At 37.3% G+C, this 72,089-nt stretch overlaps 1 pseudogene; it reads left to right on the forward strand.

Annotated features, from left to right (window-relative positions):
* Or8g56-ps1 (olfactory receptor family 8 subfamily G member 56, pseudogene 1) lies at nucleotides 24,706–25,620 on the forward strand (annotated as a pseudogene).

Genomic DNA, 72,089 nt, shown 5'->3' on the forward strand with positions numbered 1-72,089 from the left:
CCTAACTTTAAGCTTACAGAATAAAGACTTCTGTAGTGTGGCACCATTGTGAACAACACTCGCTGTCACAATTCATATTGGCTTGTACTAAGATGTCATTGTTTCTGGGGACATTCCAAAACAAAATTTAAAATGTTTATAGTCACCAAATTATCCAGAAATGCAGCTCTTACTTCAGAACCCAACTCTACGTACTGATCTACACTAAAATGTGGTTGTTAAGGGCAACAGGATGGAGTACTACCCCCAACACCTAAAGTGCTAGGATGGTTTCTACTGGGGATTCGGGATCATATTATTTTCTTTCTTTCCTGCTAAATGACTAATAATAAAGCAATTTCTTCCATGTCTCTGCTCCCATCAGTCCTGTATCAGTCTGAAAGTCACTGTAAAAGTGGACGTTTCACAAAACACATGTAGTCCTACTGCTTATAAAACACCATAAAGGCTGAAATGGGACATTCTAATATCTGAACCCTGCTTGTTACTATCATCAATTACAGCCTGAGGGACCAATAGAGAGACTATACTATGACATTTAGTGCCATCAAAGCTAACATAGCATATCAAACTGATATCTCTCTAGAACAATGGTAGATTATTTAGTAGAAAACTTACCATTCAAGAGGAAATAAGATGATTTTTAATGCAAAAAGAAAACCCTGTCAAATGAAAATATTGTATTCATAAAAATGATCCTTCAAGAATGCCGTAGAAGTGCAATTCTTCAGAGATAGAAAAGAGAGTGAATGCATGATCACTAGACCAACCATACTGGAATTATAAAGAATCATGTTATTATCTATGTAAAATAAATCCAATAATATATGCAAGTATGTACAGATAATAAAAATATAGTTTAATTTTGTCATCCAGGAAGACAATGTCCATTTCAAGAGTCGTCTAGCAAATTTCTTAAACAAAGCAGAGAAACCTTCATTGTCATTGTTCATCATGAATGTCCAAGAAGCCCCCTAAATATTAGGAACTATTTGCTACTGCCCTTAGTTGCCCTCCGGAGGTGATAGTAAATCCCTCCTGAAGACACTACATACTTCAGATGCTGGGTTTTTCCTCTTCATTTTTTATTGTCATAGTTACTACTCTTTCAAGACCAGGTTTAAAATCCTTATCTGCCACCAATGGTTGGGGAGGGTCTTGGTCTTGTGGAGGCTCAATGCTCCACAGCTTAGGAAAATGATAGGGCGGTGAGGTTGGAATGCATAGTTTCTTAGTAGAACACTTACCTTTCAAGAGAACATTTGGAATGTAAATAAATAAAATAATCAATAAAATGTGACCAAATTCTGGATGATAAGATGATTGAGAATAAAGTGGCTGCCCCACAATCACAAGGGTCTGAGCTCAGATCCTTAATACTCACTAGAAAAAAAAGCAAAGAAATAAACAAAACTGATCAGTAGCATTCATCTCAAAACTATGAAGATAAGAAAAAGCATATTTTTGGAATTTATTTGTCAATTATCCTAGAAAATCATTGAACTCCAGTTTCACTTAGAGGTCCTATAATAATAAATAAGGTGAAAACTGATGGAGAAAGACAGTCATCATTTGTACCTGCCTCCCCAAGCTCATGTATTCATGTGCATGCAGACTTTCACACACAAGTGTAGGCACACCCATGAGAATATATCAAACACACACACATTCATACACATAAAATTCACTAACATGTATAGACCCCCTAAACACAGACACTAAACGGAATTATAAATCAAAACTTATAAAAGTAACATGTTATACCCAAAAGTGTTCAATATGACTATGTGGGCTGTAAAAATCGACCCACAGTGAGATTTCTCATAGCAGCTAGAATACCAATTATCAAAACAAAAACAGAGTTCTCTGCACCCAAACCCGTCGGAGGGAGAGCTAAACCTTCAGAGAGGCAGACACGCCTGGGAAACCAGAAGAGACTGCATGCTGCACACATTACTGATTCCAGAGGAAAACACCAAACACCATCTGGAACCCTGGTGCACTAAAGCTCCCGGAAACAGCGGCTCAGATCTTCCTGGTTGCTGCTGCAGCAGAGAGCTCCTGGGCAGCACGCCGCAAGCAAACTTGAGCCTTGGGACCACAGGTAAGACCAACTTTTCTGCTGAAAGCGACCTGCCTGGTGAACTCAAGACACAGGCCCACAGGAACAGCTGAAGACCTGTAGAGAGGAGAAACTACACGCCCGAAAGCAGAACACTCTGTCCCCATAACAGGCTGAAAGAAAACAGGAAAACAGGTCTACAGCACTCCTGACAAACAGGCTTATAGGACAGTCTAGCCACTGTCAGAAATAGCAGAACAAAGCAACACTAGAGATAATCTGATGGTGAAAGGCAAGCGCAGGAACCCAAGCAAAAGAAACCAAGACTACATGGCACCATCGGAGCCCAATTCTCCCATCAAAACAAACATGGAATATCCAAACACACCAGAAAAGCAAGATCTAGTTTCAAAATCATATTTGATCATGATGCTGGAGGACTTCAAGAAAGACGTGAAGAACTCCCTTAGAGAACAAGTAGAAGCCTACAGAGAGGAATCGCAAAAATCACTGAAAGAATTCCAGGAAATCATAAATCAACAAGTAGAAGCCCATAGAGAGGAGTCACAAAAATCCCTGGAAGAATTCCAGGAAAACACAATCAAACAGCTGAAGGAATTAAAAATGGAAATAGAAGCAATCAAGAAAGAACACATGGAAACAACCCTGGATATAGAAAACCAAAAGGAGAGACAAGGAGCTGTAGGTACGAGCTTCACCAACACAATACAAGAGATGGAAGAGAGAATCTCAGGAGCAGAAGATTCCATAGAAATCATTGACTCAACTGTCAAAGATAATGTAAAGCGGAAGAAGCTACTGGTCCAAAACATACAGGAAATCCAGGACACAATGAGAAGATCAAACCTAAGGATAATAGGTATAGAATAGAATGAAGACTCCCAGCTAAAAGGACCAGTAAATATCTTCAACAAAATCATAGAAGAAAACTTCCCTAACCTAAAAAAAGAGATACCCATAGGGATACAAGAAGCCTACAGAACTCCAAATAGACTGGACCAGAAAAGATACACCTCCCGTCACAAAATAGTCAAAACACCAAACGCACAAAATAAAGAAAGAATATTAAAAGCAGTAAGGGAAAAAGGTCAAGTAACATATAAAGGCAGACCTATCAGAATCACACCAGACTTTTCTCCAGAAACTATGAAGGCCAGAAGATCCTGGACTGATATCATACAGACCATAAGAGAACACAAATGCCAGCCCAGATTACTGTATCCTGCAAAACTCTCAATTAACATAGATGGAGAAACCAAGATATTCCATGACAAAACCAAATTTACACAATATCTTTCTACAAATCCAGCACTACAAAGGATAATAAATGGTAAAGCCAAACATAAGGAGGCAAGCTGTACCCTAGAAGAAGCAAGAAACTAATCGTCTTGGCAACAAAACAATGAGAAGAAAAGCACACAAACATAACCTCACATCCAAATATGAATATAACAGGAAGCAATAATCACTCTTCCTTAATATCTCTCAATATCAATGGCCTCAACTCCCCAATAAAGACATAGATTAACAAACTGGATACGCAACGAGGACCCTGCATTCTGCTGCCTACAGTAAACGCACCTCAGAGACAAAGACATACACTACCTCAGAGTGAAAGGCTGGAAAACAACTTTCCAAGCAAATGGTCAGAAGAAGCAAGGTGGAGTAGCCATTCTAATATCAAATAAAATCAATTTTCAACTAAAGTCATCAAAAAAGATAAGGAAGGACACTTCATATTCATCAAAGGAAAAATCCACCAAGATGAACTCTCAATCCTAAATATCTATGCCCCAAATACAAGGGCACCTACATACGTAAAAGAAACCTTACAAAAGCTCAAAACACACATTGCACCTCACACAATAATAGTAGGAGATTTCAACACCCCACTCTCATCAATGGACAGATCATGGAAACAGAAGTTAAACAGAGACGTAGACAGACTAAGAGAAGTCATGAGCCAAATGGACTTAACAGATATTTATAGAACATTCTATCCTAAATCAAAAGGATATACCTTCTTCTCAGCTCCTCATGGTACTTTCTCCAAAATTGACCATATAATTGGTCAAAAAACGGGCCTCAACAGGTACAGAAAGATAGAAATAATCCCATGTGTGCTATCGGACCACCACGGCCTAAAACTGGTCTTCAATAAAAATAAGGGAAGAATGCCCACATATACGTGGAAATTGAACAATGCTCTACTCAATGATAACCTGGTCAAGGAAGAAATAAAGAAAGAATTTAAAAACTTTTTAGAATTTAATGAAAATGAAGGTACAACATACCCAAACTTATGGGACACAATGAAAGCTGTGCTAAGAGGAAAACCCATAGCGCTGAGTAACTGCAGAAAGAAACAGGAAAGAGCATATGTCAGCAGCTTGACAGCACACCTAAAAGCTCTAGAACAAAAAGAAGCAAATACACCCAGGAGGAGTAGAAGGCAGGAAATAATCAAACTCAGAGCTGAAATCAACCAAGTAGAAACAAAAAGGACCATAGAAAGAATCAACAGAACCAAAAGTTGGTTCTTTGAGAAAATCAACAAGATAGATAAACACTTAGCCAGACTAATGAGAGGACACAGAGAGTGTGTCCAAATTAACAAAATCAGAAATGAAAAGGGAGACATAACTACAGATTTAGAGGAAATTGAAAAAATCATCAGATCTTACTATAAAAGCCTATATTCAACAAAACTTGAAAATCTGCAGGTAATGGACAATTTCCTAGACAGATACCAGGTACCGAAGTTAAATCAGGAACAGATAAACCAGTTAAACAACCCCATAACTCCTAAGGAAATAGAAGCAGTCATTAAATGTCTCCCAACCAAAAAGAGCCCAGGTCCAGACGGGTTTACTGCAGAATTCTATTAAACCTTCATAGAAGACCTCATACCAATACTATCCAAAGTATTCCACAAAATTGAAACAGATGGATCACTACCGAATTCCTTCTATGAAGCCACAATAACTCTTATACCTAAACGACACAAAGGCCCAACAAAGAAAGAGAACTTCAGACCAATTTCCCTTATGAATATCGACATAAAAATACTCAATAAAATACTGGCCAGCCGAATCCAAGAGCACATCAAAACAATCATCCACCATGATCAAGTAGGCTTCATCCCAGGCATGCAGGGATGGTTTAATATACGGAAAACCATCAACATGATCCATTATATAAACAAACTGAAAGAACAAAACCACATGATCATTTCATTAGATGCTGAGAAAGCATTTGACAAAATTCAACACCCCTTCATGATAAAAGACCTGGAAAGAATAGGAATTCAAGGCCCATACCTAAACATAGTAAAAGCCATATACAGCAAACCAGTTGCTAACATTAAACTAAATGGAGAGAAACTTGAAGCAATCCCTCTAAAATCAGGGACTAGACAAGGCTGCCCACTCTGTCCCTACTTATTCAATATAGTTCTTGAAGTTCTAGCCAGAGCAATCAGACAACAAAAGAGGTCAAGGGGATACAGATCGGAAAAGAAGAAGTCAAAATATCACTATTTGCAGATGATATGATAGTATATTTAAGTGTTCCCAAAAGTTCCACCAGAGAACTACTAAAGGTGATAAACAACTTCAGCAAAGTGGCTGGGTATAAAATTAACTCAAATAAATCAGTAGCCTTCCTCTACACAAAAGAGAAACTAGCCGAGAAAGAAATTAGGGAAACGACACCCTTCATAATAGACCCAAATACTATAAAGTACCTCGGTGTGACTTTAACCAAGCAAGTAAAAGATGTGTACAATAAAAACTTCAAGACAGTGAAGAAAGAAATTGAAGAAGACCTCAGAAGATGGAAAGATCTCCCATGCTCATGGATTGGCAGGATTAATATAGTAAAAATGGCCATTTTACCAAAAGCGATCTACAGATTCAATTCAATCCCCATCAAAATACCAATCCAGTTCTTTAAGAGTTAGACAGAACAATTTGCAAATTCATCTGGAATAACAAAAAAACCCAGGATAGCTAAAACTATCCTCAACAATAAAAGGACTTCAGGGGGAATCACTATCCCTGAACTCAAGCAGTATTACAGAGCAATAGTGATAAAAACTGCATGGTATTGGTACAGAGACTGACAGATAGACCAATGGAATAGAATTGAAGACCCAGAAATGAACCCACACAGCTATGGTCACTTGATTTTTGACAAAGGAGCCAAAACCATCAAATGGAAAAAAAATAGCATTTTCAGCAAATGGTACTGGTTCAACTGGAGGTCAACATTTAGAAGAATGCAGATTGATCCATGCTTATCACCCTGTACAAAGCTTAAGTCCAAGTGGATCAAGGACCTCCACGTCAAACCAGACACACTCAAACTAATAGAAGAAAAACTAGGGAAGCATCTGGAACAAATGGGCACTGGAAAAAATTTCCTGAACAAAACACCAATGGCTTATGCTCTAAGATCAAGAATCGACAAATGGGATCTCATAAAACTGCAAAGCTTCTGTAAGGCAAAGGACACTGTGGTTAGGACAAAACGGCAACCAACAGATTGGGGAAAGATCTTTACCAATCCTACAACAGATAGAGGCCTTATATCGAAAATATACAAAGAACTCAAGAAGTTAGACCGCAGGGAAACAAATAACCCTAATAAAAAATGGGGTTCAGAGCTAAACAAAGAATTCACAGCTGAGGAATGCCGAATGGCTGAGAAACACCTAAAGAAATGTTCAACATCTTTAGTCATAAGGGACATGCAAATCAAAATAACCCTGAGATTTCACCTCACACCAGTGAGAATGGCTAAGATCAAAAACTCAGGTGACAGCAGATGCTGGCGAGGATGCGGAGAAAGAGGAACACTCCTCCATTGTTAGTGGGGTTGCAGACTGCTACAACCATTCTGGAAATCAGTCTGGAGGTTCCTCAGAAAATTGGACATTAAACTGCCTGATGATCCAGCTATACCTCTCTTGGGCATATACCCAAAAGATGCCCCAACATATAAAAAAGACACATGCTCCACTATGTTCATCGCAGCCTTATTTGTAATAGCCAGAAGCTGGAAAGAACCCAGATGCCCTTCAACAGAGGAATGGATACAGAAAATGTGGTACATCTACACAATGGAATATTACTCAGCTATCAAAAACAACGACTTTATGAAATTCATAGGCAAATGGTTGGAACTGGAAAATATCATCCTGAGTGAGGTAACCCAATCACAGAAAGACATACATGGTATGCACTCATTGATAAGTGGCTATTAGCCCAAATGCTTGAATTAGCCTAGATGCCTAGAACAAATGAAACTCAAGACGGATGATCAAAATGTGAATGCTTCACTCCTTCTTTAAAAGGGGAACAAGAATACCCTTGGCAGGGAAGAGAGAGGCAAAGATTAAAACAGAGACTGAAGGAACACCCATTCAGAGCCTGCCCCACATGTGGCGCATACATATACAGCCACCCATATAGACAAGATGGATGAAACAAAGAAGTGCAGGCCGACAGGAGCCGGATGTAGATCTCTCCTGAGAGACACAACCAGAATACAGCAAATACAGAGGCGAATGCCAGCAGCAAACTACTGAACTGAGAATAGGACCCCCGTTGAAGGAATCAGAGAAAGAACTGGAAAAGCTTGAAGGCCTCGAGACCCCATATGTACAACAATGCCAAGCAACCAGAGCTTCCAGGGACTAAGCCACTACCTAAAGTCTATACATGGACTGACCCTGGACTCTGACCTCATAGGTAGCAATGAATATCCTAGTAAGAGCACCAGTGGAAGGGGAAGCCCTGGGTCCTGCTAAGACTGAACCCCCAGTGAACTAGACTGTTGGGGGGAGGGCGGCAAGGGGGGGAGGATGGGGAGGGGAACACCCATAAGGAAGGGGAGGGGGAGGGGGATGTTTGCCCGGAAACCGGGAAAGGGAATAACACTCGAAATGTATATAAGAAATACTCAAGTTAATAAAAAAAATACTTAGGTTAATTAAAAAAAAGTAATAAAAAAAAGAAAAAAAAGAAGAAGCCGCTGTGCCTGCAGTTAAGGCCCTAAGGAAATAAACCATTTATCAAATTAAAAAAAAACAACAAAAATGAAATAATGGTAATATTGGCTGCCTGAAAAGATCAACTTTTACACATAGAGGGTAGGAATAAAATTAGTATAAGCATTACAGCAAAGAAATGTGGATTCCTCAGACAACTGAAGAAAGAATTTACATGAGATCTCTGCTGGGCATGGAAGCAAGTGAAACATTATTATATAAGGAATTATAGCACATCCATGTTTATACCAGCACTTCTCATAATCACCGTAGTGTCAAGTCAGATTCTTAGTGATAGATGAAAGGACATATAAATTATGGTGTGTGTGAGTGTGTGTGTGTGTGTGTGTGTGTGTGTGTGTGTGTAGAATAGTCTCTATCCATAATTGTTGAATTTATATTAACATGAAACTGAAATTTAGGTTTACTGAAATACATCAGTTTTAGAAAATCATATTCTATGTGTTCCTACTCACTGGTTATAGATAATGATATATCACACTGGGGGGGATGGAAGAAAGATTTAATAGAAGCCAACAAGGTGTGGAGAGGACAAATGACATGGTGGTAATAGGTAAAAATCATAGTTGGGAATGGTAGTTTTGGTTTCAGAAGTCATATTCAAATAAATGCAGCCTGTAAGAACTAATTATACATTTAAAATATGTGCACAAGTCTGATGGGTTTTGGTATTTGAATAGATGAAAATGTTAATTTCCTAATTTAATCATTCCTATCATATTAATATATTTCATTAGATACTTTATCCAAAAATATGGATAGATATTAAATGACAGCTTTAAAAGTAAAATAAGACAAAACACAAAGTAAGAATGAGTCAGAATGAGTCAGGGCAGACTGACATCATTCTTGTTTGGTCAAATATTCACAAAAGGTAACTTACGTCCATCTGGATTTAACAAGGTATTTGTCACACAGGCAACAGAAACAGAGCTTGGTCAATTGTACAGGGAATTAAATCCATAAAGACCTAAGCAAGATCAATCATCCTAATTAGTGAATTAATTAAAGCTTAGAGGACAGTTGACTGCTGCTTTGGAAACCTGTAACCATCGTTCTTTTTCTTTTAAGCATGATAGCTATTAACATTTAAGCACCAGTTATATGCTGAGTATTAATAATGTCAAGCTCATGAAACGGATTTTATCTATAAGATTAATCAGTGAGATTAATATTATTTTCTTTTAGAACTGCAAAACTGATAATCATTCTCAAGATCACCAAGCTATGGAATGTATGTTTAAAATCTTAAATTAAATGAAACTGGAGAAAGAATAAGTATGGTGAATTACAGTGGCAAGCTATAAAAATATAAATTTATTAGTTTGATAGGTCAAATATAAAATTTATAATTTTTGTTTCCAAAGATCCCTTTCCCAGAAGGAATACAGTTTTTTTGACATCCATATAACCAGAAAAGGGGGCTTAAAAATTAGAGAAAGTTAGATAAAAATCTGTGGATTTGGGTAGTGAAAAAGATTACAAATCACCTTGGAATTTGTCTTAGAAATCTAGCATCTTTGTAAGAGTATATGAAAAATAAACTTAACATGTACAGTATAGATAGGTACTTGAGAGGTCAAATGTTATAAAACAGAAAAACTACTTAGAATAGTTCATAGTGTTCCATAAATAAGTTCATTATTATCTCAGGTGAAAGTTTATTTCATTAACAGTTCATCTTTGCAACAGGATATTTCTAAAGCATAGACGCTATTATATTGGCTTTTAATCATTTTTTCCTCGATTACTGTGTTCCTTGTTGCTTAACAAGGTACTAAAGTTGTAGAAGCAGAATAGTGTTAATGAAATACAAGCCACAAAGTAAATATTACAAATACTTGTGTCTTCTATAAACATCCAATAGAAGCAAGAGAAATTAATCCAAATTAGTATTTTTAAAATAGGTCAGAAGTATAGAGGAAGATGTACGTCCAACACTCAACAGTGTGGAATTGAAGGAGTCAAAGCAGCACACAGAATTGTGACTCTAAAAAACTTATATGCTAATACAACACAAAGGAAATTTTAATATATTATTTAATTAGACTGATCTTTATGTTTCATTCTCTTATTTGTGTTTTCATAATTTAATTTTATATAAGAAATAAGTTTAGTATAATCTTTTCATGTTTTTTCATTTGATTTTTAAGCCACAAAATCAATAGAAAGAAGACATATGTTTCAAGTCCACTTCATTCAAAATACTTCCTATCCTTTACAAACTCTTGCTCTGCAGAAGGAATCCTAAATTTATGTTCTGTCCTAGCACATATAAAGGATGACATTACTTTGTTAGTACATTTGTTCAGCTAGAAGAGGAAGATATTAAGAAATTGAAAGACACTGTTCCCAGACCTTTAGCTGCCCAACCCTTGTATTGCTGCCCCAAAGCTGAGCAGAACATGTTGTCAGAATATCTGTGAACACTTAGGACTGCTTTCAAGACAGATGTTCAGGTTGATAAACTCTACTCTAAGCTCCAAGATAAAATAGATATGTTCATTTGCGCAGGTTTGTGATTTCCCCCATTTAATAGTTGTCCTTCTAGTAACTGAGATACAGACATGGATAGAACAGTGACTTTTCTTCTGAAAACAACAACAACAAAAAACAAAAACAAACTGTTGAAAAGGATAAATAACCTGGTCAGGTCCACAAAATTGGAAGTAAAACCGATGCTATATAAAATTCAAATTATAGTCCTCGAAAAGAAAACAATTAAGAGTATCTATTCCACAGTGACCATCATGTTTCTGATGGCTTTATATTTATCAATTTGTAGTGTGGGTGGTTTTGGCATGTACAGTGTGTGCTCCAAAATGAAGTCATTTCTACACTGACCTTTGCTTACTTTTTCTCACAGACTTTAGTATCAACCAATATCTTTGACTGTAGGTGAAACCTAATCATAAAAAAAATTGATAACGGAGTACATAGATCATCACCATCAATTGGCAGCTGAAAAAAATGTTGCTAGTATATCACCAATGTGAGATAATATAGCCAGGAAGCATGTTTAATTTACCTAAGAAAATTAACTGTTAATGTCCATAACTGCTAATTAGGTAGAACCTTCAGTTTTCATGAAAGCAAATCTCTGAGTTGAGTGTCTTTACTTAGAAATAAATTAATGACTTTAAATTATTATGTGCCTAAAAATAATAAACACATTAGTTTTTTTTCAATAATTTGGGCATTTTCCTAATTCTTGTAAAGAAACATGGCAAATAATAAATTATTAAGACTTTAAGAAAGGATTTCACATGCGGTTACATCTGAATTGTCAAAGAGTTATGTGCCTACATCTAAAACTTAATTATGAATCCTACATACTGAAGAGGCATATGGCTTCCAACACATTCCCCAAAGGTAGCACAACCCACCATTCTGACTCTCGCATTTGCCACCTGAGGAAATGCCTTGTGTACCTCCAACAGGCATCTGGGAAGCAATAGCAAGAACCTCCTAACTTAAGGATGCTTAATTCCTGTGCCCAGACTGCACCTAAGTCTAACAGACCCAGAAACATCACTGATAATCCTTTCACACATTAACTTATTAGAAATAGCACCACAAACAGACACAAATCAACATAAACATTTCTCTTCCAAAAATTATTAGTATAATAATATCACATAAAATAACTTATATGACACACTAAACAGTGAATTCAAAATAATATTCAAATTTTTTTCAAGGAACTCACAAAGGATATGAATAAATACTGGAATGACAAACGCAAAAACAGTTCAATAAAATAAAAATATCAAGAGATAAAACAGACTATAATAAAGAAAATATCTAAAGAAAACACAGACAAGAATGAATCTGAAATTAGAGAAAATATTAAAAATAAGCTCAGTCGATATACCACTCGGTCAAAGGAAACAATACATCTAAAAAGAAAAAAAGGAAAATCAAGCAAAATCATGACTTGGACGTGGAATAGCTATAAGACACAATATAAAGTACAATTAATGAGTTGGAAGTACAGAAGGAAAAAAAAACAAAGGCACAAAAATATTTTCAACAAAATCATGAAGAAGAGTTTCCAAAATCTAAGGAAAGAAATACCTATCAAGGTACAAGACACACATAGAACACCAAGTAGGGAGGACTAGAAAAGAAACACTCCCCATCATATAAGAGTCCAAATAACTTAATATACAAAACAGAATAAGGATTTTGAAAGCTGTATGGCAAAAAGGCCAAGTCTTAAAGGTGGGTCCATCAGAGTAAAAGCTGATTTTCGATAAAAATTTTAAAAGTCACAAGAGTTTAGACTGATAGGCTGCAAGTTGTAAAGACTGCATATGTCAGCCTATACTAATATACCCAGAAAGACTATTCATCATAATCAAAAAAAGAAAATAGACTTTCCTCAATAAAACATAGGTTGAAGAAAGTTATGATCACAAATCTAACTGTTCAAAGAATACTAGTAGGAATTCATAATGATGAAAGAGAGGAATATATAAATAATATGACAGTAAAAAATGAGTGTCAGTACTTAAACATAGGAGAAATAAGAAAACAAGTGTTAAAATTAACAAAATGATGGAAATCCATACATATAATTCAATAATTATGTCATTTTGTCTCAATTCTACAATCAATCAGGAGGCTGATTAAAAATAGGATCATTATGCTACTTCCAAGAAATATATCTCCCCACAAAAGATAGAAACGCTTTCAGAGTGAAAGGATGTACAAGTAAATGAAACCAGGAAACAAGCATGGATTGACATTCTAATTATATCTGAGAACTTAAAATCAAATATATTAGGAAATACAAATAACCTCTCTTCAAACTGATTAAGGAAGTGATCCGTGAAGAAGACATTACAATTTTAAATATAGATGCACAATGTTTAGGAGCACCTGATTTCATATAATAAATACTACTTGGCATAAAGCAACAAATGAACCCCAACACACTAATAACAGGTTAGTTCAACATACCCATTCAGCACTATACTATTGGGGGGAAACTTAATGAAGTTACTTGATTAATTTGCATACCTATGAGCCCTGTGAGCTATAATAATAATTGGACTGGCAAGATGCATTCACTGGAGATGTAGTGGCATGAACATTATTGCAATCATCCACAACATTCTTATTGGATTTGGGGATCAATCCATTAGAGGAAACTCGTGTTTTGTAATGAATCAAAAGCCTCTGAATGTGTTGATAACAAACCTAAGAAATAAACCAGTACGATTACTCTGCTATGTGACCATAATAGTATATTGCTTCCTAAGCATTTTCATTATACATATAGATTTGTGAAACTCTTCAATCTCATCAAAGAAACTGCTTTTGCAGTAGATAAGTTCTAATAACGGAACTCACAACTGGTAAACAAGCACAAAGAATAGTAGGTTAATAATGTTCTGTTATAAAAGCATACACATATTATATCTTTTCATTCAAGCTTGAGGGAACATTGGAGTATGATAAGTAACATTAGGGAGACAGAGGTAGTGCACAATTACAGATTCAAGTGCTATTGCATACATGAACTTTTGTGGCTTGTCAAAGTAACTCTTGTTCACCTTATGTAACTATCATCACAGAGGTTTGCCTCTAAATAAGCTCTTCCTTTCTAGTTCTTTCTAAACTTTGGCAGGCTGGTTAAACTCAGCTTTCTGGCTCAAAAACTCCTCTCCAAGCTCATTTATTTGAACTGACTTCTCTCTGCTTCTCACTAAATTGCTATGTTTGGCCTCAAACTAAGTCTCTCATTTTCTTGTAATCATCTGACTCCTTCTCATTCTCTCGCTCCAGTTGCCTCTGCTGACCGGCACTGAACTATGGCACTGAACTACATGAACTCATGAAGGAAGTCAACACTAGCGCACTGCACTCACTGCACTGTCATCCAACTGACTCTTGGATAGAATTTGACTGAGCAGAACTGACTGACTCTACCCCCTGAGGACTGCTCTGAAATACACTTCCTTACTGGGGCTGTTCTCTTGAGAGTTGGGCTAATCCTATCTCTGACTCATTCTGTGAAATTTTTCTTTGATTCATCACTCTGTCTGCTCTTCAATAAGATACCACTAACCAACATTGCTTCTTGCTTCTACAATCTAACTTTACCTGCATTTTTAAGTATTTGTATTCCAGTCAAAGCAGCCATGTTGTACAAGCCTACAATAGCGGGGGAGCTATTGGCAATTGATGCATGCCTGGCTATGGACTGTAAATTTTTGGCAGATATATAGGCATGCACATAGATGAAACACTGAGTTTATCCAGTATTTTTGAAAACTCATATATATTTTGAAGGAAATGGCACTGGAGGAGAGATGGTGATAAATTAGAGAATAGGGAATAAGGTTTGAAAATTTTTACAATTTTTGAACAACATTAAAATTAAACTAAACATAAATTTAAAACTAAATTTTAAACTAAATTTCTCTTATTGTTGAAAAGGAAAAGATGTTCTTATTCTTACTCTCTTTTTCCCCCATCAGGTATGTATATGATGTAGCTGTGTGTGTTGTGTTGTGCTGTGTTGTATATGTAGTACATGCAAGTAATAGACTTAGACCAGCAAGCTCCCTGAATCCTTTTATCTCTATCACTGAATAAAACAGATACAGGTATGTTCAGCCATTCTGAGATTTTCTGTGGTTCTAGATACCAAGTTCATGTCCTCATATATACATAGTAAAACTCCTGTCCAGTGAGACATTTCTCTAGCCTATTACTAAAGTTCGAGAATAGTAACATATCACTCTTAAGCTGAGGAGATGACAGACTTGATTCAATGCTTTATGAGTTCCCATGAAGATCTAAGGCTGGAGCCCTATCACACATATTAAATGAAAGTTTTCATAAAGTTGAACAACGCAGCCTAGTCTATAGCTTAACCACTTGGTGCGGCAGAGAGCCAAATGAAAACAGAAACATAATGACATGCAAAATTATGTGTAAGAAAAAAATTTCATTACTCTAGAACCATCTGTCTATCTAGAAAACAATGAATATGTAAATATCACTTAACATTATTTATTTTTTTCTAATTACAGGGTGACCTTCAAAAGAGAAAAGTAACTGCATCATTTATACCTAGAACTCAGTAGCATAGATAGTTACCAAAGTAACCACAAATTTTGATTTCGTGTACAAAATTGTATGGGAACTCATTGGCTGAACATTGAAAAATTTTCAAGAGATAACCCATGCCTGAACTGTGCTTTTTTTGGTTTGTGGTAACTTGAAGGAACATTGTCGCCCTATGTTGATTTAAAATCGTGTGTGTGTGTGTGTGTGTGTGTGTGTGTGTGTGTGTGTGTGTGTGTGTGTGTGAGAGAGAGAGAGAGAGAGAGAGAGTTTGTGTGTGTGTGAGAGAGTTTGTGTGCGTGTGTGTGTGTGTGTGTGTGAGGTTTTTTTTTTGTGTGTGTGTGTGTTAGGATACTTCTACAGTTTTAAGGGTTTTTAGCATTTTAAAAGGTCTCTGGTGTTAGAAATCTCAGCGTTGAAGGAATCAGAGAAAGAACTGGAAGAGCTTGAAGGGGCTTGAGACCCCATATGTACAACAATGCCAAGCAACCAGAGCTTCCAGGGACTAAGCCACTACCTAAAGACTATACATGGACTGACCCTGGACTCTGACCTCATAGGTAGCAATGAATATCCTAGTAAGAGCACCAGTGGAAGGGGAAGCCCTAGGTCCTGCTAAGACTGAACCCCCAGTGAACTAGTTTGTTGGGGGGAGGGCGGCAATGGGGGAGGATGGGGAGGGGAACACCGATAAGAAAGGGGAGGGGGAAAAGGGAATAACACTCGAAATGTATATAAGAAACACTCAAGTTAATAAAAAAAAGAAATCTCAGCATGCATTGATTGACAGAATAAAATTTAATTCTCACATATAAACTTATACTCCTTAGCCCCCCGATGTCTTTTATTGCTTTTATTAGATATTGTCTTTATTTACATTTCAGATGTTATCCCCTTTCCAGTTTCCCCTCCAGCAACATCCTATCCTTTCCTCCTTCCCCCCTTCCCTTGTTTCTATATGAGTGCTCCTAAACCCATCCACTCACTCCTTCCCTCCCTCCTTGCCCTGAAATTCCCCTACATGGGGCATCAAGCCTTCACGGAACTAAGGGCCTCTCCTCCTCTTGATGCCCAATGGGGCCATCCTCTGCTACATATGCATCTAGAGCCATCATTCCCTCCTGTGGGTACTCTTGTTGGTGGTTTAGTCCCTGGGAGATGTGGAGTGTCTGGTTGGTTGATGTTGTTCTTCTAATAGGGTAGCAAACCCTTCAGCACCTTCAGTCCTTTCTCTAACTCCTCCATTGGTGACCCCATTCTAAGTCCAATGAATAGCTGTGAGCATTTGCCTCTTGAACTTTTCAGGCTCTGGCAGAACCTATCAAGAGACAGCTATATCAGGCTCCTTTCAGCATTTATTCTCAGTATCTACAATAGTGACTGAGTTTAGTGACTGTATATGGGATGAATTTCCAGTCTCTGGATGCCCTTTTCTTCAGTCTCAGCTCCAATTTTGTCTATGTATTTCCTCCTGTGAATATTTTGTTCCCCTTCTAAGAAGGACTGAAGCATCCACATTTTGGTCTTCCTTCTTCTTGAGCTTCATGTAGTCTGTAAATTGTATCTTGGGTATTCCAAGCCTTTGAGCTAATATCCACTTATCAGTGAGTGCATGCCATGTGTGTGGTTTTTTTTTTGTGATTGGATTACCTCACTCAGCATGATATTTTCTATTTCCATCCACTTGTTTATGAATTTCATGAAGTCATTGTTTTTAATGGCTGAGTAGTACTCCTTGGTGTAAATGTACCACATTTTCTGTATCTATTCCTCTGTTGAAGGACATTTGGGTTCTTTTCAGCTTCTGGCTATTATAAAAAAGGCTGCTATGAACATATTGGAGCATATGTCTTTGTTATATATTGGAGCATCTTTTGGGTATATGACTAGGAGTGGTAGATCTGAGTCTTCATGTAGTTCTATGTCCAATTTTCTGAGGAACCACCAAACTGTTTTCCAGAGTGTTTGTACCAGTTTACAATTCCACCAGCAATGGAGGAGTGTTCCTCTTTCTCCACATTCTCACCAGCATCTGCTGTCACCTGATTTTTATCTTAGCCATTCTGACTGGTGTGAGGTGGAATCTCAGGGTTGTTTTGATTTGCATTTCCCTGATGACTAAGGATGTTGAACATTTCTTTAGTTGCTTCTCAGACATTTGATATTCATCAGTTGAGAATTCTTTGTTTAGCTCTGTACTCGATTTTTTAATAGGATTATTTGATTCTTTGGAATCTAACTTCTTGAGTTTTTGTTATATATTGGATATTAGCTGCCTATCAGATATAGGATTGGTAAAGATATTTTCCCAATCTGTTAGTTGCCATTTTGTCCTATTTACAGTGTTTTGAGTTATAGAAGCTTTGCAATTTTATGAGGTATCATTTGTCCATTCTTGATCTTAGAGCAGAAGCCATTGGTGTTCTGTTCAGGAAATTTTCCCCTCAACCCATGTGTTCGAGGCTCTTCCCCACTTTCTCTTCTATTAGTTTCAGTGTATCTGGTTCTATGTGGAGGTCCTTGATCCACTCGGATTTGAGCTTTGTGCAGGGCTATAAAAGTGGATCAATTTGCATTCTTCTACATGCTGACCTCTAGTTGAACCAGCACCATTAGAGAAAACCTTAACAGAAAATTAATGAACCTTATAGACATTATAAATGAAATGTACATAATAAACATCTATAAAATATTTTACCCCCCTAAATAATATACCTTTCTTTCAGCATCTCATGGATCCTTCTCCACATCTAAAGATTTAGTCAATCACAAGGCAAGATTCAACAGAGAGAAGAAAATTGAAATAATTCCTTGTGTCTTATCAGATAACTATGGATTAAAGTTGGACTTCAACAACAGAAAAAACACCAGAAAACGTACATACTCATGGAAATTGGGCAACTCTCCACTATATCTTGTCTGGGTCAAGAAATAAATAAATAAAGTAATTAAATACTTTCTAGCATTCAATTAAAACGAAGGCACAGTGTACCCTAAAGTAAACTATAAAAGCAGTTCTATGAGGAAATTTCTTATCACCAAGTGCCTCCATAAAGAAATTAGAAAGTTCTCATACCAGCAATTTAAAAGTACAACTGAATGCTCTAGGAAAAAGAACCAAGTATCCTAAAGAGGAGTAGAAGTCAGGAAATAAGCAAGGTCAAGCTGATAGCAATCTGTTAGAAACAAACTAAAAATAGTACGAGGAATCAATGAAAGCAAGACCTTTTTCTTTGAGAAAACCAACTAGATAGATGAACCCTTAGGCAAACTAACAAAAAGTTAGAGACAGTATCAAAATAATATCAGAAATGAAAAGGGAGACATAACAACAGACACTGAGAAAATTTAAATAATCATTAGGTCTTACTTCAAAATCTTAACTAAATGGACAATTTTCTAGACAGTAAAATTAAGATCAGACAAATTTTTAAACAGGCCTATAACTACTAAAGAAATAGGTACAATGATTAAAAGGCTCCCAAACAAAGAAAACCAAGGGTCAAATGGTTTTAGTGCAGAATTTTACCAGTCAAAGAAGAGCTAATACTACTACTCCTTAAACAATTTCACAAAATATAAACTGAAGAAACACTGCCAAACTCTAGATATCTATACCACTAAAAAACTCATCAATGTACTTTATATCAATTGTTCTTATGAACATTGATATAAAATAATAAAATACTCACAAACTAAATCTAGGAACACATAAAATACATTATCCATCAAGATTAAGAGGCTTCATCCCAGTGATGCAGGGTTGATACAATAAATGAAAAAAAAATCATCAATGTAATCCACTATATAAACAAACTGAAAGCCTATAATAAGATTCAATATCCCTTCATCTTAAAAGTATTAGAGATATTAAAGATACAGAGCACATACCTAAATATAATCATAGTAATAAACATCAAGCAAATAGCCAACATCAAACTAAATAGAGAGAAACAGAGCAAAGACACAAAAATCATGAATAAGACAACACGCTCCTTTTCTATTCAATATAGTATTTGAAGTTCTAGGCAAAGCAGTAAGACAACTAAAGGAGATCAAGGGGATGCTAATTGAAAGGACTGAGTCAAAGTATTTTCATTTCCAAATGATATGATAGTATACATAAGTGACCCCAAAAATCCTAAGAGAACTCCTATAGCTGATAAACAGCTTCAGCAAAATAACCAGAGACAAAATTAACTCAAAGAAATCTGTAACTCTCATTTATACAAGTCAAAAATTGTCTAAGAAATAAACTAGGGATATAACACCCTTTACAATCACCATAAATAACTCTAAAAAATCTAAAAATGCAAGTAAAAGATCTATATGACACGAAATCCAAGGCCTAGATAGGAAGGGTTAGCATAGTGTAAATGTCTATCTAACCAAAAGCACCGTACAGATTCAATGCGATCCCCATCAAACTTCCTACACAATTCTTCAAAGACATGGAAAAATGAATTCTCAACTTCATATGGAAGAACAAGAACCCCAGGATAGAAAAGAATTCCTGAACAATAAAAGAACTTTGGAATGAATCACCATCCCTGACTTCAAACTGCAGAACAGAACAATAGTGGTAAAAACTGCATGATATACCCCAGTGGCATGTGCTCCACTAAGTTCATAGCAGTCTTATTTGTGATAATAAGAAGTTGGAAACAACCCAGATATCCCACAATGGAAGAATGGATACAGAAAATGTGGTTCATTTGCACAATGGAATACTATTCCACTATTAAAAACGAGAACATCATGAGATTTGCAGGCAGATGGATGGAACTAGAAAATATCATCCTGACACAGACCCAAAAGGAAATGCCTCGTGTGTACTCATTAATAAGTGAATATTAGCCAGAGAAGTACAGAATGCCCAGGATAAAATCCACAGAACTCAAGAAGATTAACATGCTAAAGGACTCAAGTGAGGATGCCTCAATCCCACTTGGGAGGAAGAAGAAATCATTCACAGGGAGCAGAGGGAGGGGAGCAACCTGGGTGGGAATGGGGACAGTAAGGGAAAAGGGGGAACATGATCAAGTATTGGGTGGGTGAGGGAACAGAACTGAAGCCCTGAGTGCCAGTAGAAAGAATGGAAACAGGTAACCTCGGGAGGTCAGAGGTGGTGGGACTCTCTAGAATGTACCAGAGACATGGGAAGTGAAAGACTCTCAGGACTCAATGGGAGGGACCTTAGATAAAATGCCCTACAGTGAGGAGAGGGAACTTGTAGAGTCCACCTCGTTAAAAAGACGAGGCATCAAGAGGAGGGATGGGGTTTCCATCCCGCAGTCAAAACCTCTGACTCAGAATTGTTCCTTTCTAAAAGAACTGCAGGGACAAAGATGGGGAAGAGACTGAGAGAAAGGAGTTCTAGTGACTTGCTCAATTTGGGATCCATCCAAAGGGGAAGCTCCAAGAACTGACACTATTACTGATGCTTACAGATAGGAGCCTAGCATGGTTGCCCTTGAGAGATCCGACAAGCAGCTGACTGAGACAGATGCAAATACTTACCCCCAACTAATGGACTGAAATTGGGGACCTCTGTGGTTGAATGAGGGAATGGATGGAAGAAATTGAAGAGGAAGACTATCCCATAGGAAAACCAGCAGTCTCAACTAAACTGGACCCCTGAGAGTTCTTAGACACTGAGCCACTAAATAGGCATCATACGTTAGCTGGTAATCGGCCCCTGACACATATACAGAAGAGAACTGGTCTGGCCTCAGTGAGAGCACATGTGCCTAACCCTGAAGAGACTTGAGACACTAGGGAGTAGGGAGGCCTGACAGGGTGGGGTAAAGGGTAGGGACTTTGGTTTTGGTCTCCTCTTGGAGACAGGGGGAAGGAATAATGGGATAAAGAACTATCAAAGGCCAGATTGGGAGGGGGATAAAGTCTGAACTGTAAGAAAAAAAGATTAAGGGGTTGGGGATTTAGCTCAGTGGTAGAGCACTTGCCTAGCAAGAGCAAGGCCCTGGGTTCAGTCCCCAGCTCCGAAAAAAAAAAAAAGATTAAAGATAAACATTAAAAATAACAATAAAACTTCATGGTATTGGTATAGAGACAGACATGTTGATTAATGAAATTGAATAAAAAACCCAGAAATAAACCAATAGACCTATGGAGCCTTGATTTTTGATAAAGAAGCCCAATCCATTCAATGGAGAAAAAAGTAAACATCTTTAAAAAATGATGCTGGTTTACCTGGATGTCTACATGAAGAGATACATCCATATTTATCACCCTGCACAATACTCAGGTCCAAATGAATCAAAGACTTCAACATAAAACCAGATACACTAAATCTTATTAAAGAGAAGGTGGCAAATACTCTTGAACACATTGATGCAAGAGACAATTTCCTGAACAGCACAACAATGGCTCAGTCTTTAAGATCAACAATTGATAAATGAGACCTCATGGAACTGAAATGCATTTGGCAGGCAAAGAATACTGTCAACAGGACAAAATGGGAAAGGATTTTTTATTTTACCAATTCTACATCTGACAGAGGGTTAATATACAAAATTGAAAAATCAATGAGTTAGATAACAACCAACCAAATGACCCATTTAAAATCGAGGTATTGAAATGGAGAAAAGCCAGAGGGAAAAGATACCCGGTGGCAGGCCCAAAGGGGAATCCAGCTCAAGGGGAAACCCCAAGGCTTGACACCATTACTGAGGCTATGGGGCACTCACAAAATGGGACCTACCATAACTGCCCTCCAAAACACCCAACAAGCAACTGAAAGAGTTAGATGCAGATATGGGGACCCAACCAATGAACAGAAGCTGCTGACCACTGTGGTTGAATGAAGGAAAAGTTGGAGAAACCTGAGAGGAGGGCAATCCTGTAGAAGGACCAGCAGTCTCAATTAACCTGGACTCCTGAGATTTTTCAGACACTGGATTACCAACCAGGCAGCATACACCAGCTGAGATGAGGCTCCATACAGCAAAGGACACCCAGGTCTGGGTTCAGTCAGAGAAGATGCACCTAACCCTCAAGAGACTGGAGGGAACAGGAAGTTTAGAGGTCTGGTATGATGGAGGTCAGAGGGAGATATGGGATTGGAGGGTAGACCAGGAAGAGAAAAAATATGGAGTGTAAAATTAAATTAATTAATTAACTTTTTAAAAGTACAGCTTATACTGTTTATTACCTTATTGAGAAAGGCTTTAGGTTATGATCATTAAATTTTGCAAGGGTTGTTGATGTGTGTGGTGCTGTTTTTTCTTTGTGTGGATGCTGCTCTTACTGTAACATAGAAAAATGATTTTTGTTTTCTTGTTTTTGGTTGCATAATTGGAAGAATAACAAATAAGTCATAAAGAATCCTTAGCAGGATGAATACCGATATTCTCAAAGCAAAAAAATTCTATTCAGAAACAGGTGTACTTATCTTTAACTGTAAATGCCATGTGTTGATAAGTCTAATGTCTTAGATAGTTAAAATTGAAGATGCCTAGCAAAATACAAGCTTGAGTAGAAGTGGAATTTCTGGTTTCTTTTTTTTAAAATTTTTATTACATATTTCTTTTTTTATTTTTTTTATTAACTTGAGTATTTCTTATATACATTTCGAGTGTTATTCCCTTTCCCGGTATCCGGGCAAACATCCCCCTCCCCCCTCCCCTTCCTTATGGGTGTTCCCCTCCCAACCCTCCCCCCATTGCCGCCCTCCCCCCACCAGTCTAGTTCACTGGGGGTTCAGTCTTAGCAGGACCCAGGGCTTCCCCTTCCACTGGTGCTCTTACTAAGATGTTCATTGCTACCTATGGGGTCAGAGTCCAGGGTCAGTCCATGTATAGTCTTTAGTTAGTGGCTTAGTCCCTGGAAGCTCTGGTTGCTTGGCATTGTTGTACATATGGGGTCTTGAGCCCCTTCAAGCTCTTCCAGTTCTTTCTCTGATTCCTTCAACGGGGGTCCTATTCTCAGTTCAGTGGTTTGCTGCTGGCATTCGCCTCTGTATTTGCTGTATTCTGGCTGTGTCTCTCAGGAGCGATCTACATCCGGCTCCTGTCGGTCTGCACTTCTTTGCTTCATCCATCTTGTCTATATGGGTGGCTGTATATGTATGGGCCACATGTGGGGCAGGCTCTGAATGGGTGTTCCTTCAGTCTCTGTTTTAATCTTTGCCTCTCTCTTCCCTGCCAAGGGTATTCTTGTTCCCCTTTTAAAGAAGGAGTGAAGCATTCACATTTTGATCATCCGTCTTGAGTTTCATTTGTTCTAGGCATCTAGGCTAATTCAAGCATTTGGGCTAATAGCCACTTATCAATGAGTGCATACCATGTATGTCTTTCTGTGATTGGGTTAGCTCACTCAGGATGATATTTTCCAGTTCCAACCATTTGCCTACGAATTTCATAAAGTCGTTGTTTTTGATAGCTGAGTAATATTCCATTGTGTAGATGTACCACATTTTCTGTATCCATTCCTCTGTTGAAGGGCATCTGGGTTCTTTCCAGCTTCTGGCTATTATAAATAAGGCTGCAATGAACATAGTGGAGCACTTGTCCTTTTTATATGTTGGGGCATCTTTTGGGTATATGCCCAAGAGAGGTATAGCTGGATCCTCAGGCAGTTCAATGTCCAATTTTCTGAGGATCCTTCTTTACTTACATTTCACAGGTTATTCCCCATCCCGGTTTCCTGTCCATAAGCCCCCATTCCCTCCCCTCCCCCATATGCGTATTCCCCTTATACATCCCCCTTTATTGCCCTCCTCCATATTCCCCTGAACTGGGGGTCCAACCTTGGCAAGGTCAAGGGCTTTCCCTTCCACTGGTGCCCCATCTGGTTTCTTTAACAACTCAGTTGAGTCATGTGATATTTTTCTGGAAGCTGTCTTGTGAGAAGGTATGTAATGTTTTGTTAAAAACAGGTACATGAAAATGTGTGTGATCTTTTAAAGAATGTAATTAGTACCCCATAGACAGTGAAAAGTCTTGCATTGCTACACTATTGTTGCTGGCTGTCAAACACTTTGCTGGTCTGTGCTCGTTGTGTAAAGCTTCACTGGTCTTAGATGGCCCTCTCTTTGTAGAGAGAAATGTGCCTATGAACTTCTTGTGGTATTGTGGCTGATTCTGGATAGTTCATTCTACTGGCATATGTAGATTTAGCAGAGACTTAAAGTTTCTGTTGAAACAAACCCTGCTACTGATTCATGTTTGACATTTACTATTTGACTGGACTGCAGGTATACTGACAATGAACAGTGGAATCACCACAAAGAACTACTTTTGAACAGGCCCAGAAACAGAAAAGTCTAGTAACCTTCTTTCTCCACTACCTCTGGTTGGTAAGGAAAAAGGGAGGTTGAAGTGTTTAAGAACCCTAATAAAGTGGGTTTAGAAAAATCTAAGCCTACAGAGTTCTGTTTAACTCTTAAGTCATAAGAGACACTGATATCATTTTCCCCTGCTCTTTCTACATAGAATCCTCAGAAGATATTGTTACACAGAATCTTTCCGGAGTAACTGAGTTCAGTCTCACTGGGTTAACAGACAAACCAGAGCTGCAGTTGATCCTCTTCCTTCTGTTCCTGGGAATCTATGTGGTAATGGTAGTGGGGAAACTGGGCATGATTACCCTGAAACTATTCAGTTCTCAACTGCACACACCCATGTATTAGTTCCTCTATAGTCTGTCTTTTGTTGACCTGTGCCAGTCCATGGTCATTATTCCCAAAATGCTGGGGAAGAATTTGGCCATGAAGAACATCATCTCCTACCCTGAATTCATGATGCAGTTCTACTTTTTTTGTCATTTTTGCTACTGCAGAGTGTCACATATTGACTGTAATAGCATATGACCACTATGTTGACATCAATAACCCTTGCTTTACAGTGTTGTGATGTCCTGTCAAGTCTGTTTCTGGATGATACTTGCCGTATACAGTATGACTTTGATTGGTGCCACAACTCACACAGTCTGCATGCTAAGAGTGCATCCTGGTAAGGCCAGTGTAATAAATCCTTACTTCTGTGATCTTTCCCCACTCCTGGAACTCTCTTGATCTGTATTTTTATTAATGAAGTAGTAGCTTTATGCTTCAGTGTTTTTAATACCTTTATTTTAGATCTGACTATTCTCAACTCTTATATCTTCATCATTGCCAGCATCCTCCAGATTAAATCTACTGAAGGTAGGTCCAAAGCCTTCAGCACCTGCAGCTCATACATATCAGCTGTTGCTATTTTCTTTGGTTCCCTTGCATTCATGTACCCGCAGCCATCATCAGTCATCTGTATTTTATACCATGTGGTGCCCATACTGAATCCCATGATTTACAGCCTGAAAATAAGGACGTCAACATTGCTCTAAATAAATTCCTTGAAAGAATTTTTCTTGTGAACACAACTGATTTTTCTTTACTAAAATTCTTGTTTAGAGGGCTAGCAAACAGTTCAAATGACTAAATGATCAAATATAGCCACCATATAATATGAGATTACTACTATCGCTGTTTATTTGTAAAGTTTCCAAGGATAGGGCAAGTTTTAGTCAATGGAACATATGAAGACAACATCCATCCGGAATTCAGAGAACCTATCTGCTTCTCATAGCATACATCACACTAGTCAGTTTGTCAAACCCTTAAAGACTTCTTAGGAAGGATTCTGTTTTATGTATGTAGAACAATGTTCCTTTTTTCAAGACATATTTATCCTATAGCAGAGAGTAAATACATTTGGCCAGCACTCTTGATTATCTCAATATTCTATGTAATTAGCCTTTTTAATGAAATATATTTCTAAGAATTTCAGACAATGTGATATCCAAAAGAATAATTTTATTAAAAAGTAAAGTATACAAATAATAGGGTACAGAGCTAAACAGAAAATTTTCAACAGGAATCTCAAATGGCCCAGAAGCATTTGAAGAAATGTTCAAAGTCTTTAGTCATCAGAAAATGCAAATCAAAAACAACTCTGAGGTTCTTGTTTTGCACATCAGAATGTCTAAGATTAAAAGCACAAGAGATAGCACCTGTTGGTAAGGATGTAGAGCAGGGGGAACACTCTTTCATTGCTGGTGGGAGTGCAAACTTGTACAACCACTTTGGAAATTAATTTGGCAGAATTTCAAAAAATTTGGAATAGTCCTACCTCAAGACTCAGATATACCACTCCTGATCATATACCCAAAAGTTGCTCCACCATCCCAAAAAGACACTTACTCAACTATGTTCATAGCAGCTTTATTCATAATAGCCAGAAGCTGGAAGCAACCTAGATGTCGGTCCCCTGAATTATGAATAAAAAAGATAATGGTTCATCTGCACAATGGAATAATATTCAGCTATTTTAAAAATCATGAAATTTTCTGGCAAATGGATGGAATTTGAGAATATCTTCCTGAAAGCATTAACCCAGTCCCAAAAAGATATCCATGGTATGTACTTATGTATTAGTGGATATTATCCATAAAATACTTAAGTATCTAACCAAGAAAGAAGTTACCAGCAAGGATGCCTGAATCTCACTTAGAGTGGGGAATTTAATAGTCATAAGGGGCAGACAGAGGCAGTAAACTGGGTGGAAGTGGAATGGGGAAGGAAACGTGGAGCCTCATGGTGAGGGGTAGGAAAGGACAGGAGAGATGACTAGATGGCCATGAAAAAGAATGGAAATCTGCCCCTGATGGGGGTAAGCAAGGGGAGGCATTTCCAGGACGGGATAGAGACTTGGGCTGAGGGACGCACCCAAGAATCAATGGATGTGATCTTATCTGTGGCTTCACAACATTAGGGATACTGAACCTGAAGAGGCTAACTCCTGTAGCCAGGCAGGAACCCCACTGGATGGAATCACCAACCCACCCACAAATCTTTCAACCCCAAATTTATCCTTTCTACAAGAAATTCCAACAAGGGAGATGGGAGATGGAGTAGAGATGGAGGGAATAGCCAAGAAATAACTTTACAACTTGAGGCCCATTCCATGGGCAAGCACCAATCCTTGAAACTATCAACGATACTCTGTTATGCTTGCAGACAGGAACATGTTGGCCTCTGAGAGGCTTTATGAGCAGCTGGCTCAGACCGATACAGACACCCACAGCCAAACAGTGGGTAGAGCTTGGGGACTCTTATGGAAGAATAAGAGGAAGAATTGTTGGCCACAACGGGATAGGAACTCCATAGAAAGATAAACGGAGTCAAAAAACCTGGACAATTGGTGCTCTGAGTCTGAACCACCAACCAATGAATACACACCAGGGCAGGACCTAGGCCTCCCTGCAAATATGTAGCAGATGTACAGCTTGGTCTTCATAAATGTACCAAATATCTTGAGAGGGGGCTATCCCAAAATCTGTTGCCTGGATGTGGGATACGTTTTTAGCTGACCTGCCTTGTCTGGCCTCAGTGAAAGAGGAAGTGCCTAGCCTCACAGATCCTGAAATGTCAGGGGGGAGGGTATATCCACCCCCCCCAGCCCACCCAGAGTAGAATAGGAGGGAGCATGGAGAAATTATTGGGAGAATGGGGGACTAGTAGGGGGCCAGTGAACAGAATGTAAAGAGAATCAGTAAAAAATTAAATTAAATTAAATTAAAATTTAAAAAGTGTTTATTTTCATACTCCATTTTAAAATGTAAAATGTAAAGACATAAGGAGTATAATATGTTGGCCTGATGCTGCTTGTATTATAATGCTAATATTGGGCCCCAAGACCTTGTTGTCCCAGAGATTGGAGAATTTGAATGTAGAACCATGTGACACTGTGTGACCTTGTCCCAAGTTATTTCTATTGGAAAATATAGATGCTGATAGCCAATCGATGAGTAAAAGAGACATAAATGGGATTTAGCTTTGCCAGACTTGAGGGTCAATGAGAACCAGGGTGAGAAGAAAGAAGAGAAGCCTTCATAAATTAGGTGAGCCATAAAAACAGGGTCCTTAAGGTTGGCCAAATGGAGTTAATAGCAGCCCAGACAAAACATAGTAAGTCATAATTTGGGGTTATTGGTAGGAAGATAGATTCTAGTAGCAGAGACTGTAAATATTTGCCCAGCTTTAGATCTGATTAAGACTTATTGTAACTATAAAGGTTGTGTGTGTCGTTTATCCATGAACTAAATGGTCAAAGATTGGGTAGAAACCCTTGATTGGGATTAAAATTTTCTACAACAAAGAAGACCGTAGACATAGGTTGAGATTCTCTCACTATGATATTTTGATGTATACACCTTTTTGTTTTTCTTTTTACTTTCATACAATTAAGGTCTACAAGAAGTCATCTTACTCTTTCTCTAAAATTAAATGTATTTGCACATTTAGATTTTCTCAAACTGATTTGATGGCAGTTGTATTTATTTATGCTAATGTATTTACACATTTTCTGCTACTTACATGTTTGTAAAAGAGCTATCAACTTTAGGAAATGCTAGTGCCACATTTTGTGATAAAGAGCTCTCCTATGTCTTTTGAGCTACTTCTGTTATACAGAGACCTATGGTAGAACTGACAAAACTGTCAAGAGTTGGCATAAAATGACTCCAAATATAGTCTGCTCTACTCATAAATCCATCCCTTATCCAATCATTATGAGACGGGCTTCCTCCAGCAGCAAATGACAGCAAATGCAGAGACCCACAACCAGACATATGGAGAGACCCTAAATTTGAGATCTTCATCAGGTTCCTTTACTAGGAACCTGAGGAACCCTCAGAAGAAGGGAAGGAAAGACTGTAGGAGTAACTAGATGGAGAACATTGAGAACGTAACCCACTGAATCAACTAAGCAGGGGTCATATGGGCCCTTAGAGACTGAATCTCAAAGGATTCATATGGAGCTCGGATGGGTCTACACCACATCCTCTATGTGTGTGTTTGTATGTGTGTGTGTGTGTGTGTGTGTGTGTGTGTGTTTGTGTGTGTGTGTGTGTGTGTGTGTGTGTGTGTGTGTGTGTGTGTGTAACTGTTAGCTCTGTGATTTTATGGGACATCTGACTCTTTTGCTTGTTCTGGAGACTGTTGTCCTCCAATTGTATTCCCTAGTCCAGCCTAGATATAAGGACTTTTGCCTTGTCTCTTTGTATCTTGTTTTGTCCTGTTTGTTTTTTTTTTTCTTGGATGCCTGCTCTTTTCCAAAGGGACATGGAGGGGAAGCAGATCTGGTGAAGAGGAGGGGGTGGGCTTTGGGAGCTGAGAGGACTGTAGGGAAGAGGATCTTTGGTTAGGATGTATTGTCTGGGAAAAGAATCTAATTTCAATTTAAAAATGAAATGAACAAATATAGCCAAAAGGAGTATATAATAAATTCTTGCTAAGAATTTTCTTTCTAGTTTTGATTATAAAATGATTTGTTATTATGTATCTCAAATATTCTTATTAAATGTGTGTGCCCAGGTGTCATTTTTCTTAAATATACAAAAATTAAGGCAGATATACAGAAGTAAGGAACACCAGAGTTTGAGTTGAATAACCTGAGGTAAAAAAAAAAAGGAGTGTAAACTTTTCGATCTTTTATTCAGACCTTTCCAAACAAAAGTATGATGACATATGTGACTACAGGATTGGTAACTACTGCACTCAGTTCTGTTCAATTCACTTCATAGAAAAAAATAGTCAAAAGATAAGTATTAAACACACAGTAATCCCATTTCCCCAGACCATGCTACACCACATTCTGTTTCTACCTCACAGTGCTTTGTTATATGCATTCAGACTTCAAATATTGGTTTTCTGATCTAATCATCCACAAACTACTTTAAAACACATGCTTTAAGCGACTTAGCATTGAGACTCACTGAGCTTTGATGAGATAAATAGTCCTTTCCTCTTGTCATGATGTCATTACCCGCTCAGTGCATTTCTCTCCCTTTTGGAAGCATGTCATGAACATTGAACTACCTAAATCCTTTAATGGCAGCTTTTTTGATTTTTTTTTTTATTTTTTAACCTCATGTATGCTCTCCTCAACCTTTTATCATAAAAGCCTGTTTGTTCACCTCCTGACAGCCCTCCACTGCTCATCACCCTGCAGGCTGCAGTTAAACCATACCATTGTATGAATTTCAATATATAGAAAGAAAGATGAAAGATGGGAAAAAATAGATAATGGGCCTGTGATAAGGCAGAGAATTAACAAAAAGGGTCAAATTACTTGAAGTTCAAACCAAAAGACATCAAAGAGGGAAAGCCAAGTACTAAAATAAGAGATAATAGAAGATGATTGGGGGAGAAAACTTACAACAAAGGGGAGATAATGGTCTGTAACTGGGAAGAGAAATTATAAAGAACTAGAAATAAATGGGTAAGATAGAATTAAAGGTATAATAATGAGAACTGGAAAAATAATAGTGGCTGTAGTGAGAGATGAACCTGTCAGACTTTGCACGGAGAGAGTGGGAACACAAGGAATCATTCCTGTGGGAAGGTTCCAAAGGCATGGGAAGGGTAGTTACATTTAGATGTGGTGTGGAGACATGGGAATAAAAGTAAACTGGGAGAAAATTGAAACTGGGTAATTAGATGGTGTCAAACAAGAATGTAAATTTAAGACAGCAGGACCAGAGGAAAAGCCTGTCAGCATGTTGTTCCACAAGGAGAAGAACACAGCACTGCGTTCTGTCTCTCAGTTCATCACACTGAATAACACGTTGCATGTAAGTGACTATGTTGGACTGTGTGCTGTGTGTCTAGATGTGTGTTCATCTTCATTCTTATTAAAATTGAGTGTCCTAAGTGATGCAGTTATGTCCGCCTCCATTCACCACTTCCCCAGTACCGGAACCATGTAATTGGACATTCTGAATTGCTATGCTGACTCAGTTTGAGCTGACATTTTTGACAACATAAATTCTGCAAAGTTAATTTAAAAAATTACCAAAAAATACATATATAACTCATTAACACAGAATGTAATTTTTTTCTTGTTAATTTCCACAGACATACAAGGAATTACTTTTGTGTAAATTTTTTAAAGAAGAGGTTTTAAATCTCATATTTTATTAAGCCACCAGGGGCTTACTTGATCCATACTACAAAGTTGACCCAGCTGTAAGAAAACAACTACAAGTAGCAAAAGGCTAAAATATACCATTCTAAAGGTATTGAACTTGACCCAAAAACTGCTACATTCTTGTCTATAACTAAATATGGAAGTTGGGGATATAATATAATTCTACTTTGTGAATGCATAGATAATAAATGAATGCATGAATTAATACAAATTTTCCTTCACGGCAAAACTATGTCATATATATACATATATATACATATATATATATATATATATATATATATATGAAATAAAGATTAGTAATAATTTCAATTTCTTAAGTTTTAGGAATTATTTAGAATATTTTATAAAAACTCTCTGAATGTTTAACCATAACAAGCATTTACCTTTAGACATTCATTCCCAACATTTTGGATAACAGCTCACACTCAGAGACCACCTTCATTTATTTGTAAGCACAAAATATATATTATTTTAATTTTTAGCTATTGAGTTAACATCATTCATTGGCTCATTTGAACAAGATTCTTTGTGAGATAAATTTAAGCACTTTTTGATAGAAATTGTCAAACAAAATTTTACTTAGTAAGATATTTAACATTTATATTTGTAAGAACAAGGTAGATTTTGTACTAATATCTGTGGCATTAAATGAATTTTAATTCTGTTGAAGCAGGAACATAAAAACAATGTAATATACAAATATTGGGATAAGGAAGTACTTTATTAAAATCTTTGAATTAGTCAGTCATGTGCCTCGTATCTGTAATCCCAACACTTAGAAAGCTGAGTCAAGAAGACAGCCAAGAAAATCAGGCCCTTTTGGGATATATTCTGATTTTCAGTCTAGCTTTAGCTCTTAAAGAATATCTTCTAATAAGTAAATAGATAGCAAGGTAGTTAGGTAGGTAGGCCGATAGACAGACAGACAGATAGATAAATAAATAAAATTATGCTTAGTTCCAATTTAGAAAATATTAAAGTATACTAAAATACTTTGCTACAATATAACATAAAAATATGAACTCAAATTTTTTTTGTAATTTAAAGTTATAAGAAAATATTCTCAGAATATCATCATCAAATCATCAGAAAGACTCTTAATTTTATAAACAGAATTTTGATAAGATCTACACAAACCAGAAATAAGGTCTAATATATTACCTAAATGTGGAAATAGCCTTGTATACATACATTAAAATGAGTATTGCTTGTGCAGAGTTATAAATAAAACTTAACAAAACATTTCATCAAATATATATTACAACAATATTTTCATAATTGTGTTTATATAGATATATTTATATTGATAGAATATCCTTGAAATATTATGGGTTTTATTTGTTTTTGTGAAGCTTGCCTAATTTCAAATATATGAAATAAAACCAGAAGCTTGTTTTTATTTTATGCAATTGTAAATATAAAGAACATCTCCTCTCTCATAATGTTTGGAAAATAGGGTTGGGGAATAGATTTTAGGAGACTGAGAGGAAAGTCTAATATTTTTATTCTCCAAAGATTTATTTATCACACTATTAAGCTATGTAAATTGTTTTTGATGGAAGAAAATAAATTTACTCAATAAAATGAAAAAATATGATGCTGAAATTTTTGTAAAGCTGGTTCAGGTTCTGAAGTCCATTCAAAATCCATTTGGATTAATTTTTTCTATTGGGCAGAACTAACTGCTATGTCTATCAAACAAATTTCATCTTGAATTCATCAAACGTGTATAGATTAGCATACACTGTTAAAGAACTAAGTGGATGAGTAAATAATTCTTCACTAATTTTGGTTTTGTTTCCAAATGCCTCTGTCTGGTGGCCAAGGACAACTGTGTACCCTCAATCTTTCAGATCTCATCAAGGTCCTGAGGCTGCAGCTGTGGAACACATCTCTTTCTTTTACATTCGAAACACATGTTCTTTCTTCCTTTCTTCCTGTCTGTCTGTCTGTCCATCTTTCTTTCTTTCTTTCTTTCTTTCTTTCTTTCTTTCTTTCTTTCTCTCTCTCTTTCTTTCTTTCTTCCTGTCTTTCTTTTCCTTCCTTCTTCCTTCCTTCCTTCCTTCTTTCCTCCTTCCTTCCTTCCTTTCTTTCCTTTTTTCGTTCTTTTACTTAAGCAATCTTTAATGAAAGCTGTGTATGCAGTGCCCCTCCTGCATCTTCTCTATCGTTCTCTCGCTGACTCCTTCTATGTAGATGATGATTTTCTTTCTGTCACTTGGACCACTTTGCCAGTCTGCTGGCCTTTGCAATATCCTCGAACAACCTGAACTTCAACATCCTTTCTAATGAGCATAGACTGAACACTATACTTCTGTCTTAGCTCTTTAGACAAAGAGGAAGACATGATCCTCCTCTGAATGTGAGAAGGTGCATTGAAATGCCATTTGCAGTTCTTGCTTCAGTCAGAAGTATGGAGGAATTGCACGCCATTTTAGAGGCTGTGATCCAGCGATGGCCACCAAAGGAAAGAGATCTACACAGGAAATCCTCAAGACATATTTTCTATTAATATAGAACACTTGACTTAAATATTTAAAAGCTGTTTTAAAATGCTTTCCTTGCCATTTTAAATTTTAGGGAAAATTTCTCTGTCATTTGATTTTTATTTCTCTGTCAATTACATATTCCCACACCACCAAACTGTGAGCTGGGAAAGATAATAGTGATGTTCCTATAAAAATCAGAAGCAGGACACTTAGAAAGCTGGTATTTTAATTTAAATTACAACTGAATATGTTTATGCACATATGTATGCAAACATGCATATGTATGTCTGCACGTATGTATGTTTGTATGTATGCATTATAAGACTAATGGCTATTTTAAAAGCAATCAAGCATAATCAGCTTTCTTACTCATAGGAGGGTTGGCTTTTTACTTGTTTTCTTTTTTTTTTTCTTTTTTTTTGGAGCTGGGGACCGAACCCAGGGCCTTGTGCTTCCTAGGTAAGCGCTCTACCACTGAGCTAAATCCCCAGCCCCTTTACATGTTTTCTATTCTGACTTTCAATGGGCAATTCCATTGACCCATTTTGGGTCTGTTTTAGCATTTATGGCTACTCTTTTAAGAGTTAGCCTTTCATAAATATACATACATACATACATACATACATACATAGTACATACTTGCATGCACATAGATACACAATACACATATTTACATACAAACATGTTCTCATAAACACACATACATACATATTGAGATTTAATTCAAACTAAAATATCAGCTTAGATCCTTGATAGGGATCAAACTCATAACTATAACTGCTCTTATTATAGTTCTTCATTACTGATCTGTAGCCTGAATAAAGCACAAACTTACACATACACACACACACACACACACACACACACACACACACAGGAAGAGAGAGATACACTTATACACACACACACATACTGTAAGCTTCTAAATAAGATGCATTTACTATATCATAATATTGAAATTACAAATAAAACAGTGTTGGAGAAGATAAAATAATAAAGGAATGAAGGTTTATTCTAAGCTTTAGTGCTATTTTAAACTTCAGAAGCTAGCCTTAATATGTAGCAAAGCAACTTATTTTTTGATAAGACATAACATCATGTCAACTATATTTTAAGTCTGTACAGACTACGCCATACATGGTTTCCTCTATGCTATCACATCATTACGATATTAGAGGAGAAAATGAAAAGTTAATTGAACAAATTGGCAATAGTAGCTATTAGTCATCTTACAAAACCTCTACCAGCTTCCTTGGGGTGTTTAATACAAGCCTTATAAACATGTTCTATAAAGTTTATATGAAAGAATTTGTGAATTTATAGTCATATTTACAATCACTAGACTTTTGTGGAATTTTAGAAAGAAAAAGTCCGGTCATCTCTTCAGTACAGCAAAGTTATTAAAAAGGGAAGTGGCCGTAGAGAACCATATGGAAACTTGCCTGGGTAACAACTCAGTCTCTGGATTTACAGTGACAATACACAGGTCTGACTGACTCTACTACTGAAATATAAGGTGAGTTTTATATTTTGTATTGCTGTCCAAGGACATAAATAATTCTTGTTAAAATATAAATGAAGCTTTTGAACTTGCTGATAGCATATCGAAGGTGCTTAGTAGGAGAAATCTCTTTACCAAGTGACATGAAATAAAATTAAGAACATTGCGGTCCTTACTCACCACTAAAGCCATGTATGAACTCCCAATGTTTTCATTTATGTCATGGGAAGAGTGAGTATTCCTTTTATTTATTTATAAGTGAGGTGCCATGATAACCTCAACTAGCCAGCAAGACAACCTGCCTTTTTTCTTCTATTCCATCCTTTTGGGGTTAGCACTTGTTTGAAACACCAATTTTTAATCTAGTCTAATATAGCTTTTAGGGCAACATATCTGATTTACAAAAATCAAATCTAAATAATACTTAAAATAATGTCCAAAGCAAAAGAGCATGAAACACTTAATGGGTACTTATGGGTGAGATGAGATTGGTTACATGATGAAACTTCACAGTCCTCAAAATTATTAAAAAAATAATATATTGGCAAAAGTAGAGCACAAAGGCAAGCACAGGGCCCCAAGAGACTGCACAGGCTGCATGCCCATAAATGTGGTTTCAGTGGGAGACACAGATGATTGGACAATGCAACAACAGTATTCATAGAAAACCAAACGAGTATGTACTAAAATAAATCTGTCTGGACAGTAAAATTATAGTATGGTTCCAAAATTCAGAAACACAGCATTTTTCTAATCTTTCTATTATGGGCTAGCCTTACAGATTAATTGATAGGAAAGAAAATTGCTCAAAATTCCATACCAAAATTTTGACAGTGAAAATGATTCATAAAGCTGGAAAATAGCATTGGACTGTTCTTTTTTTGGTCTGTCTATCTTTTTGAGATATGGCTTTGTGATTAAATTATAACAAAACAAGCAGAATTTAAAGGACATGCAGGATTATGCAATTACTTTCGTAGCTGATGAAATGTAAATGACTAAAATTTACAAAGTAATTACAAGGCAATTATGGAGAAAAAGGCTGTTTTGTTCACTCTTATTTCAGCTCCTATGGAAATAAGTTAGTGTGTCAAACTATTAATTTAAGGGAAGTTAATCACCATCATTTAAAGCTAAAATTAGAAATATCTATATCTTGCCAAAAAGAGAATATATATAGATATATATGTATATGTCTACAAACCAGTATCTAGTAGCATCCACTTTAATGGCAAAGAGGGAGACCTGACTTCAGTAATAACACTCAAACTCAGATAGGTAGATCTTAACATTTGGGATGACTTTTTTAAATTTTAGTGCTCTCTCTCTCTCTCTCTCTCTCTCTCTCTCTCTCTCTCTCTCTCTCTCTGTGTGTGTGTGTGTGTGTGTGTGTGTGTGTGTGTGTGTGTGTGTGTTTCTGAGTTTGTGATTGCTATCCCTTGGATAATTCTTAAAACGATGTCTGATTCTCTATGTTAGGAAGTATGATGAAGAATATTGCTTAAACTTGTCAAATATGAATCCAGGATGTGTACATTGAATTACTTTGAATCATTTGTAATCAAATTGATTATATGATTATTGTAAGCTTTTAAAGTGCTCTTTGATACATGTCAATATTTTACCCCAAATACTGTTAGAAATCATATGTGTTGGGACTATCTGGTCACCATCCTTGCACACAGAACTTGTAAAAAATAATTCTAAAATATTAACCACCAAAGCACTAAGATCAAACCACTCTTCTTGTCTGATGAAAAATGTGTCTTTTGCTCAGTAACTTGTCAAGACACTCAAGATATATTTAAGTTTTGTATAAAATAACTGATGAGGTTTTGAGCACACAGAATTTTGTTGTTTGATGACTTTTATTTAGGAAACCAGAAACTTTTATCCTTAATATATTTAACTCAAAGTTTTGTCTTGTCTACTTATAATTTGTGTACAGTTGTGGAATATCCCCATGTGCCACAAGAAAATTTCCTAACAAACTCAGGATATTGGCGATAATTAGATTTTGTACATAGTTAGATTAAGAGAGAGAGAGAGGCGCAGATAAATGGAAAGAAAATTATATATGATATATACATGTAAGAATATATATTAAAGATGTCTTACAATTCCCATTTAAGTTTTGTAACTATTTTTATTCTATTTCTTAGGGATAGAATATATTATGTATCTTGATGTATCATTCATTTGTTCCATATTAACTATCCCTTTTTCTAAGGACCTACGGTACTAGTTTCTATCATGTAGCACATATACATGTTAAAACCTATAAACAAATTCTACAATATCTGAAAAAAGCTTGGGATGAGAAGTAACTTCTTATGCATCTGAGTCTAATGATGGCCTTTTCCCCCATCTATGCTTATTTCCACTGTATTGTTTTTCTCAAAAGAATATAAACCATTTCCAGGCAGGTAACATGGTTTTGTAGTGGCAACATCTGAAATCTTCTGATTATCTCCATTTGTCTTAATTTTAGATCTTGCCATGGCATATCCAATGAAAACATGGTAGGAAAAATAAAATGGAATGATGCATGCTATTTTAAGATGAAGAATTATAGCTATGATTTTGGTGCATGATCCAATGCTCAGTTCTTAAAATAACAAAAGCATTTTTGCCTGACAGACTTGATTTGAACAATTAAAACTTTTTGTAAATTAAAACTTTGAATTTAAAGCTTGCATCTTTTGAGAAAAATGAAATAATTTCAAGCACAATGAATGATACACTTTACTTCTATGTCAGGACATTCATGCAACAAAAGGGTGTATATATTTCACACACTGAACTGGACTGATAGAATTTCAGTGAGTAAAGTACAAGTGACCCAAATCCTAAAGAAAGCTGAATAGAGTGTACACACAGCACAGCAATTCAGTTAATTATATAGGGCGATAACAGATGCCAAGTGAAACAGAAATTAAGGCTCATGTGGATACTTAATCCCCAAAGTCATATATTAATGCCATTTGGAAATGAACCCTTTAGAGACTGATTAAGAATAGATCAGGTGAAGAGGGTATTGGATATAAGAAGAGACTTTCTATTTATTGTATTTATTCTGTGTGGCCATTCATGTCCTTTCCCACCAATGATGTATCCTCACCAGGAGTTTGCATCATGAAACTATAACACCCACCCTCTGGGACTGTAAGAAGTAGCTTCATTCTTTGTAGTATGGATCTGATTTGTAGTTGTTGGTTTTTACAGGAGGAAATTAAAATTGACTAAGGTCAGCTATGCTACTTATTTTCATATATGGGAAGAAATCACATACTCAAGTTAACTGAAAAATAAGAACTTATTGGGCCTCACAATTATAGAAGTTTCAGTCCATAGTGGTTTGGTTCAACTGATTTGTTGCCTTTAAGAATCAGTACATCATGACTGGAGCATAAAGAAAATGGAATTGCTCGCCTTATGGAAACTGGGAAACAAAGGGAAGAAGTGGGGGAAGCTGGAGTGTCCACATCCCCTTCGAGGGACTGGCTCTGTGACTTAGGCTATCAATCCCTGTCTGTTGTAAGATTTATATGACCAATTCCAGCTATGGGCTGGGGAATATGGCTTCAATACACAAGTCTTTGAGGCAAGTCCAAGAACCAAACTAAAGTGGGGAGTATGATATAGTAGAAAAATTGAGTTCCCCTCTACTAGAAAATCTTGCTGTGTTTTCAGAGATAGAAAAATGGATAAGAGCATACAAAGTCTGACAGAAAAGAAATATTTAACAGTTTAGCTTGGTTCCCCAATTACCTGTTACTTCTATCATTGGAAAATTGTTGATTATAGCTCAGTCTATAGGAATATAGCCCAAATTACCACTGAGATGAGGAGTCAGTGACTGGAGAGAGGACAACAGAGAAAACTAAGGTTTCAGCAAGACACTGGAAACAAGGGAGAAAGGATACTAGCAGCATATGTAGGTCAGCGCCTACCTATGTAAGAATTCACAACAAAATTGTTACAGCTTTTGAGAACACAATTCCACCCTGGATGGATATAAAGCTTTATGTAGAAAAGTGACAATTACACTGTCAAAATTCAAAAATGAAGAGAAAATTCATGAAGCAGGCAGAAAGGAAGAGGAAAATACATGGCATCGTTTACGGTTTCTAGTCTTACATATGAGACTTTGGGAAGTTGTTGTTCTGAACAGTCAACAACTGAAGAAACTGGACAATAATGAACTCTTTGACTTTTAGGATAACTGAAGTCACAGGAAAGCTCTGATGCTTTACTTATGCCAACTGTAGATAGCAAATTACCTAAGCAGAGACTCTTAATAACTGACCACAGCAGAAACCAGCATCAGGTTAGGTAGAAAAATGTGAGTTAGCATGGATATGTGACTGGTGGCTAGCAATTACAAAGCTGAGAGGAGCACTTGGGAGATGACTCCTGTGCAAGTTATCCCCAGAGCCTTGACTGATGTCTCTGAAAGTATTGAAGGAATATTCTTATCCCCCACTGCCCCAGTATGGGGAGGAGAAAAATATTTCAATATGACAGGATCTCTTTATTTATATCTGACTCTACTGGAACTCACTATATAGGCCAAATAGACTTCAAAATCTCAGAGATCAACCTGCCTTTTCCTCTCTGGTATTAAAGGCATGTACCACTACAACCAGCTTGAATATTCTTATTTCACTGAGCTAACTATAATTTACCGATAAAATGTAGTTATAGTACTTCTAGGTGTTTTATTGAAAGTAAATGAACATTTATATCAATGTAAAGTCATATTCAAAATGTTCATAGTCATTTTATTCATAATAGTAAAAATAATCAGAAGCATCGGAAATACCGAGACAACTACTAAGAAGGAAACTAATGAAAATATGTTCAGCATAATATACTCAGCAGTGATAAGGAGAAACTACTCACAAATATAAAATTGCTACATCTTTTTGAGCAATTGAAATGCATAAAAGCATGTTATATTATTTTACTGAAGTAAAAATCTAGAATAGACAAGATAAATAGATAGCTGTCATGACTACAGGCATGGCTCGGTAGAAAAATAACATTCTTACTTGACTGGCAAGTTATTATTATGATCCTGATGATAAATGTTTAAGTATGTTTCTGAAACCCCACATACCACATTTATTTGATTGCATATAAATGATACACAATAAAGTATGTAAAATATTTACAGTGAAAATAGCAACATTATTGAAAAGTACTATTCAAATGGATAAGATTAAGTGAGGGATTAGCAGAAGATCAATCAAGCATTCTGTACTATAAAAGAACTTTGTTTTAGGTTAGACTGAAATGGTAACAGTGTTCCACACAAAAGGCCACATAAGAAGAGATGTGAATGCAATGTAGCTAGAAAAGATGTGGAAGCTATCTGAGTTGGTATCTAAGATATATATCTAAGACTATAGAGAGAGGGAATATAATCTAGGGAAAGCCTAGAAGGTCTTGTATAAGAATTTCTTGGTACATTAAAACAAAAAGAGGTTCCTATGACTATATTATATTAAGAAAGCAAGGGTAATGGAAATGTTCAGCATTGTGTATGGTCTTTCGATTTTATTAAAGTTAAGCTTAGAGCCACTAAATTGCTTTGAGAATCATGGCATCTCTATTGATGTCATCCCTTCAACCTTCAGAAACTATTAAACTTTTACAATTATGTATCAGTGTCTTACAAAAAACTCTAGCAGGAATGTGGGAGGGCTGCATACACATGTAGATGTATACATAATTAGCTATACAGAGAACAGTACACAGAGTATCATAATTTATTCACATATTAGATATTAATTATAAGTTATGATACCTTTGTCCAGGCATTATTTACTTGGTACAAAGTTCTTTAGTATATTATGTTGTCAAATCTACAAATCAATTTTTAATTTCTGCATAACGCACAGAGCTTGTTACATGACTCCTCTTATTCACTGTGGGTGTTTTGGGAAACTCATTGAAAAAAGTTGGAAGGCAAATGCTTCCTTTTATCATCCTGCTTCAAGAAGCCCAACAGAAAGCAGTCAAATTAGGTAAGCAGCTCATTTTCCTCTAATGTGGAAAAAGGTTTCCACTACCGAGAAACAGTTCACTTAGACAGGTGAAGTAAGGGGAAGCAAAGTCCCACTCACTGTCATGGATCTCACAGAGCAAAGTGTGACAAAGAAGATTCCTCAAGCAAATAATGAAGTCCCCTTCCCCTGAAACAGCTCACAATTAGAGCTCCTGTTCACCATGGCATCCCATTGTTGCAGAACTCTCAGGAAATGTTTGTCTCCCAGCAGTTATCCTGACAATGGGTTCTCTGAGAACTGAAAAGGTCTTGTTTAGAAAGAGTCACAGATTTATAAATTCTAATCACTATTTTGAAATACAGAAATGATATAGGAAATTAGTAAGAATGTAATATGTTTATATTACAGCATATTTTACCAAGCGATTTCATCATATCCTCACTTTTTGAATATGGCCTTGGTCTAGTTCCTTATTTAGCAAATGGAACCCAAGCAGACATAAGGAGAACTTGTGTATTGAGACTTCCTATTGTCATATGGAAAACTTGAATAAATTTGTTGGAGAAATAAAGTTTATTTACTCTAGCCAAAAGTCACACATGAGTAAGGCTCTAATTGAATTTTAACAAACTCTCTTAGTTATTAAAATTATCTAGCCAGCCCTTCAATAATGAAGACAGATTCATATGGATTTATTCAATCAGCTTAACGCAATTACTCAGGAATTAATTCAATGTATTTTTCTATATGCTAGACTATCTACTTCCCAGCTTCACTACTTCTGTTTGAGTCTCACACAGGTTACGCTTGGTCCATCAGTCCAGCCTCAGGGGACATTTAACTGGATCATGTGTTTCTAGTCCACTAGGTCTCATAGAGACCTCCTTTTCTCTTCATCTCCTTTCTCCTCCGTCTGCTTATCAAACCTGCCATACTCAATTCAGTCCAGTAACTGAAATTTCCCCTATTTCTGTTCTCCAAAGTAATTGGCAGTAGCCACCTTTATTTAACTAATAGCTTTAATTTGGGGAGCAATGTTAAAATAGCATCACTTAGTGTATATGAAGATCTGCTTGGCATGGGCAAACAAATCTTGGAGGCCAGTATTTAACATTTGAATACATAGCAGCACCAGACCAATTCCTCCATAATAAGGACACAAGGATTAATCAACTCATGTAATGAAATGCCCATTGTCCACACATGGATGAGACCAGACAAATCAAACAGAAAATTCAAGTTTACTTAAACCCATAGTAGTCACTTACTTGAGTCGTGGATTAAAAATATTGCTAAACATATTTGTTATATGTCAATGTTTGACTGATAGACAGTATAGCTGTTTAAAGCTACAAAAGGTTTACATTGTAAAGGTTCATTTTCTGATTACTTCTAGTCATACAAAAGGTACTCACTGGCAAAAAAGTAATTTGATTCAGCTTTATGTTTTACCTTCATGGAACAGCTTCAGTGATTTGAAAACAGATGCCATTAAATGGGCACAGCATTAAACATACCCTTAAAGACTCCCATTATTTGCAAAGATGGCTATGCATGTAGCTTTTTGCTACCCTGCCTAAGCTCTGGGAACAGACAGCACTACAGCCTGTGCCTAGAGATGTAGGATCCACAGATGAAAAGCTCAGACACACAAAGTTGTTCAATTTCAACTTGCCTTATTGGCTCAACTGCTCAATGCCTCTAATCTACCTTGACTAGAATGCCCTTCTCAGTACTCCAAGCTGAATACCCTAAATCTGCTCAATTTCAGTTGCTTAGCCATCTTCAGTCCCAGCTCAACATTCCCAACCTCCCATTTGGAGAAGCGACCTGTGGCCACTCCAACACAGATCTTACATGGATGGTTAGCTTTGTTGACTTTTCTCCCTCTGAAGCTCACTCTCTGTCTCTCTGACTCTGTATGTATGTATGTATGCATGTATGTTTCTCTCCCTCTCTCCTCTCCTTGCATCTTCCAGCTTGCCTGCAGGTACCTAGAAATCTTGTCTATTCCTCTGCCTAAAATTGGCCCATGGCAGCCTTACTAGATCAAAAACCGATCGGGGAATCGGACCTTAGCATTAGAACCACTCCCACAGATAGATGCATTGCTCAATGATCATCAGAGCTTGTATTTGCAGTAAATGTTGATTCACACAGAGATCCACAGCTGGTTAAGGTCCTGAGAATAAGAGACTGCAGAAAAGTCATCTCTAAAGGAGACCCCTGCCTTTTTTTTAAGTCTCAGGGATCATTGCAGAAGAAGGGACAGAAAGAGTGTGAGAGAGAAAAAGGTAAATTTAAGACTACAAGGAAACACAGTTTTCCTGGCGCATCAGGACATTTGCACATCCAAACTCACAGTGCCTGTGACAATATCCATAAGAGCTCTGCAAGCCCAAGCCAGACCACAGTGCTGTATACCTAGTAAAGGAGCTATCAGGAAATTGTAGCTACTGAATAGGAAGTTAGTTTATTTTAAAATTGCAGCCCCAGTAGCATTTTGGGAGCAAAAGTTGGCAGATATCTTTGAGTTCAAGTCAACCTGGACAATATAATGAATTTCAGGCCAGCCAGGATGACTCAGTGTTCATACACACACACATGATATATACATATACATTATATATAAATACATACACATATGCATCTTATACATATACACATATATGGTTGACAGAGGCTACACTAATATAATATATATACATTAATTATATGTAAAATATATTTATATGATATATATATGTATATGTGTATATATATATGTATATGTGTATATATATATATATATATATATATATATATATATATAAAACTAGAGTAGCTCCTGTCAACCAAGCTCCAGTAGAAGGTCACATATCCACAGATACTTGAGAAACACATATTGATCTCTATGAGTGTTAAATAATTAAGAGGATACACAGCTTAGTGGGTAAGATATGAAGAGGAGTTGAAGAAATTATCTTTTTTTTAATTTTTTTTATTAACTTGAGTGTTTCTTATTTACATTTCGAGTGTTATTCCCTTTCCCGGTTTCCGGGCAAACATCCCCCTAATCCCTCCCCCTCCCCTTCTTTATGGGTGTTCCCCTCCCCATCCTCCCCCCATCTCCACCCTCCCCCCAACAATCACGTTCACTGGGGGTTCAGTCTTAGCAGGACCAAGGGTTTTCCCTTCCACTGGTGCTCTTACTAGGATATTCATTGCTACCTATGAGGTCAGAGTCCAGGGTCAGTCCATGTATAGTCTTTAGGTAGTGGCTTAGTCCCTGGAAGCTCTGGTTGCTTGGCATTGTTGTTCATAAGGGGTCTCGAGCTCCTTCAAGCTCTTCGAGTTCTTTCTCTGATTCCTTCAACGGAGGTCCCGTTCTCAGTTCAGTGGTTTGCTGCTGGCATTCGCCTCTGTTTATAATCAAATATTATATGGAATTATTGATAACTAAAATTTTTTTAAATGAACAAAACAAATAGAAAAAAATCTGTAACATTACCTTCCATCCATAAGTGATGAAAACTGACCCACCTACTGTACCTTTTGGTTTATGTCAGTTTAAAGCATGCAAAGCACGGAAGATGAACTGCCAATCAGGATTTACTCCTCTAACCTGAAAGAGGCTGAGACATAAACATCACAAATACAACATCCATAAACATCACTGTATTTATCTCTCAAAATAATTTCAAATTTCTGACTAAAAACTTGCCTAACACCATGAACGTTCTGGCAAACACTACCGATGCCAATGATTTTTAAGATGTATTGCAGGAAAGAAATGAAGAAGAGACTGAGGGAAAAGAGGTCCAATGACTAGCCCAACTTGGGATCCATCTCCAGGGAAGGCTCCAAGGCCTGATACTATTTCTGATGCTATGGTGTGCTTACAAATAGTAGCCAGTATGACTGCCCTCTGAGAGGTCCAACAAACAGCTGAAAGAGTCAGATGCAGATACTTACGACCAACCAATGGACTGAAATCAGGGACCCATGTGGTTGAATTAGGAAAATGCTGGAAGAAGCTGAGGAAGAGGGTGATCCCATAGGAAAGCCAGCAGTCTCAACTAACCTGGACCCTGAGACACTAAGCCACCAACCATGCAGCATACACTAGCTGGTACAAGGGCCCTGACACATATACAGTAGAACATTGGCCTCAGTGAGAGAAGACGCTGCTAACCCTTGAGAGATTTGAGGCCCCAGGAAATGGGGAGGCCTGTTGGGGTTGAAGGTTGGGGTGATGGGGACATCCTTTTGGAAACCAGAGGGGGAGGAATGGGGTAAGAATCACTGTCACTCCAGGAGGACAGACCTGGAGCAGGGTAGTGACTGGACTGTAAAATTAATAATGATAATAATAACAACCATATCAACAAATGTATATGGTTTGGGGAGGGAAATTTAATGGTGGCTTCTGGGGGAGGAGATGGAGGATTAGGAGTGGATTTGATCAAACCATGTTTTATGTATTATAAAAATCCCAAAATAACCAACTAAAAGATAAATTATACAAATAAAACATCTAGATGAGGAGGAACCCAGCAGCAACAGATTAAATACACCTTTGGGTTCCTGAGTTTATCAAATGTCTTCTTAATGCAATCTTTCCTACCTCAAGGTTTATTCCTATTAAAATTTAACTGCCTGGATTCTTTCTCCACCTCTCAGGCCACCTTCATCAGACCTGTGGAGCCTGATGCACACAGGTAAACTTCCCTTCCCTCACCCATCTTCCCTATTTGCTGAGTCCACTAGAGCAAGCCAAGCTACACTGCGCAGCATGCTATCTCAGGGGGACCTCCCTTACACTTCCCCTTCCTCCTCCATCTGACCTACTGAGCCTGAAGCACACAGGTAAGCTTCCATTCCTTGGCACATTTCCCATGTTTGCTGAGTCCTCTGGGCAAGCCAAGCTACCCTGAGCAGGCTGCCAGCCCAGGCAAACATCCATTCTCCAGCCATCTCTCTTCCTTCATCAGATCTTCAGATCATGAACCATACAGATCTGAAGACCTGAAGATCCAGAACCATACAACCCAAGGACACTCATCAGAGGCCTGTCACACCAAGTACATCGAGGTTCACCCCTTCCTAATAGCAACTACAACAGGAACATGCAGGAAACAAATGACCCAGATAGCTAAAAGTCCTAGAAAGAAACACAATCAAAAAATGACAGGGCAATATGACACTTCAGAGCACAGCTAGTCTTCTATAGCAAGCCCAAAGCACAGGAAGATAACAGTAAATCCAATCTTATAACGATGATGGAAGTCGTTAAAGAGAAAATTAATAAATCCCATAAAGAAATACAAGAAAATAAAATCAGACAGAGGTCTTTAAAGAGGAAATAACCAAACCCTTAAAGATAAACTGAAAATGCAATTAAACAGGTGAAGTAAATAAATAAAATTTTGCAAGACCTGAAAGTAGAAATAGAAGCAACAAAGAAAACACAAACTGAGGAATTCCTGAAAATAGAAAACCCAGAGAAAAGAACAGAGACAACATATCCAAGTATCATATACACAGTACAAGAGATGGGAGAGAGAATCCCGGGTATAGAAGTTACAATTGAAGAAAAGTATACATCAGTCAAAGACAATGTTAAATCTAAAAAACTCTTGGAATAAACCATTCAGGAAATCTGGGATACCATGAAAAGTTCTAACCTAAGAATAACAGGAATAGAAAAAGGTGAAGATTCCTAGCTCCAAGGACCAGAATATATTTTTCACAAAATCAGGGAAGAAAACTTTCCCAACCTAAGGGAAAAGATGATGGTGAACACATAAGAAGGTTATTAGACTGGACTAGAACAGAAAATCCTCCCATCACATAATAATTAAAACATATAATCTACAGAATGAAGAAAGAATATTAAAAGCAGCAAGTGAAGATGGACAGATAAAATATAAAGCAGACCTTTCAGAATTACATCTGACTTCTCAACAGAGACTCTTAAAGCTAGAAGGGCCTAAACAGATAACTTACAACCTCTGAAACACCACAGATGCCAATCTAGACTACTATACCCATCAAAAATCTCATTCTCCTAAGCGCCATATTGTCTGTGGTTTGTAATGTGGGCATTTTGTGCTTCTTAGCCAAAATACGCAGTGAAGGGGAGATTGAGACCACCTCCAGTAGATAGGCATAGCCCCCAGTTGAGGGACGGGGCCACCCATGCATCTCAAAGTTTTAACCTAGAAATTTCACTGTCCAAAGGAAAGACAGGGACCGAAAAGAGCAGAGACTGAAGGAAGGGCCGTCTGGAGACTGCCCCACCTGGAGAGTCTTCCTTTCTGCAGACATCAATCTCTGACACTGTGGCTGTTGCCAAGAGTTGCTTGCTGACAGGAGCCTGGTGTGGCTGTTCCTTGGTAGGTTCTGCCAGCGACTGCAGCAAGTGATCAATGCAGATGTGGATACTTGGAGCCAACCATCAGACTGAGTTCAGGGACCTTGGTGGAGGAGCTGGCAGGAGGACTGGAGGAGCAGTGGGGGATTGCAACCCCATAGGAAGAACAATGTCAGCTGAATGGACCACCCAGTTCTCTCAGGGACTATTAACCAAGGAGTGCACAGGGAAGGATCCATGGCTCCAGATACATATATAGCAGAGAATGGCCTTGGCTGAAATCAATGGAAGAGGAGACCCTTGGTCCTGTGTAGGTTTAATGCCCCAGCATAGGGGGATGCTGGAGCAGTGGGGCAGCAGAGGCTTGATTTGTGTCAGATTATATGGTTAGTTAGAGAGAAGGATCTTTCAGGTGCTAAAAAGAAGATATAAACTTTTGTATTTGGATGAAATATTCTATAGGTGTCTGTAGGGTCCATTTCCTTCCCAGTGTCTGTTAGTCTCATTTTCTAGGTAAACTTTCCTCATCAGTTACTTGGTTAAAACTCATTTCATTGTTTATTCTATTTTATTTTATAAATTTGCATTAACACCAAACTCACTTCCAGTAATCATCACTAATTGTCTTTGTAAGACAAGTCTCTTACTATTAATTGCTGTTTCTCATCTGCTATTTTCTTTTTTATTTTTACCAATATGTTTCAAATAAGTGTACCTGCATTCCCAGAATTCCTTGCAGGTTTCTGTTTTCTCAATATCTCCTGATTTTCAAAAGACATGACATTTATCAAATCCTCTGATCTTAGTCATGTTTCAGTTCTCCTTTGCTGCCTCTGAAGTCTTTATTGGAAAGGCTTTGAATATATCACCCACTGAATCACACAGTCCATAACAATACCATCTCTGTGCCTTGCTTTTTATCTTGAAAAGTGTTTGTGCACGTCTGTATCAACAATATCACCTTAAGTTCTCCAATTTCCAATAAGCAGTATGACAGGAATACTTACCTAAATTGCTGCCTATAATTTAGTCTTCATTTTGCTTTTCAGAAACATCTCATCTCTAGTTACCTGCTTTTCTGGGATACTCTGAAATCTTTTTTATTTGAAGAAGGAAAAGAAAAATAAAGTCTTAGGCGTTGATTTGTAATTTTACACAATCATCAGGGTCATTTATGTAGATTCTCAAATGCCTTCCACAGGGTCTGTTGTTCACTTCCCTGATCTCTTCTTTCTCTGCTTAATGACTTCTGCACTGTCACTCTTTCATACACTTACATGACCTCACATTGATAGGATATCCTTAAAGACGCTCTTTTCACAACTGTCAGTCATGAGAAGATTGCTGCCCTAAATTTTACTGTTTCTAATGTGTCTCTGACTGAATCTGGCTTCAATCAACATCTTGTCACAACTTGCATACCTCGAGCAGCAACTAATATATATTCCTGGAATAAAGCACACAACTAACTGCATCTAAAAGAGTAATTTTAACTTCTCCCTTTCCAACTACGATGTCTGTTGTGTAAGATTTGAAAAAGTTAGAACTTACTTATAGGATGATCACCCTAAGGAATATATACTGAAGTCTAAAAAGAACAATTAGAATAATGGCCTAAATAACTAAATTAGATTCTGATAGAATGCATGGAGAAGTCATAATCCTTTCTGCTTATGAATGTCAAAAAAAAAAAAAAACCAACACAGCAAACAGAGGTCACAATCATGCTCAGGTCTTTAACCCACTAATAGTCGGGAGTGTAAACTGATAGACTCATTAACTTTAACCATCCTTAAAGAGGAAACTGACTCTAGAAAATGTATTCCTTCAGTTTTCAGCTTGCATAATTAAAGCCATGGAGAAAGCTCATTTGCACAGTTTGTTTTCCCTAAATACATAGTTACCATGACAATGGTTATTGTTTATGGAATATCAGGATATTATTATGAGTATTATTCTGCACACAGTATCAGAGAGTGATCGTGGTCAGTGTCACTGTATCTGAAAAATAGAGAATAACCATTTCAAATTATGCCATAAAGGAGATTTCCTAAATAACTTTTATGAGGAATAGAACTTTTTTTCCAAAAAGGGGCAGTATTACTAATTTATTCAAATGTCACAAGACACTGGTTTATATTAGGTGATGCACAAGTTTGTTCCTTATAGAAGGAAAATATCTTCTTCTGGTAATTACCTGCTGTGACAATGTGACAAAAGAACATTTTTTCTTTTTTTATTGGTTTTTTTATTTACATTTCAAACATTATTCCCTTTCCTGGTTTCCTGTCCATAGTTCCCTATCCCAGTTTCCTGTCCAAAAGCCTCCTATCCCATCCCCCATCCCCCTTCATCTATAAGGGTGTTCCCCCTCCCCAACCATTTCCCCTTCCACTCCTGACATTTCCCTACCCTGGGAGGTCCAGCTTTTGCAGGACCAAGGACTCTCCTCCCATTGGTGCACAACAAGGCCATCCACTGCTACATATGCATCTGACGCCATGGGTCTGTCCATCTGTACTCTTTGGGTACTGGTTTAGTCTCTGGGAGTTCTGGTTGGTTGTTATTGCTGTTCTTATGGGGTTGCAAACCCCTTCAGCTCCTTCAAACTCCTCCAGTGGGGACCCTGTTCTCAGTTCAATGATTTGCTGCTAGCATTTGCCTCTGTATTTGTCATGGTCTTGCTGAGCCTCAGGAGAGAGCTATATCAGGCTCCTGTCAGCATGAGCTTTTTGGTTTCATCAATATTGCCTAGGTTTGGTGGCTGTGATATATATATGGACTGGATTATCAGGTGGGGTAGGCTCTGAATGGCCTTTCCTTCAGTCTCTGCTCCAAACTTTGTCTCCATATCTTCTCCTATGAATATATTTATTCCCCCTTCTAAGAAGAACTGAAGCATCCACGCTTTGGTCTTCCTTCTTCTTGAACTTCATGTGGTCTGTGGATTGTATCTTTTCAAGCTTTGGGGCTAAGATCCAGTTATCGGTGAGCACATACCATGTGTGGGTTTTTTTTTTTTTTGTGATTGTGTTACCTCACTCAGGATGACATTTTTTAGTTCCATCCATTAGCCTCTGAATTTTAAGAGAGACTTCACAACTGGAAGGAAATTCCATCCTAGAAAGTTACTACCAGAGGCTCTGGAATGCGGCTCATTTTCTCCTGCTTGTAAATGACATCTTCCATAGTATACTAAGATCCTTATGTACTAAGAAAGAATAAGGTATTGTTTTTTCTGGGCAGTTATGAGCATGCTGTATCAAGATTGAAGAGCCTTTTGTTTTCGGAAAACAAAAAATCAAAACTAAACTAAAACTAAACAAACAATGACGACGACAACAACCCTTTAACCTGTGAATAGAGTGTATCCTTGATCTTACCAGCGGTCACTTCCCTTATTCCACTGCCACTGCTTATATTTCCTCTTGTCAGTGAATTCCACCATCACCACCACTTAAAGGAAATAAACTTGGTAAGCACTGCTTCACAAAGTTTGGTTATCAGTTATAGTTTATTATCTTTACTCACAGAGATCTAAACCTTGGATCCTAACTTAGTTGATGTTAGAAATACTTAGTTACTGAAAGGTTTTGTGGGGATTCTTTCTGTATCCCAAAGCAGCTATTCTGCTAGGGATTCTACTTCCCTTTGAAGTCCTCAAACTGGATTACTTATGGTTTTCGAATAAGGACATTGGAGGACAACTAATAAAAACTGAAGCATTAATTGTAGACTATAAAAATATAAAATAATCATTTTGATAGAAAAGTAAAATGCAGTCATGAAATAAGTTATTAATGTAATGTGTGATTTTCAAAAAGTCCTGATTGTAAGGGGGTTTTATCGAGTGCGCCTCGCCCTGAAAATCCTCAACAGGGCTCGTCCTCCGTTTAGACTACTCTACTTGCAAGATTAGAAGATTTGTCCCACCTGGACTTTCTCAGATGTTAATGTTTTTTCAGGAATTTTGTTATTAGAAATCAACAATAAAATTAAATCACTATTAAGGTATTTATTTTTGCTTTTCAAATGTAAATATTAGTTTTATTTCAAATTAAATAAGGTCTGAAATTTATTATATATATATATATAAAACTGTCAATAAAATATGATATTTTTATGACATTTTCAAAGATAGCAAAGTTTTCACAATTAGAACAAGTCTCTAAAACCCCAATAAAAAATGTATCAGCACTGATATAAATTATGATTTTTGAATGCAAACTTCCTGTTATCCCAACACATAAGTGAGCGATAGGATCTGTGCAGCAAGTTGATTAGCTAGACTAGTCAAAAATTTTCAGTGAGACCCTGATATATGTATGCACTAACATATTTAAAGTGGCTAGCTAGTTATCAAGGAGAAAAGTTAACTCTAACCAGTTACGGATGAGTATTATCAGTTGTAAAAAAAATTTCCACAATAAATGCAAATATGCAGTCATAATGCCCTCAAGCAATTGCCCTTCTATTGTCCATGCACTTTATATGCTTTTAGAAAGTGAAAGTCTAGGGGTGACGCACGGACAATTCTGCCAAGGTATATGCCAAGTTCAATCTATTTATCCAAAAGTCCACCTGCCAGTTGCTCTTTCTGGGGTGAAAGTGCAAAATATACTCTATATGATGTGCTACAGTTGGTATGTTTTTACCCCTTGAGGAATATGTGATGTTTACAAAGTTATATATCATGATATGCCAACCATGGGTTCAGAAATATAAAGCCAAAATATCTCAAGTGAAATATTACAGCCAGTATCAAATCTCGATGGGGTCCTACTTTTAGGAACAAGGATTTTTTCATGAGCATTTGGATGACTCATCACACATATACTATATATTTAGCAAAACTTTCTAGAAACTATATTTGATAATTAAAAACCCTTATTAAAAGCCAAAGTAATTTATAAAATATTTGAAATAATTATATATTATTATAAAATTACCCCATGAAGCACACAGTAAAATAAATTTTCTCATGAGTCATTCATTCTTGGGCACAAAGTTCTTCTTAGTCATGTAACTCATATTCACTGCTAGTTAATTTTGGTTAAGTTATATGAAAAAGGACTATCTTCCTAGATTCTTGACTTTGCAAAAGACAGACTCTCTATCTAACATAGAATCAAGATTATACACATAATTCTACAGTTGAAAAAAGAACAACTAGTACAGAAAAAAATAGCCCAGAGTAAATGTTTGATGATTTATATATCTGCATGAAAATTTTAATTCTAGAGAGAAGTGCACTTCTTCTAGTCATATGTTTGTACAAGATTTTTAAATCAAGTGTTCCAATGATACAATTCAGCTAATCTTATACTAGGCTCTAAGAATTGGCTTGCCCTAAATGATATGGTTCCTTCAAAGCAGCCACTTTTGATGGCTACACATCAGTTTTGAAGAGGCTGTTCAGGGGCTGGGGATTTAGCTCAGCGGTAGAGCGCTTACCTAGGAAGCGCAAGGCCCTGGGTTCGGTCCCCAGCTCCGAAAAAAAAAAAAGAACCAAAAAAAAAAAAAAAAAAAAAAAAAGAAGAGGCTGTTCAGAATGCCCCTGGACTAGGCAGAGAAAGAACCAAAAAAAAAAAAAAAAAAAAAAAGAAGAGGCTGTTCAGAATGCCCCTGGACTAGGCAGAGAAAGAACATTACAAAAGGCAGAGTAAGGTAGGAGGACAGAGAATACACAGAGTGAAGACATAGAGGGAAAAGTTGAGTACTGGATACCCGACAATCCTCACAAAAAACTGGAGTCACGATTATTAGTTTTGTTTTACAGCTGTGGACACTAGAGTGAGGATTTTCAGAACTGCCTCTTTGTAATATGTACCTTATATTTATCCCTAAGCCACACCTAGTTATTGGATTTTAAAATAATAGTCTCAATGCTCTGGATGAGCAGTTTGCAATGGACTGCCTGGGCAGTTCCTCTGCTTGTCTTTTTCTCTCAACTATATGACTGTAGCCTTCATACAGACTGAAAGGAATAGATTGAGAAAGTCTGTGGTATGGCTCATCTCTAGGCATGGTTGGTGGCCAAACCATGTCTCTCTAGAATGCGATTTTAAAATAGTTTGCATAGTGATGGCTCTCCAGAAAAAGAGATTCTTATATACATAGTGTTTTCAAGATTCTGCTTCTGAAAGGGTTTCTTCTCTCTCACTGGCCCATTCATTGGTAACAGTCATAAGGCTAAATTAAGAGAAAGTTGAGTGCTGGGTACCACTGACATGAAAATCACATATCTGAGTGTCATGTGATTTAAACACTGGATCCAGATTCAACCCTATCTCTTTGTGATGAAAATGTTTTCCTCCATATTTAAACTGTTCTCTCAGTCATCTCTGGTGTGTGGAGATAAGTTTCTAATTTTCACTAAATGTTACAGACCCTGCTGTCCGTAAGGATAGTTGTTCACAGTCTACCAGAAGCAAACTGTATCTAATTAGAGTTTGTTTGCTGGGGAAAAATTATACTTGGAGTACTTAACTTTTACTATGGCAACAATCAAAGCTCTAATATCTCACTAGAATGTAATTATGATAGTTATTAGAAAATCATCCTGGTCAATTTACATCACAAAGAATCATAATCCTATCAAATTGTTCTGGCACTAAATTTATCTTTAAAAAATAACTTTATTGGTTTATATTTATCTGCTTATAATTCTCTCCTTTGCCAAATACCAAATAATGTCTTATTTTCATTTCTTATTTTCTTATGTTTTTAACCCTGAACATCTTGGTTACCTAAAAATTATTTAATGTTTCTAATCATCTACTGTGTAATAAATATGAATTAAGGTATGATGTTGCATGAAACATATACATGATTGTAGCATTCAGCATGCAAAAAAAGTTTTAACGTTCTATATTGTGTACATAGGGAATTTTAATCTATTTATATTGGATTAAATATTATATATATATAATTAGTTGACGTGCTGAATGGTTCTTGTTTCTTTTTATATGTTAAAATGTTATAACTAAAGCTTGCAGATTATATATGCTGTGGCATGTAGAATATAACTTTGTCTCTGATTCCATCTTTATCCAATCAGGAGCCTCTACAAGGCTAGTTGGCCATATCCTTCAGGATAGCCACCATGATGCAGGAGACTGTCATAATTAGAAATAGTTTTCTAGTGGCACTTATAAAATCTTGTGGCTCTGTAACCTAGTACTGCTAAAACATTTGGAATTCTCTCTTTTCCCTTTCCCCATTGATGGAAAGATTATGATTCTTTCCTTAGCTTATTTTCTCTAATCAACTTCAGTCAGTATCAAACAAATCATGCTGTGCATACCCTGCTCAGTGTCTCACTCACCATGACCACAGGTTCATAAATGAAACTTCAGCCTTCTGATTTGTTGCAGAGAATAATTATGCCAAATATTTGGTCAATACATAAGATAGGCCATGACTTTTTTTTTTTTTTTGCCACTACTCTCACCTTTTTTGTATCTTGCTATTTCTGGCATCGTTTAATTTATTGGTTGTTTTTTTTTTTCTTCCCACTCAATTTCAATACCTAAGTAGCTTATAACAAAATAACATTAGCAATGTGTTTACTGAGTTCAAGAGCAATAGTTTGAACATGGGTGTTGTTCTCTGCCTTAAATATGACTAAAATTGGTTAGATTCATATATCTTCTCATACTGAAACCTAGGCTGTAGAGAAGTGTGCCATTTGAGGATGCTTTTCTGTCATGGCCAAAAGCAGGAGCTAAGACATTTAACTGGAGTGTAAAATAACATTTCAAAAAATAGCCTTCTATTTGCATGTTGTTATTGACACCATGGCATATGACAAAGCTCAATGATGATTGCCACTTTGAAGCAAGGAAATTATGCAGGAGAATATGTCATTATAGACTTAAAATTCCAACATTCACATTACTTCAGTACTATCTGCAAAACTACTTATTTTGCAGCAGAACAAAAATCAGTCTCACCAAACAGGCATGCCCAAACTAGTATCCCCAGGGTCACCACGTGGTCTTCTCTTCCATCAGATGCAGACTGCAAAGAAATCTTTTCATGAAAAAGTAAAATATAACCTTAAGAAGATGAAGATATGCTGCCAATGACAGGATTTTAAAATCATGTACCTCTGACTGTGTGACGAATGCCACACTCCCCAAAGCTGTATTAAATATGCGTGTGCATCGAAATAGCATAGCGCAAAAGGGGGAGATCAAGAACTGGAACTTACTTGAAGTACAGTCTCTCCCTGTGAAAACATTTGATGTTTCCCTTGTACTAGCATCTTGTAATCACAAAAGAGCATACCAATTTTGTTTCTGAATATATGTTCAGTCAACCAAGTCTTCTCATGGTCTACTTCTCATCTCCTTGACCTAGTAATACGATGTCATCTTTTATTGAATTTGACCTAGAAATCTGCAGATAAGCTAATTGAAAGCAGTCTTACCATCTCAAAAGGAGATTGATACCTCCTATGGGAAACAAGAACCAACATTCTCCTCTGCCTTAATGATTTTAGAAGAATACTACAATATTTCCCTGGAAATATCAATGGCTCTTCATAATAAAAAAAAACTCCATATATTTTTACATTAAAAATTATTATTATTATCATTATTATTATCATATTACATCCTGACAGCAGTTTCTCTTCCTTCTTGCCTTCTCAGCTCCTCCCCTCCCCAATCTCCCACCTTTTCCTCTTTCCCCATTTCTCTTCAAAAAGGATAGGTGCCCTATGGATATCAACCAAACATGGCAAATCACGTTACAGCAAATCTAGACACTTCCCTCATATCCAGACTAGTCAAGGCAACCCTGAGTTTTTACCTTATACCTATGAGAATGACTAAGATCAAAAACACAATGGCAGCTCATGCTGGCTAGGATATGGAGCAGTGGTATAATACTTCTCCCATTGCTAATGGGAATGCATACTTGTACAGCCACTTTGGCTGTTCTCAGAAAATTGGCAATAAATCTACCTCAATATCAGTTCTACCACTCTTGGGCATGTACCCAAAGACATGGAGTCATCATAACACAAGAACACTTGCTCAACTATGTTCGTACCACTTTTTCTTTTGACATTATTGTACAATAACATTTCTTTCTTCTCTTTTCCATTTCAAACACTCTCTTATACACCTCATGGTCTCATTCAAATTTATGCTCTTCTTTTTTTTTCATTCATTTCATTGTTATTGCACCTCATATTTGGACAGTCAATCATATTGGTGACACCTCTGGGTGTAGCTCAATGCATCTTCAAGGATTCCTATTATCCAAACCTCAGATGATTACCATCCAGATTTTTCAAAAAATTATTAGATCTCAATGTCAAGACTGAAGACTTTAAAACAAGATAAGAATCAATACACTATTAAATATATTAATCACTAGTTTTAAACCAGAGATATAAAAATGCTTCTAAAGCTTTAGTCAAAATTATCCATATGTATTTGGATGACAATTGAAACATTTCTAATAAATGAAATAAATTTTTACTATATAACACAAACTTTTATCTATTAACATATTACTGTATCTTAGGCATTTTACAAAATGCTAGGATAAATTTATTCAATTGTGATTCCTATAAAATCTATTCACTAGATACCAAGATTTCTCAGTGGATAAAAATACTTGCCACCAAGCCTGACGACCTGAATTTACTACTAAAATCCACATGGTAGAAAGAGAGAATCAAATCCCACAAATATTCTGCTAACCTCCACAAGTACACAGTAGCACATACATGTGCATACACTTACACACACACACACACACACACACACACACACACACACTTGCAAACATTTACATAAAGTAAAAGGTATAACAATGACTTCTATTCCCTTTCATTTTTAATGATTTAGTTACTAAAGTTTCTACTTACTAAAAGTTTTTAGTTGACTGTGTTTGTTCTTTGATTATTGGTTCATAAATGTGCTTTAAAGCACTCAGGTTACTCACGGTTTGCTTTTATAGTTATGGGTACTGATTGCCTGCATGGATCTCATATCTTAAATATGTATCTTTCTCTTCAGTCTTTGTTTTTCCTTTCAAGTTTAAGGTTTAGTATTTTACAAGTAAATTTTTATTTTTTAAAAGTGTGTAAGGACAATTTTCTCCCCTTGTTCCAACAATTCTTCTCTTTGCCATCTTTGTCTGTTTGGGTAAGTTAACCTTTTAAAAGTTTTATCTTTATCTATAAATTTTGGAGAATTATAGCTTCTAATAGTCATTATTTGGATTTTCATTAGACTAAATGTGTTCATGATAACATATGCTGATTAGGAATAATAACATTATATAAAACCTAGCACATAGTAAAATCTCAATGCATTCACATATAATAAATTCTACTCCATCAGTTTTCCTGTTTACATTGTCTCTGGGTTGCAAACTGCCTTATTTTCATAAATGTAACAACTTCTATTTCCTGTACCATGTGTATTTATTTATTTCAGTGGGGGATTCAATTGTTTTGCTTATTTTGATTTTTAGTCTCAAGAAAATTTAGTAACATGAATAAAGCAAACATGTAGAGGAAAAGGTAAATAACTAAGATAAATAATGAATGTGTGAATAAGACATAACTGCCAAATATTAAAAAGAAAATAGCTCATTAAATCCAATACTGGATACAGCAATTATGGCTACAATTCAAGCTATTAGATGACACAGAAAGGAGGGTGCCAAGTTGAAAGCCATCCTTAACTATCTAGTATGTTTCAGACCAGGCTGTACTTCCTTATGCTTTTAAATCTCTGTGTATGAGGTGGGTATGGGAATGGTGCACAAGATCTCACACAGTTTAGGCTAACCTTGATCTTACTATGCAGCCGAGAATGGTCCTGAGTTTCTGATCTGCATTCGCTCACCTCCTTAGTACTGAAATACAGGCAAGGAACACCATACCTGGATATATGATGTCCTGATGTCCAATAGATCAAATTGTTGGCTTTATTAATTCTAGGTAATCATTCTAACAACTAAAATAAGTATGTTGCTTATAGAAAGTTGTTTTATAGTACTAATATGTATTGAGCAAGTATAAAGCATGGAGATAAAGTACTCTATAGTGCATGTATCATTTATCTTAGAAGAATTAACAGCAGTTAGATGGACAACGTATACCTGAAATCCAAATAATCTAGAAAGTGATGAGGAAGATATGAGGCTATCAGATCCCTTAGAACTGGAGTTACAGACAGTTATGAGCTGCCATGTGGGTGCTGGGTATTTAACCCGAGTCCTTTGAAAGAACAGATAGTGTTCTTATCCACTGAACCATGTCTCCAGGAGCCAGATATGGGTGTCTCCTGAGAATCTCTGCCAGAGTCCTGCTGAAACAGATGAGGAGGGTTGCAGCTAACCATTGGGTTGAAAAAGAGGACCCCAATGGAGTAGTTAGAGAAAAGAATGAAGGATCTGAAGGGATTTGCAACACCATAGGAAGAACAGGATTATCAACCAACCAAACCTCACCAGAGCTCCGAGGGACTAAACCACCAACCAATGAGTACACATGGAGGGACACATGACTCCAGTCACATATGTGGCAGAGGATGGCATTATGCAGCAGCAATGGGAGGAAAAGCCTTTGACCCTGTGAAGGCTCATTTCCCTAATGTAGGGTATGCTAGAACATTGAGGTTGGAGTAGGTAGGAAGGAATGGAGCATCCTCATAGAAGCAGGAGGGGGAAAAGGGATAACATTTGAAATGTGTGTACATAAAATATCTAAGAAAAACAGAATTATTAAAAAAAGAAGATGGTATTCAAGTCTAACCTGATGCCTTGGCTTCAAATTATAATACTACCTTTTTCATAAATCAAAACTCCAGAAGAGAGACATGGCCCCCAGCTGAGGGATGAAGCTACCCACCCATTCAAAATTTTTGACCCAGAATTTTTCCTGTCTAATGGAAATACAGGGACAAAAATGGAGCAGAGCATGAAGGAAGGGTCATCCAGAGACCATGGTAACTTGGGAGTCATCCCTGGCACAGGCACCAAACACCAATATTATTGCTGATGCCATGTTCTGTTTGCAGACAGAAGCCTGCCTCTGAGAAATTCTATCAGCACCTGACTGAGACAAATGCCGATACTTACAGCCATCCATTGAACTGAGGTCACAGACCCCAATGAAAGAGTTAGGGGAAGCACTGAAGGAGCTGAAGAGGATGGCAACCCCATAGGAAGAACAAGAGTATCAACTAACTGGACACCTCAGAATTCCCAGGGACTAAGCATATAGATGTAGCAGAGGACTTCTTTGTCTAGCTACAAGTGGGAGGGGGTGTGCTTAGTTCTGTGAAGGCTTGATGCCCCAGAGAAGGGGGTTGCTAGAGGGGAAGGTGGGAGTGGATGGGTGGGTGGGGGAGTGCCCTTTTGAGGGAAAGGGAAGAGAGGAAGGGAAGATGGGATGAGGAGGATCATGGATGGGAGCCTGGGAAACTAGACATTTGAAATGTCAATAAAGATAATTAATTAAAAAAAACAACCTCAACAAATATAAAGACACCTAGGTAACACATTTTTTTTTATTAACTTGAGTATTTCTTATATACATTTCGAGTGTTATTCCCTTTCCCGGTTTCCGGGCAAACATCCCCCTCCCCCCTCCCCTTCCTTATGGGTGTTCCCCTCCCAACCCTCCCCCCATTGCCGCCCTCCCCCCATAGACTAGTTCACTGTGGGTTCAGTCTTAGCAGGACCCAGGGCTTCCCCTTCCACTGGTGCTCTTACTAGGATATTCATTGCTACCTATGGGGTCAGAGTCCAGGGTCAGTCCATGTATAGTCTTTAGGTAGTGGCTTAGTCCCTGGAAGCTCTGGTTGCTTGGCATTGTTGTACTTTTGGGGTCTCGAGCCCCTTCAAGCTCTTCCAGTTCTTTCTCTGATTCCTTCAATAGGGGACCTATTCTCAGTTCAGTGGTTTGCTGCTGGCATTCGCCTCTATATTTGCTGTATTCTGGCTGTGTCTCTCAGGAGCGATCTACATCCGGCTCCTGTCGGTCTGCACTTCTTTGCTTCATCCATCTTGTCTAATTGGGTGGCTGTATATGTATAGGTAACACATTTTTAGTAAAACCTTTTCTTGAGTAATCACTAGAAAAAAAATCAGTCATATGTAGGAATTTGATATGGTCCTTAGATAATGTCTGAAATAGTTGATGTATGTAATCAAAATGTTGGTCAAAGTGGCCCTGTGGGAACACCCAAAGAACCGAAGCTAAGACTTCTTCCATTCATTCATTCATTCATTCATCCATTCATTCATCATTCATTCTTCATATTATGTCCTAGTTGATGCTGGCTGTGTCTCTGTCGTTACTGTTCATGAGCTAAAGGTAAGGCTGAAGAGAATACACAACTCATTGACCATGGACATGGAGCATCAATTGGCTCTCACCTAGAGCACTGTGGACTACTCACAGGACTAGAAGTTACTCTGCAGTTAGCAAAAGATAAAGGGAAACAGCAATACAGCTCCACACTCTTCCTTGTACAATGATGACCTACTGGTAAGGTAATGCACTGTAATCATGACACAAAGCTTGTGCAAATCACAACCAATACCTGATAAGAATGAGGGCCAACTCCATGAAATAGAAGCCTTGAGATGGGACACTGTTCAGGTGGCCAAGAACCTGAGACCAGAGACTTAGAAAAAGAATCAACTAGTACTGATCAGCTAAAGGAACATAGGAAGAAAATAGCCCCTTATGACATCTATAATTCTCAAAGAACAATGACTTTCTTGGTTATCATTAGAGAAGCTTCCTGCTGAGGCAGATGAATAAAAACAGAGAGCACAGTCAGACACCATGCAGTCAGTGAGAGCCTTTGAGCCTTTTAATGCTAACTGGTATGTCTCCATTAATTAACTCCCCTTGAGGGGCTCAAAGAACGGAAAGAGGAGGCAGAAAGACTATAAAAAACAGAAAAGAAGCAAAACATGAAAAAGGAAAAAAAAGAAAAGCAAACCTAAAAGAAGCCTTCTCTACCTAGCAGGACCTGTGCACTCATGAATTCATAGATACTATAGCAGCATACTCTAGGCCTGCACAAGTCTGACTCAGGGTCATAGTGCTGCGAGAAGAAACAGACACAAATGTCTATCTTTACTGGTATTTCCAATTGATAATCACTCACAAAATAAAAGCTAGTTCACCCCAATAGAGTCTCACTGGAAACATAAACTCTACATGGCCATGACTAAAGAAACTCAATGGATTTTAGGAGCTTCTTCTCATAATGTTTTCTCTGGGCATTTTTTTAAAACTTCTAACTCCTTTACATACATATTAAACATATACTATGACATCCTGTTTTGTGTATTTATGGAATGCCTGTGTGTACGAACATGTGTGTGTCTGTCTTTGTTTTTTATTCTTTTCCTTTTTTCTTTTTTATTATGTCCTATTATTTATGTTACTTTTTTATTATTATTCTGTAGATGCCTATTTGCTACATAAGGAGAAACAGAAGTGTGTAGATTGAGATGGAAGACGATCTTGGGTGAATTAAAACATTAATCAGAACACATTATATTAACAAAATTCTATTTATAATATAAAATTAATATGTGTCTTTTGATTTAAAAGCCAAAGATGATAACTTCTATCAAGAATATTTTCAAATATGCTTGGAAACAAAGTTAGTAAGCGAAACTGACATACATGCAGATATACCCGTATGTATGTACATATGTTTTGATTTGTTGTCTTATAATTATCTTCCATAACTAGTCACTAGAAGGGAATCTATATCCCGTGTTAATGTAAACTAGGTTACCTCTTCTATCAGTCATTCTCAAAAGATATTTGTCAACTATTCCAGGTTGTCAGATACTTTGATGTTTTTGTTCTCAAATAGAGTACATAGGAGAATAAGAGTAAGATTTAAAATCTGAAGTATATATCCAATTCTCCATCCTCTTTTCTGCCTCCTCCTTCTTTAAGTAGGATTGATCTCTGAGCATCAATCAGGATTTAATCTAATTCCAGCAGAAATTTGGCAGTTTCAGTCTTGGCATTTTTCTATATAACATTACCAGTTCCTTCTATCACCAAGCCCTTTTAGCATGACAGACCTTGCCTGGCTAGGTCCTGAAGTTTCTGTAGCATTTACACTCTCTTTTTCCAGATGGGAATATTGTTCATATGCACAGCAGTTCTTTTCTCGATTGAACTGCTGAGGTACTTCTTTTGTCCCGTTTAATCATTTTCATGCTAAATATCATTATTGGTACTCTCTAGACATAATCGCTCTGGGTTGGGGATTTAGCTCAGTGGTAGAGCGCTTGTCTAGTAAGCACAAGGCCCTGGGTTTGGTCCCCAGCTCCGAAAAAAAAGAAAAGAAAAAAAAAGAAATAATCGCTCTGTTGTCTTTCCTCCTTGCAATGCCCTGCAAGGACATTGAGTTATACGGACTTGAAGTAGAGAAAAAAAAATCCTCCCTCAGCGAATCACATGATGTAAAGATATATTCTTGTGAAAGACTGTGATATAGAAAGGAATTTCAACATCTACCCTGTTCTCTCTCTCTCCTGTTCTAGATAGCAGGTTGTGTGGCTTCCTGGGCAAGTACATAAAGTGGTTCATGAAAAACTTTAGGGAGGTTTGGAACTCAGAAGAGGCTTAGCTATGCACTACTGAGTCAGCCCAGTCTAGCCAGTCAAGATATGAGAATAAGGTTTAACCTTACAGGTCTCTCCAGACATGACAGGCTTTTTCAAGGTATTTATACACAGGAGTCAGGGATGACTCTCAGTCAGATGCCTCTATCTTTTCCCCACATGTATCTCCAAATTGGGCTATATAGAAGTCTTATAACATGAAGAATGTCTTCCCCTGAATGAGTGTTTCAAAAGCAAGGCACATACTGCAGTGCCTTTTGTGACGCCAGCAGGAAGCTGTGATTCCGCTTATGACTTAGAATCACATTCATCACATTCATCACACTCTGGATCAAACAGACCAGCTGTGACTCAGCATAGGGAAAGCCAGTCAGGGTGTCAGTGTCATCAGGTAATGAGAGATGGCAGTCATTTGGGAGTTCCACCACAATCTAAAGTTCCTCATCAGATTATTGCTCCTTTAGGTTTACATAAAATTGCTTGGTTAATTATATTTATATTTATTCATTTCCATGTGTGCACATGAGCACCCTAGTGCACCATGTGGAGTCCAGAAGGCAATTTTGGTGATTTAGTACATCCTGTTACCATGTAAGTCCAGGAAGGAGCTAAGGTCCCCAAACCTAGGTGTAACAACCTTTACCTACTAAACCTTATTTCTTATCCATGATCACTACTTTGACGCCTCTCTCTCTCTCTCTCTCTCTCTCTCTCTCTCTCTCTCTCTCTCTCTTTCTCTCTCTCATTTTGGGTGACTTATTTCCAACTACACAATTATTTGATGAAAAGAGTGTTGTTTTTTAACTTCTTATAACTCATATAGGATGAAATACGGAGATACTTAAACTTTTTCTCTATGTCAGTTGTATAGTTTTACTCCATCAAATCTCCCATGATTTCTCTTCCCTCAGGTATTGCCCTTGCTGTCATCTCCATGTATAAATCATTTCTGAAGTGAGTTGAAGAAAGGAAAGGACCTGAAGCATGTTAGGTATATGTCCATGCATCCTCCCTCCTTCTTACTAGTTACTGACTAGAATACCAGACACAGAGTCACAGATATCAGTCAGTAAAAAACATAAATTAAATGTCAGTGGGCCAAATGGAAAGCATAGTGTAATAGTCTTGAAGTGGGCATATTTTGTTACTTTCTGTTCAAGTGAAATCATCATGCATGATATTCATGGTAACCAAAGCTTTGAGGATAATCAACCCTACCTCAGAAAGTTAATGAAGGTCATAAAGGAAGTGACTGTGGTCTGCTTCTATCTGAACAGATGTTTACATTCTAGATGCAACACATGGCATGGGCAAGTCCCTTGTGAGGCTAACTACTATGTGGGTCACTGGGTTGCATAGCTAGAACTGGTAAATAAAGAAACTAATTTCTCAGTCCCAGGATGGGTAGACACTTGTATGTTCAGGAGAGCAAAAGCCCACTCAGGCCATCAAGATAGGCGACAGAAGCCCACTCAGGCCATCAAGACAGAAAATGTGGTACATCTACACAATGGAATATTACTCAGCTCTCAAAAACAATGACTTTATGAAATTCGTAGGCAAATGGTTGGAACTGGAAAATATCATCCTAAGTGAGGTAACCCAATCACAGAAAAACACACATGGTATGCACTCATTGATAAGTGGCTATTAGCCCAAATGCTTGAATTACCCTAGATGCCTAGAACAAATGAAACTCAAGACTGATGATCAAAATGTGAATGCTTCACTCCTTCTTTAAAAGGGGAATAAGAATACCCGTGGCAGGGAATAGAGAGGCAAAGATTAAAACAGAGACAGAAGGAACACCCATTCAGAGCCTGCCCCACATGTGGCCCACACATATACAGCCATCCAATTAGACAAGATAGATGAAGCAAAGAAGTGCAGGCCGACAGGAGCCGGATGTAGATCGCTCCCGAGAGACACAGCCAGAATACAGCAAACACAGAGGTGAATGCCAGCAGCAAACCACTGAACTGAGAATAGGACCCCCGTTGAAGGAATCAGAGAAAGAACTGGAAGAGCTTGAAGGGGCTCGAGACCCCATATGTACAACAATGCCAAGCAACCAGAGCTTCCAGAGACTAAGCCACTACCTAAAGACTATACATGGACTGACTGTGGGCTCTGACCTCATAGGTAGCAATGAATATCCTAGTAAGAGCACCAGTGGAAGGGGAAGCCCTTATTCCTACTAAGACTGAACCCCCAGTGAACTAGATTGTTGGGGGGAGGGCGGCAATGGGGGGAGAATGGGGAGGGGAACACCCATGAAGAAGGGGAGGGGGAGAGATTAGGGGGATGTTTGCCCAGAAACCGGGAAAGGGAATAACACTCGAAATGTATATAAGAAATACTCAAGTTAATAAAAAAACAAAACAAAACAAAACAAAACAAAAAAAAAAAGACAGAAGGAGAAGAAGGGTCCATCCACAAACTTTTATTTGACTATTTTTCTTTAACTCACAAGAACCTTTAAATTCCCAAAGATGAATAAAGAATCTGATTGAACTGTAGATTTATTTTAAATAACATGCTTCCAGTTTTACTTTTAATTAAACCATCATTTAATTATAAGTAATCACACAAAAGTCTGACCTTCAGTGTCTCTGAAGATCTGTCAACCATACAGAATAGAAAAGGACTAACTGATAGTACAAAAATAAACTAAGACAGTCAGTATTATTTAAAGAAAAAAAAATCCCATGGCATGGAGGAAGGGGCTCATCATTCTTAAGCAGGAGGGTCATGAAAGTGTCTGTGAATTAAAAGGGCTTTGTCATGGAGGTGTATAATTGTATTTGGATAAATGGAGAAGGAAATGGGGGCAGGGAACTTAGAACAAATTTTCTCATTGTGAAATCAGAGGGGAGTTTTAGGAGAAAAGAAAAATTTTAAGGGAATTGAAAGCAAGTGAGTTTACTGATAGTTCTAATAACAGCCAGGAGCCATTCAGGCATTTTTTTCTTTCCCTTTCCATTTTCTCCTTTTATTCTCTCTATACTGTTATCTCTCCTTTGTATTGATTAATTTCTATTTATTTCCATTACAATTCATTATGTACGTTGGGTTCAAAACGGTATAAGAGTGGAAAAAGTACGATTCTCTGATATCTATAAGGTTTACATTTATTTTACGTATAACTGTGAGTGATGATTTGTAAATGCTTAGCCCAGGGAGTGGCAGCATTAGGAGGTGTGGCCTTGTTGGAGAAGGTCTGGCCCTGTGTGTGTGGGCTTTAATAATCTTGTCCTAGCTGCCTGGGAGCCAGGATTCTGCTAATAGCCTTCAGATGAAGATGTAGAACTCTCAGCTCCTTCTGTACACGGCAGTCTGGATGCTGCCATGTCCCCATCTTGATGATAATGAACTGAACCCTAGAACTTGTAAGCAAGCCTCAATAAAATGTCTTTTATAGGACTTGCCTAGGTCATGGTGTCTATTCACAGCAGTAAAACCCTAACGCAGAAGTTGGTACCAGGGACTGGGGTATTGCTGTGATGTTTGATCATGCTTTTGTTAAGCAAAATTTGGATTTTGGGACTTTGGATTTGGAGAGCAATAGAATGCTTTAAATGGGGCTTAATAGGCTATTCTAGAAAGAATATGGAAGACTGTTACTGAGAGTTATTTGAATTGTGTGAACCGGCCCAGAAGGTTTCAGTGGATAATTTCAATATGTGGCCTAAAGACTGGTTTTATGGTATTTTAGTGAAGGATGTGGCTACTTTCTGCCCTTATCTGAAAAATCTGCCTGAGGTGAAGAGAATAGGATAAATCCAATACACAAAAGAAGTTTTGGAGATGCCCATCATAGACTTTGTTCTTTGGGTAAGTTTCATGAAGAACATGTTTAACACACATACCAAGCTGGAAAAAATATAAGATAGATAGTTTGAGTATTAAAGGAGCATCAAAAAGTGAAATGGAGCTGAATCCTGTGTTCAAAGATATTAAATTTAATCAAAAGAATAGAGACCTTGGGGCAAGATTCCACCCAGCTAAGTTTAGGTCCAGGCACAGTAGTACAAGCCTTTACCCCAGGAGGCAAAGGCAATCTAATCTCTAAGTTCAAGGCCAGCATAGAACAGATCAAGCTATAGGTAAAGAAAAACTTAAATCCAGGCCTGATGAACCACAACTTTTATATCCCAGTGTTTAGAAGACAGGCATGTAGATCTCTGAGTTCAAGATCTACAGAGCATATTTTAGGATAGACAAGCTTAGGCAGAGAGGCAGTTGGAAAACAGAAAGCTGGTAATAGAATAAGGAGGGCATGTTCCATGCCCCAGAGAGCTGCAGGACTCAGCAGTTCAAGCCATGTGGTCTGGCTTTAGAGTGGAAAATATAAGGGACTCCTGTGACAATTGATTAGCTGGAGGCAAGAAATTAGTGGTGATTAAAAAGAGACCAGCATCATTGAGGTGAAATCTTCTGGGAAGTCTTTTCTGACAGTACAATGAACCTGTGTACCAGAGATAGTCAAAGTTATACCTGTGCTCAGCTGTACTTGGTAATGTATAAAAGTCACCTAGGTGGTATTGGTTTTGAAGGCATGAAGGGGTCATGAAGAGCACCTTACGTTTGGTGCTATGAGAGGTTTTAGAAGGCCATTGGTTAAAGTGCAGGCTCAGTTATAGCTGATGGCCCAGACAGAAAGAGTAATGCAAAGGATTTGAGGCTTGGCACCATAAAGAAAGCCTATGAGAGGCTATTGGTGAAGCCTACTTGCAGTAGAAGACCCCAGCATAATGATGATGCCAGTACCATGCCACTACCAAGAACAGCAACGACAATGGAGTGGATCAACCTCAGCTTAAAGTGCTAGAGTAGGCAGAGCTGGAGGAGCCCAGAAGTTCATGTGTGGGTCCCAGACATTGAAACAAGAAGCTGTAACACTGAAGTTGCCTTGGAGACCCCAAGATGTTTATGATGTCAGATCCATGATCTATCTGCTAAGGAAAGCTGTACCATAGAGTAGAACCAGCCCAGGAGAAAGAAGTTTGCTGCAGTCAACAACGATGAAAAAGGAGTTAGCAATTTGAAAACTGCTTTGACATCAGTCATGGAGATGCAGAGTTTGCAGTTTGCCCAGATTGTTTCCTGCCTTGCTTTGGTAATTATAATTAAGTGATTCAAGGAATCTCAGAAGAGACTTTGAACTTTAGACTTTTAACATTGTTGAGACTGATATAGATTATGGGGACTTTGGAAGTCGGACTAAATGAACTTTTTAAATTATGCCATGGCCAGAAATTGCCCCCATAGACTCGTCTTTGAACAAGTCTATGATGACCAGGTAGTGGAATGTCATGGTTTGTATATGCTTGGCCCAGGGAGTGGCACTATTAAGAAGTGTGGCCTTTTTGGAATAGGTGTGGTGTTTAGTATCCTTGATCTAGCTGCCTGGTAGCCAGAATTCTGCTAACAACCTTCAGGTGAAGATGTAGAACTCTTATCTCCTCCTATATATGACTGCCTGAATGCTGCCATGTTCCCATCTTGATCATAATGAACTAAACTTGTAAGCCAACCTCAATTAAATTTTTTTATAAGACTTGCCTTGGTCATGGTGTCTGTTCACAGCAGTAAAACCCTAAGACACTGTCACTTAAGCCAAATTATATTTTTCAGATTCTAATGCTAAACCAACAATATAAGCCACCCCTCTATAAATGGTAATCAGACCACATTAAGATCCATAAGAGATAAGGAATTCACATGCCATAGCTGCTAGGCAGCCCTGTCACAATAGTGACAATACTGATTACTTTTTCTTCTAGAACATAAATGGTTCTAGGTTTGATTGCTGGAAACTGAGCAACATAAAATTCTAACTCGGACCCACGACACCACATCCTGTTACCACTGATCATTCACCTGAAAACTCTATTAAAATGTTGGAAGTTGGACTGGGGATTACTGGTTTCTTTGTGTCACGTGATATTTTCCTGAAAGCTGTCTTATGAGAAGGTGTTTTCCTGAGAGCAGACACATGGTGTTTTCCTGGAGGCTGCCTGGTGAAAGGACATGTGATATATTACTGGAGCTGAGGCTTGAGAGGACATGATATTTTTGAAAAGAGTATGAGTATAACACAGCAGACAATGGATCATGCTCTGTCATTGATCCACCTTGCTGGTCTTCATTGGGCTTCATCTTGGTGGTCTTCACTGATAATGTTTTGGCATTGGTTCACCTTGTTCTCCTCACTGATCTTGGTGTAGGGAGAAATGCACCAAAGTACTTTTGGTATGTTCTGGCTTCTTCTTAATGCTTTGGCAGACGTGTGCCTATTGGTATTGCCCCACAGTTTCTTCTGGATTGAGCCACTGATGCTGATTCATGCCTGGTGTTTTGCTAATAGACTAGCCTGGAGACAACAAAGATTGGAATTGTTCCAAGGAACTAATTCTAAACATGTTTACAACCCCCTTGTCCTATTGGCCAATTTCCTTTTCTATCTTTGGTCAATGGGTCATAAGGGAGATTGAAGTACTTTAAAACCATATTAAAGTTTGGTTTTGAAAATAAGAGCCAACATGAAGTGATTGTGACTGGTTTTATATGTGTCAGTTTTCATTAGTAAAATGAAACAGTGTTGTTACTGTGTTGTTATATATAATTTCATTAGTTAGTTTTGTCATTCCTGTGACAAAATAACTGATAAGAGCAATCTACAAAAGGAAAGGATTATTTTATCTCACAGTTCCAGGAGATGAAGTCCATCATGGTGGGAAAAATGAGGCAGCAGGAGCCTGACACAGCAGATGTCAATTCACCCAAGGTTGGGAAGCAAAGTCATAGAAATGCTGGTACATTGCTTCATTTTTCCTTTTATTCAGTCTAGTTCCCCTGCTAGTAGAACAGTGCTATCCAAAGTTAGGACTGGTTGCTCACTCACACCCATCAGTAACTAACACAATCTAGAAACTATTTCACAAACATGCTTAGAATAGTTTTCTTAGTTCATCCTAGATCTTGTCAAACTGACAATCAATATTAATCATCACAAAGCTCTTAACACTGTAGATTAAAATCAGGCTTTTTAATGTCATGCATTTGGTGAACAGTGCTATAATATAATAAATAGGTGGATAAGAACTACAGCTTTATCTCTCTGGAATCTAAGAAACAGGAAATGACTCATCCTTAGAGGACAAGTCAGTATTTAGCTAACTCTGGCTCTCAGGTTTCAACTTGGAATTTAATCAGTATATTGTATATGCATATAACAATAATAATTAAAGAAGAAGAGGTCATGAATTTGGGAACGGGTAGGATGACCCTGGAGAAATTGGAGGGGTCATTGGGGTAGGAGTAATGTATTACTCATACATGAAATTATCAAAAATTAAAATACAGGTAGAAAAGTGTTTAATAAAACTTCTTGCTGCATTCAGAGATTTTTCTGTTCTGTCTGGGGCTTATGTCCTTCAGGCAAGGGCCTGATGAAAGGTTCCATCTAGGATATTAACAAATGCTTTCCCTACATACCTATTTATGTCCTGCTTATCAAGAGAAATGACTAGGGGCTGAAAAGATGGCTCAGTTGGTAAAGCACTTGCTGCAGGAGCCTGATGACTTATATTTGAAGCCCTACATAAAAAAACAAACAAAAAAAACCAAAAAAGTTATTTGTTACCTAAGATCTGATTGGGTTATAGGGATACAGAAACAGAAAGATACATGTAGCTCATTGTATAACTATTCTATCCAAGTTTGCAAGCACCAGACCCAGCTCAAAAATGGAGTGAAGAAGCAATTCAATACAATACCTAACATCAAACTCTTACCTCTAAAGATGTGTTTACATGTGCACATGTGCATGCATACACAGAGAACATACATACACACACACATACACACAAACATGAGATTTATATACTCTCCAATTCTAATATAAAATGGTGGTTGGGGATTTAGCTTAGCGGTAAAGCGCTTGCCTAGCAAGCGCAAGGCCCTGGGTTCGGTCCCCAGCTCCGAAAAAAAAAGAAAAAAAAGAAAAAAAAGAGACTAATATAAAATGGTGACCATTTATATTAACAGGAAACTGTAGAATGCTGTTAAGTGTTAGGTGAGAAAATGCATTTTTTTCTGTTTGATAATACCACATTAGAAGCCCATCTCTACCTGGAGGTCAAGATATAAAAAAGATCATGTATGTGTTCAGTTAGAAAGTTTCAGTCACCTTCAAAAATGACCTCAAGTCTAACTTTCAGCCTGATCCCCAGCCTCAACAGATGCTAAAGAAGCAGAGTATGAATTCACGGAATCCCCAAATTCTCACATGGAAATCAACAAACACAATACAATGTCAATTCATAGCGGTTACATTAATAATTCTTAGTCCTAAATAATTTCCAAAATAAGCATCCATTACTTTGTGTTTATTGGCCTCTAAGAATAATACCAAAATGCTAAGTTTACATTATGAAAAGGCATGTATTCAATAGTAAAAATAAACTTTTTGTATGTTCAGGAATAGGCTACATGGCTATTAAAGATGAATTGTTGACAATGGAAGAAATCAGAAAAAATTCACATAACCTTATGTTTAAAGAATTGTTGAGGACCCAGCTATACCTTTCTTGGGCATATACCCAAAAGATGTGCCAACATACAACAAAGACACATGCTCCTTAGCAGCCTTATTTATAATAGCCAGAAGCTGGAAAGAACCCAGATGCACTTCAACAGAGGAATGGATACAGAAAATGTGGTACATCTACACAATGGAGTGCTACTTAGCTATCAAAAACAATGACTTCATGAAATACATAGGCAAATGGAATGAACTAGAAAATATCATCCTGAGTGAGGTTACTCAATCACAGAAAAACACACTTGGTATGCA

The sequence above is a fragment of the Rattus norvegicus genome, chromosome 3 (assembly GCF_021556685.1).
Source record: "Rattus norvegicus strain SHRSP/BbbUtx chromosome 3, alternate assembly SHRSP_T2T, whole genome shotgun sequence".
In the NCBI taxonomy this organism is placed as follows: domain Eukaryota; kingdom Metazoa; phylum Chordata; class Mammalia; order Rodentia; family Muridae; genus Rattus; species Rattus norvegicus.